Genomic DNA, 71,499 nt, shown 5'->3' with positions numbered 1-71,499 from the left:
TATGAATCTTACTACAAAGCTACAGTAATGCTGCCAGTCTGGTGTTTGTGGAAGGATAGAAACATAAAACAATAGAACATTATAGAGAGCCTAGAAATGGATCCACACTACTATATTTTCATTTATTTGTTAGGCCTGCCATACAAAGTACCACAGACTAAGTGGCTTAAACAATAGAAATTTATTTTTTCACAATTCCAGAGGCTAGAAATCTGAAATCAATGTGTCATCAGGGTTGGTTTCTTCTGAGACCTCTCTTTTTGGCTTGCAGATGGCTGTCTTCTCCCTATGTCTCCGCATGGTCTTCCCTCTGGGTGTGTCTCTGTCCACATCTCTTCTTCTTACAAGGATACAAGTCATATTGGATTAGGGCCCAGCCTGATGATCTCTTTTTAACTTAATCTCTTTAAAGACCCAATTACCAAATACAGTCACGTTCTAAGATACTGGAGGTTAGGACTTCCATATAGGAATTCTGGATGGATACAATTCATCCCATAAAAATGCCCAAATGGTTTTTGACAAAGAGACCAAAGCAATTCCATGGAGGAAGGACAGCCTTTACAACATATATAGTGCCAGCACAATTATACGTAATTGGGGGAAAAAATGATCATCGACCTAAGTCTTCCATCTTACACAAAGATGAACACAAAATGGATCACGGATTTCAATGTTCAAACTATAAATCTTTTAGAAGAAAAGGAAAAAAGTATTGTGATCTAGAAGTAGACAATGTATTCTTTAACTTGACATAAAATGCACAGAATAACCATGAAATGAAAATTAACCTACATCAAAATTAAAAACTTTTGTCCTGGGCAGCCCCGGTGGCGCAGCGGTTTGGCGCCGCCTGCAGCCCAGGGCGTGATCCTGGAGTCCCGGGATCGAGTCCCGCGTCGGGCTCCCTGCATGGAGCCTGCTTCTCCCTCTGCCTGTGTCTCTGCCTCTCTCTCTGTCTCTCTGTCTCTCTCTCTCTCTCTCTCTCTCTCTCTGTGTCTCTATGAATAAATAAATAAAATCTTTAAAAAAAATAAAATAAAAACTTTTGTCCTGCAGAAGACTTTGCTAAGAGGATCAAAGACTAGTTGAAAATATTTGCAAGCCAAATATCTAATAAATGTCTTATATTTCTGTGTATAGAGAATTTTCAAAACCCAATTGAAAAGAGTAAAAAGGAAATAACCCAATTAGAAAATGGATGAAAGCCATGACCAGATATTTCACCAAAAATGATATGTAGAAGATACACTTGGACTATTTACACTCTCACTGTTGTGAAGCCAGGCAAAGTCACATGTGATTTTGTTTTTAATTTGCTAGCACATCCTCAGATCTGTTTCTCCGCTTGGTATGACAACTTGTCCTTCAAGCTATCTGGGATCTCTGGACACATGTTTTCTTCCACTGTCAGCTGCACCCGACCACAGCTCCTGTCCTGGTTCTGTAGTGACCCTGAAGCTCAGAACATCAGGCCAATTTACCGCCTCACCTATGAGGCCAGCTGGCCACCTCCCAGAGGTTCCTACCCTTCCTTTCAAACCAGGCCCTTCAGTAAGATGGAAATGCCAACTGCATCCTCAAGACTTCCTTTCTTACCCAGGTCATGGGAGGCCCTGAATGCCAAAGCAGGGTTCTGTCCGATACCAGCCCTGTGAGACTGGGGGAGGCTTTGGGGGGTGGCTGGGTCAGTCAGAAGCCTTTAAGTGGAGACTGGCAGAGCTCCTCACAAGCTCTCTGATCCTGATGCTTTACCTGTCACTTACCTGCCAGCCCTGCACTTGGACTAGCCCCATGGAGGTGGAGCCTCACACTCACCACCTGGGCTTGGTGCTTCCAGTCACTGACCTGGATTCCAGTCTCAGCTGGACCCGCCTTGGCTGGACCTGGTGCCCAGTTTCTCTCTTCCTGCCTAAGCTGCTCCATCCTCACTTCCTCATGTTGGTACCAATGGCATAAAGGGGTCTTAGTCCCTACTAGGAAGCATTGGAGGCTGCGGCAGCGCCTTTGACTGTGGCATTCAGTCAGCCTTTATTGCATTCTTCTTTGGGATCTTCCTGGGTGGTCCCAGCAGAGACCAAATTAAAGGGTTGATGCAGGCAATGGCTTGGGGAAGAATCCCAGAGATACGGAAGGTAGGTCTGGAGGCCTGGACAAAGACAACATGAGAAGCAGTTCAGGGATTGGTTTACAGGTGACCCACTGCTGAGGGACATGGCACTCCATCTGGCCAGAACCTTCAGGAGAGGTTTTGAAATGACTTTCAGAATTATTCTCCCAGGGCTCAAATGGGAAGCTGCCCATCTTCCATTGTTCTCCCCCGGGACAAAGGCAGTCCAGGGACACACACCTCTGTGCTTTGGGACCTCACCTGTGTGAGTGCTCAGTGGGTTCCCACAAGTGTCCCCACATGCCCTGAGGGAAACCCTGAGACAGGAAGCGAGAGGCATGCAGTGTGGCACCCAGAAAGGGAAGGGGTGGTCCCCAGAGGGCTTGTTTATCCCAGATAGAGGCAGCAGCAAGCAGAACAAGAGGTGTCAACCATCTGATCAGCATGGTGCTCAAAGGGTATCCAACACCGCAGAACCAGGGGTGTCAGTCTCTGAAAGGTATCGACAACCGTGACACAGTCCTGTCCTAGGGTGGCTCATGGCCTCTCAAGGAAGGCTGTTGCCATATCCAGGGGTCCTGGTTAATGAGGCACTCCTTCTTGTCCCTCCCCTGCAGCCATGTTTCCCTTATCAAACGGAGTCATGAATACTTATCTTGCCTGACGTCCCCACTGGCTATAAAGTCCTTGAGGGAAAGCGCTCACACAGGCCAACATACACAACCATGCTCAGGGCCCTGCATGTGTTAAGTCAGGGCAATGCAAGTCACAGAAACTTCACAGCTGACAAAAATGAGGCCCAGACAGGGAAAGCGATTTGCCCAAGGTCACACAAGCAGTTCAATGTCAGATGTTGCGGCTCCAGAGCTGGGGCCCTGGACCATGACCCTCCTCAGCCTGCAGGAGAGCCAGCTAGGTGGGCTGCAGAGTGCCAGCACCTAGCCCAGTGCTCAGTCTGGACGATGGGGAGCGGCAGGAGGAGGGGGAGAAAGAAGAGCTAAGGAGGAGCACAAAGAGGGGGGCTGACAGGAAGAAAGAGAGGAGAGAGGAGGGAAAATGACGGCTGAGAGAAGGAGGGGGTGTGGAGGTGGGCTGGGGAGGAGACGGGTGCTCTGAGCAGGGTCCATGCAGTTTGGGGTGCAGGGCATGAAGGAGGAGCTGTGATCCCTGAGGCTGCCACGTGGGTGGAGCTGATTCTGAGGGACTTGGTCCAGCAAGGGTGCAAAAGCCTCAACACGTCTGAGCAGGGAATGTGACAAAGCCAAAGCTATCGCTGGCCCCGGCCACTAAGTGAAATGGGGCTAAGAGAGAAGCCTGAGGCAAGAGCAGTGACCCCGAGGCTGCTGCAGGGGCCCAGGGAAGCAGTCAAGGCGCGGCAGGACTCGGAGAGAGGGAGGGGAGGAGGAGGAGGCAGCGGGACGTTTCAGGCTTCTGGGGACGGTGGGCAGTGGCACCCTCCCCATCCTGACATCAAGAACAGCCGTTTAACGAGTGGCTACTATGTGCCAGGCCCTTGAAATACAATCTGCCTCCATAATGACAGCAGTGTCCCCCGGTGGGTTTACCCAGGAGAAAATTCTCGGAGCCTCGAGAAGTTCCCACCAGCCTCGCGTGATGGAGGGGACACAGCCAGGGTGTCCGTGCGAGTCCACAGACCGCGTTCTTTCCGCGCATCGTGAAATTACACGCAGGTCATTTCAGTCGGCAGAGAGCATGACCAGGTGACAGCTGACCAGGCTTGGTGAGCTTCGTAGTGGCTGAGCACCAGGCCACAAATCACGCCACGTCACCATGAAAGCCAAAACAACAAGCGCCGATGTGTGGTCTGATTACTCCAGCTGTCGCAGCTCAACCGGATCTATTGACGATCTACTAATCCAGCCGATAGCCGAGGCTGGGCTGCGGACACACAAACTGCCAAGCCGAAGAGGACACGCAGCCTGTCCTGAGTCCTCGGCTTAGGCAGCGGTAGTTCACTGGCAGAGTCGCTTTCAGGGTCAGCCTGATTTACCTGGCGCCGGAGCCGGGAGGCCAGGCAGCAGACCAGTAGGCATCCCCCCGCTTGTGTCTCTCTGTTACAAATCCCTTTTCTTGGGCTTCCTCGCTGGACCCACTCGCAGATGGCCATCTCCGGCACTTTCATTCATGACACGCTGCAGCGAGCCGAATGGGGACACCCAAGCCATACTTTCAACATCCTAATCCCCAGAACCTGCGAATGTGAACTTATTTAGAAAAAGTTTCCCTGCAGATGGAATTAAGGATCTCGTGATGAGGAAATCATCCTAAAGTATCCTGCTGGCCCTAAGTCCATAGACAAGTGTCCTTCTAGCAGAAAAAGGTAGAGAGACATTCGAGACAGACACCAAAGAGGTGATGCAGCCACAGAGGCAGGGACCAGAGTGGTATGTCCACAGCCAAGGAGTGAATGGTGCCACCAGAAGCCAGACGAGGCAGAGAAAGGTCCTCCCTCTGGACCTTGGGAGGGAGAGTGGCCCTGCCAACCCCCTGATTTTGGACTTCTGGACTCCCAATATGAAGATGTGTGTGTATGCAGGGATCTGTTAGGATGGTCACAGGAAAGGAACGCACAGGCTGGCTTGTGCTTTGGACTGTCCAGGGCGAGTTGCTATTTGCAGGAGAATTTGTGACCTCATCCCTCAGGCCCACAAGCCCGTCGGGTCCTGCTCTGCCCTTGGCTGGAAAGGGAATCCCGAGGTTGCATCTGCTTCTTGGGTGTGGAGCTCTGGGCTGGAGCAAGATGAGAAATAGGCCTATTTATAAACAAATAGAACCAGAGGGCAGGCACAGAGTTTGCCAAGGGCTTTACCAAGGTCAGAGGCCCAGTCCCTAGGGACAGGACACATCGCTGAAAAGCAGTGCTCCCAGAAGAAGGGGGTGGGAGCAGGGGGCACTGGGGCCTCTCTGAGCAGTGGGGCTGTGGTCCATTTCTGAACAGCCTAACGCAGGAATGTCCAGCTGGCTTCCAAGTCATATCTGGTGTCTCGAGTGAAGGGCAGGCCCGGCTGGGTGGGAGGGGATTCTTTCCCACTGCCTCACTGCTGCTCCAAGAAAGGAAGTGCGAGTGCCCAGGGCCGTGCAAGGAGCCTGCGTCCTGTCTGTGGGCTGTTGTGCCACCCACCCACCCACCCACCCACACTCCTGCTGCCTCAAAGGCTGCACTGTGACTGGGCCTTGGGACTCCTCTGTGTCATGGTGACTGGGCCTTGGAACTCCTCTGTGTTCCTCACTGTAAAGACCACTCTGTCAGCAGGACCAAGTCAGAGGGACACACTGGGTGGTGTGTCAGCCCAGGCTGCCCCATGGAGGGTGGGGAGCTGTGCAGCAGTGCCAGGGATGAGGGAGGACAGTGGCTCTGATTAGTGGCTGGGCCAGGGTCCACTCTCATCTGGGTGGGTGCTGGGCCCAGCTGTCCAGAGGAGGCCATGCTGCACAGGCTGCCTTACCCAGCCCCTCCCACAGGCCTGCGCTCAGTTGATGCCCAGCTATCTTGCACCAGGGTTCCTGGCAGACGGGTTTCCTCCATGTCAGGAGCAGCCTCTGACATGGCCAGGAGACCTTCCTCATTTATATCTGTGACCATATCACATCTTTGAGTCTTGTACTTGTTAACACTTCTCCCTGTGGGAGTAAATTTCTGACTGCATAGCTGTAGCAGGAGGAAGAACAGAGGCAGACATTCACCTGCTTGGGTCCAGAAGACATGACCTTTAGTAAACCTTGAATCCCTGCTTCATCCCCTTCTCATTGTGTGACCCTGGATAAGTCAACAACTCAACCTCTCTGAGCCCCATTTTCTTTTTTTAATTTTTTATTAAATTTAATTAGTTAACATATAGTGTGTCACTAGTTTTAGATGCAGAGTTCAGGAATTCATCAGTGGTATATAACACTCAGTGCTCATTCCATCAGGTGCCCTCCTTAATGCCCATCAGCCAGTTACCCCATTCCCCTACTCCCCTCCCCTCCAGAAACCCTAAGTTTGTTCCCTATAGTTAAGAGTCTTTTATGCTTTGCCTCTCTCTCTGTTTTCATCTTATTTTATTTTTCCTTCCCTTCCTCTATGTTCATCTGTTTTGTTTCTTAAATTCCACATAGGAGTGAAATCACAGGGTATTTCTCTTTCTCTGATCAACTTGTTTTGCTTAGTGTAATACCCTCTAGTTCCATCCATGTCATTGCAAATGGCAAGATTTCATTCTTTTTGATGGTTGAGTAATACTCATATGTGTGTGTGTGCGCGTGTGTGTGTGTGTGTGTGTGCTACATCTTTATCCATTCATCTGTGAGCCTCATTTTTTCATATGTAGTGCGGATAACGTGGCCTACCTCGCCAAGCCCCTGGGGAGGTTAGATGGGTGGTGTGAGACTGAGAAAGCCTGCCACAGGTCAGGGGCCCTGTGCACTCTAGCTATGCACCCAGTCACATGGAACACTCAGCACAGCACCTTGCACTCAGGCTGCTCTCGGTCTGCTGAGGATGCTCATGGGGGCATCCATGCAGCTCATGTGAGACCTGTAGCCCCCAGACGTCCTCTCTGCCTTCCCCTCCTAATTCTGGCTCTGGCCCAGCTGGTCCCCATCAGGGGACCTGTATTCCAAGCCTAAAACCAAACTTGTGGGGCACTTGGGTGGCTCAGTGGTTGAGCATCTGCCTTTGGCTCCGGTCATGATCTCTGGGTCCCGGGATCGAGTCCTACATGGGGCTCCCCACAGGGAGCCTGCTTCTCCCTCTGCCTGTGTCTCTGCCTCTCTCTGTGTGTGTCTCATGAATAAATAAAGCAAGTCTTTAAAGAAAACTCGTATCTTTATCACTCACTTGCCAAGTCCTATCTTTCCTGCAGAGATCTGGCTATGACTTTCTCACGTTGAAGGGAATGTAGACTCTGCATACGCTAGGGACTGACCTACCACTGCCACCACAGACTCATGGGACACTGCTCCATGTCACATGGATGGCCCTGGATAAGTCATTTTTCCCTCCATTTCTTCATCTTTAAAGTGGAAATAATTATACCTACCTTTCAGAGTGACCATAGTTTGGTGGTTTGTTACTGGGCCCCACCCTGCCACATCGTAGGAGCACAGTTAACATTAGGTCCCCCCCTCCTCTTGCCCAGAACCCCCGTGCATGAACACAGTGATGTGATGCAGGCCCCAGCACAGGCCCTAGCTGGTTCAAGGAGGCCGCAAGACCCAGGAGCCCAATCACAGGAGGAAGGGCAATGCCATCGCTCCTCTGCCCGGAGCAGTGCTTGTCATCCGTAATGGCCAAGCTGAACTCACTCATCTTGCTGACCACCTGCCCCCACAACACACACACACACACACACATACACACACACACACACACACACCCAACACTCCTTTCTCCCCTATGCTCAGGAGCATCCAAGTGTGAGGGCAGTTCTCTTCTGCCCCGTGCCCACTTGGTTGTCATGGGCTATTGTGGGACTTCAGGCTGCCTCTCTCTTTCCTCTGTTGCCTGGGTCGGACCCTCACGGTACCCGCCACACTGTCATAACAGCCTCCAAGGGCCCCCTGCCTTGCTTCTGCCCCTCTCAGACTGCCCCACATCAGGAAGGCTTCCTGACAGGCAGCTCCCAGAACCTCCATTCCCACCTCAGAAGACGGCGTTAGCTGGATCTGGACATTGGCCTTCAATGTGCATGACAGGAGGGTCTCTAAGGTTGTTTAGCTTGGCAGCCTGCATTTTTCTGACAACCGTGACACTGGAGAAACCAACCCACCCCCTGCATGCGCAGACATCCCAGAGAAGAGCTCCACCACCCCTCAGGGGCCTGCCCTAGCACCCACTCCCTCCAAGCCCCAGAAGTTGGCACCTCGCACACTGAAACCAGCACCGAGCTGACAGCAGCACCTCCCCAAGACACACACACATGCTCACTCATGCATACACACACACACATACACACTCACTTGCATGTGCACACACGAGTACTCTCTTACACAACCATCTCCAGGGCAGGTAAATGGGAAAGCGGGATGGAGGGGCCATGTCCCGCAGGTGTCCAGCTGGGAATAAGGGGCTCCACCTTCATGAATGGCTGCCCACACTGCTTTCTGCATGCACGTGATGGTGCCACCACCTCCAGTTCCTCCAGAGGACCCTTGGGAAATGCTCTTCCCGGACCCTTGCCAGCAGAGCCCCCCACCCCAGTCTGTGGGGGGCCCACTCAGACTCTAAGGGTGCAGCTGAGGCTAGAGAAAGCTGACCCAAATGGGGACACAGTGCTGTGGCTCAGCACTGGCCAAGCAATGTAGGTCCACTCTCCTCAGTCAGTCTCTAGAGCCCTGGGACAGCAAGGCAGTGCCCTGACCCCAGCAGTCGTTCCCATAGCAGGTGCCATGATTACAGGACAGCATCCTTGGGAGGCACATCTTCAGAACCATCATGGATCTGTGTTTAAAGACCGTCTGAGACTGCAGAGAGCTCCCTGACACCACCACACCAGGTCCTCATGACGTCCTCTATGTCACAGCCAAACTTGCTCCTCCTCTGTGAGTGCCACCGCCCCACAGTGCCGCTATTGGGAAACAGAAACCCAGTCATCCGAGTTCCTGGGCTTGAGCAGTCTTCCTTCCAGCCGGTCACATTAATAACTATGATAGAGGCCTCACCAGGAGGCACCTGGTGAGGCAGGATTTGAACCAGGACCTAGTTACCGGTATAGACAGCCATACATCAATGTGAACTGAGAATAACTAGGAGGTTACCAGAGCCAACCCTTGGGCCCAGAGTAAAAAATGGGGGCAAGTGAGTAGCCAGGCCCACTCAGAGGCATCTCCCCCAGCTTCTTATCCATCCGTCTTTTCATATATTAATCAGATTTGCAAAGCAGTGGGCAAGGCAATACCACTCTTAGGAACCTTGCTTGAGCTTCTCAGCAACTCTGGCCATATGGGGAGGTCAAGTACCTAGAGATGGTGCTGTGGGGGGTTGAGTCCCACAGACCTCAATGAGGAGGCAGGGCAGGTACTCTCTGGGGTCGCCCTGGAGAGGGAGAGAAGATAGGAGCAGTTAGGGCAAAGCTTGTCTGGATCCAGGTGGTGCTATTGATACCTGAGGTGTCCAAAAGGGTGGACAGTGGGTTGGGACAACAGAAATCCCAGGGGTTGCTCATGCTTGCTAAACTGTGAGTATTGGCTCCTGTTAGAATTGATGCTAAAGCCCAGGCACCCAGGGTGGGAGACTGCAGCTGGGCGGGCAGGTGGCCAGGCTGGCCCCACCCACCAGTAGGACGGATCTGAGGATGACATCTGCTGGTCCTACCCTCAAGGGTGACTGGGCCTGGCAAGGACAGAGGAGAGCCAGTGCATCTGACAAAGAGGTCTTTAAAACAAAAAATCTAAAAGATGACTCTCACGTAGGCAAAAAGATGTTCAGACAAATTAAACCTGCTTAGGCCAAATGCCTAGGTTAGAATCCACTACCTAAAGCCTTGTGGCCTTGGGCAAGTGTCCTGGCTGGAATGGGCTGAATGGTGTCCTCCAAAAATATATGTCCACACCATAACCCCTAGAACTTGTGAGTGTGACTTTATTTGGAGAAAGAGTCTTTTTGCAGGCTTTGCATCCAAGGGCAAAGTGTTACAAGAGGCACTTGGGGGAGAGAGGCATACACAGAGGTAAAGCCCTGTGAAGATGGAAGTGGAGATTGGGGTGATGGTAGTCACAAGCCAAGAAATACTGGGAGCCACCAGAAGCTGGCAGAGGCAGGAAGTTTCTCCAGGAGAGCCTTGGAAAGCAGCTCAGCTCTGCAGGCACTTCAGCCGTTGCTGTCTGGACTCCAGAACTGTGAGAGAATAAGCTTCTACGTTTCAAGCCACTCAGATAATTTGTTACTGCAGCCACAGTGCACTAGCATATATAAAACAGGTTAATCATATCTGCTCTTCACAGTCATAAGTTATAGAGGACTAAAACAGGAGTGCTCATAAAAGAAAGTATGTAAAGATCCAACAATGGGGGATCCGCATAGGTCACGTACATTCATAAAAAGGAATAGTATGCAGCCATGCAAGAAGCTTGTGGACAATTGTCACTGATGAGACAGATATTCACATTATAATATCAAGCCAGAAAAACAGAGTACCTGAATAGTAAAGTACAAATGCATGTGAATCCAATTTTGTTTTTAAAACTATGCCCAAAAAAGGAAAAAATCACACTGACCATCTTTGGGTGATATGATACCAGTTCTTTATTTTCTGCTTTATTTCTTGTAATTTCCAAATTCTCCTCAGTGACTATTACTGTTATTATAAGAAAATAAAAGAGCTGTCCCCAAATTTTCTTCCTGCAAATATCACACAATTGTGCAAGGTCGAGGGGCACTGAGGTGGCTCAGTCAGTTGAACCTCCATCTCTTGGTTTGGGCTTAGGTCATGATTTCAGGGTCCTGGGATCAAGCCCTGAGTTGGGCTCCAGGCACAGCCAGAAGTCTGTTTGGGATTCTTTCTCTCCCTCTCCCTGACCCTGCCCTCTCTCTCTCTCTTTCTCTCTCTCTCTCTTTCAAAAATAAATAGTTCTTTGAAAAAATTGTGCAAGTGTCACTAAAGACCCACTTTGTTTCCAGCTATAATCTCATGAGGTCCTTATAGAAGCCCCATGAGTAGCTCTCACTCTTACTCATTTTGTAGGTGAGAGAACCAGGCACCAAGAGGTGATAGCCCAACCCCAGAGCCAGCCTGTGGCAAATCTGGGCAAGGAGCACCTCCAGCCTGCCTTCTGAGCCTTGGGGGGCCCAGCAACCCATAAGGATGGCCACCACTCTGGCCTCATCTCCTTTCCCTGACCACTCCCAGGGCTTGGCCATGTCCTTCAAGTCAGGATGGCAGATCAAAGTCTCAAGTGCCCTCCAGGCAGAGATAAATAACAGAGAGAGAGAGAGAGAGAGAGAGAGAGAGAGATCCTAGGATTCTGCTTTCTTATTTTTAAATGAAATGAAGGATAAATCATTTCTGCTAACTGTTTTTACCTGGCTGTAGGAAATGATGCATCGCCATCTTTTAAAAGAAAATTAAGCCTTTAATTCCATGGCACATGTAATAAAATGGCACTTCAGCTCCCTGCCCTGAATATATGGCCCATCATGTCCTAATTTACTATTTCGAAGCTGCCTGAAATGTTCTGAAGTTATTAATGTGGCAATATATTCAAGCACAAAACCCAGCCTTCAAATGCTGTGAAGCACTCAATTAACGCAATGGATGGCCATGTGGGAGCCAAAGAGGTAACGGCTAGAGGCAGGCCACGTGAGCAAGGTGCACAGCTGGCCTGGCCCTGGGCCAGAGCCTCAGTTTCTTCCTCTGGAAAACAGAGATGATGGGACCTAACTCACAGGTGCAAGCTGCCTGATGTGACCCCGAGATCCTGAGGAACACCCTTGCCCTCCCTTACCTGGATCTCTGACTGCACTACCATCTCATCTCTGCCAAGAATGCCCCAAACGCCATCCTCTCTATTCTGACTTGCTCACCATCTGCAGGGGAGCTGCTGCGCATCCATGAGCGTACCAGTGCTTAGCACGTTCACGCAGCGCACACAAGGGGCAGTTCAACCCCAGGTTCTGAGCTGGCACATCCCGCTGCACTTTGAAGACCAGGCATTTATGACCAGGGAACCGGCCCAATGATCCATGCAAAGGTATACTGGGGTGAAGTCTCAACATTAGAGAAAGGACGGGGGCCAGGGGCTTCTGTGTCTGTCCCCTTCTGCACATCTCTTCTCTCCCCACAGCATGTGGTGCTAACCCACATGGCCATGGCCAACTTGCAGCCAGCATCACGAGCTCTCCTTGATGGCTAGCACCTGGAATGGCCACTGCAGGTGTGCTTCTGGATGGGCCCACCCGAGTGAGAGCCCTCCTGCAGTGCAGAAACTTCCAAACAGGCTCAAAGGTACTGCTGGGGTCCCTGGGGTTAAGGACTCCAGACCTTTCTGTGGGCCCCCTCAGCAGGCTGGCCCAGCCCCCGGAAGGTACAGGCAGCCCTGCCACCCTACACGTTCTCCAGGATAAGGCTCATCTGCTGTTTAAGGGACAGAGAGCGGGGACTGTTCAGTTAGTCGTCAGCAAACTTGTAAGAGGAATTACAAACCTACGTTTGGAGAAGGCAAATGTCAACTTCTCAGGTGTGGACGTGATCCCGTAGCAATGGCGGTGAGCAGAACTCCCTCTGATTGCTGACAGCTACTGCTGACACCAATTTTCTGGAGGAGCCAGGATGTCTGGGCAACCGCCAAGTGAATAGAGCAAATTATTTACATAGCAATAGGACCTCTTTCCTAGGATTGCTGTGATTATTAAAATGAGTCAGTGTGTGGCGATCAATCAGTCACATAGACATGGTCACCACCTGTCAGTTGTGGATACCAGCCCCTTGCATGGCGGTTTCCCAAACATACACAGATTCTAGGCGGCAGACAGTGAGTAAATGCTCAGTACTAAGAGGCCTGCTTGGGTGTCTTCCTCATCCCTCACACTCAAGCCTTCAGAGCCAAATTCTATTCCAGATGACCTCCTCCTTGCTCTCCTTGAATCTCAGGGCCACCATCTCTTGCTCACCGGACCCCTACATGTCCTTCTGATTGGCGCCCTGCCCCCATCTCATCCTACAACATTCTGCATTCCATTCAGCAACCAGAGAAGTCTTTCTAAAATGCCCATCAGATCCTGGTGGCTCTCCGATTAAACCCACCACTGGCTTCCTGTAACACTGAAGAAAATGCAAACACTGTGCCCTTGTCCTTCAAAACTCCACACTCTTTGCTTCAAATACCCCACCCCAATCCCCAAATTTAAGCTGCAGGAAAGCAAGGACCCTGTCTGTCTCCTTCACTGCTGTATCTTTGCTGCCTGGCCCACAGTGGTCATAAAACAAATGCTTCTAGAATAAAGGAAGGCTACAAATCCAGGCAAACTCACTACACTAAACAAGGGAAGACACTCAAAAGTAATCACTTCAACTAAGCTAAGTTCAATCCCTCCTCCTAACCTAGGCTATATCTCTAAGGGGCCAAGGTGGCCTGGAGGGAAAGTGGCCCTAGAGGGACCACCACATTCAGCTGCACAGGCTGTGGACTGCACAAATCCAGGGATGCCGTTGATATAGGACGATGCTCCTAGAGTTTTCAGATGAGGCAGTGGAGCAGCTCTGCAACCCCCCCACACACACACACAACCTGCTCCACTGGGGATGAGCCCCCTTTGAGCCCCCTTCCTCAGCCCTGTCCAGACCCTCCTGTACTCCTCTGCCCTCAGTTAGTTTCCTCCCTAAGAATTTTCAGAGCAATAAACCAGAGAAAATTGCAAGTGATCATCTCCTGGGAAGGGAAGGGGATAGAGCGTTGGACAGGGACTGTGGAGACTTTGGCACGATTAAATCCAGCTTTGGGTCCTGTCTCTGCTGCTCACTGTGTGCTCTTGAGCTCAGCGTTTTTCCAAGCCCTGGGCTGCCAGTGCACAGAAACGCTTAGAACCCGTGAGCTGTGCCGGACTGGGTATCCGAATGGCAAGGCTGGTAAAGACATGGCAAAGCCGGAACCTCGTGGCCGACTCAGTACACAGCAACTCCACCAGCATGAGGAGCTTCGCTTCCAAGAGAGTCAGCACACCCTTGCCTGCTTTTATTCACCATAGAGGTAAGCACGAAGTTACCATGTCGCTTCTTGCACGAGGCCACTGCAGCTTGGAAGGTCAGTGGCTGCCCGCCGCCCCACACTGGCGATGGTGGGACAGTAACTGCCCTGGCCCTACAGGTGAGCCTTACAGCTCCTGTGTGGCAGCGGTGTTCCCAAGGCCCTGGAGCATAGGAGTCAGATACCTTGCTCTTGACAACTCAGCCTACTAGGTCTGCAGGGCCAGGGACCGCCACTCCCACCCCACCCCACACCTGCCCTCCCATCTGCTCTGTGGGGTCCATCCCAGTGTCTAAAATCAGAGTGGGGAAGAGGGTAGGCCTCCCGAAAACAAAATCTCGACCCCGTAACTGAGCTTGGCTGTCAAGTCACAGGCTGACGCTAAGTCTGAAAACAGGGGACATCACTGACAGTGCTGATGACAGCCCAGCTGGGAGAGTGGCTATATTTAGCCACATGCTTGACCTAAGATGCTATCGGGAGCAGAAGCACAAGGTTGGGGAACAGGAAGGAGGTGGTATAGAGAGCCCCCACCCCGTGCCGCCCCAGCTGTGCAGCCTTGATTAACTGCTCGGGTAAGTTTCCACTTCCCGAACAATCTTTGTTTCCAGCGTTAGGGAGGCTTTGTGATTTCCAAGTGCTTTTGGCCTGGAGGGGGAGGCTGAAACCAATCGGCTCTATTTGCAGCAGGAGGAATTCAGCACAAGAGAGTTAAGAAGCATGTTGGCCACGGGTGACAAAGCCAGGTTTTGCTTCCGTGGCCCTGGGTGCCTGTACCAGGGGGAGAGTCTCTGTGCCATGCTTCGGTGCCAGGAGGGGAACCCAGGCTATTTAGCAGGATGGATCCAAATCCCAGATTGCAATGCTCTCCCTCCTAAAATTTTTGAAAAGATCAAATGAAATAGAACATGAAAAGTATACAACACAGCAAACGGTGTGACTTTCTCCCCCTTTCCCTCTCCTACTGGGCCATTGTACAGATGAAGAAACAGAACAGAATACTCCAAGACGGTGATTTGCCTGAGGTCTCAGCCAGGGTCTCAGCAGTATCCGTGTTGCAGACACATCAATATTTCTCATCTCTGGGTTTGACCTGTGTTAAATGGTCCAAGAAAATCGAGGTTGGGGCGGAGGTGGTGGTGCTAATTTCCCAGAAGCAATCTTACCTCTGCTCTTTGAAGTGTCACGAAATTGGCTGGAGACTGCTCCCATCAGCAGCACGGCACGAGGCTGCTGAAAACACTTTTAGCACCTGATTAAAAAGGAGCCTTCCCTTCCTGAGCAATTACCAGCCTGCATCTCCCGATTTCATCCCAAAGACAAGGAAGATGAAAGGCTGGCCTCCAGATGCTCACCCTGCAAAATACTGAATGCCCTGACCATGCCCGCCGTGAGGTATGCCAGGCCCAGCTTGGGCAGAGGTGGTTGGAGCTGCTGGACAGCAAGCAGGGCTTGCCATGGCGGTCACTTGTGTCCTTTCAAGCTCTGACACGGGCCCCCCACCTGGGCTGTAGCTGCTGTGGTCTCAGTCATAACCAAGGACATTTCTGTGAGTGGTACGCTCCATTTCCTACAGCTCATAGTAGCAAAAAGCCATAAAAAGGAAATACTCAATGTTGCCAGAGATGTGGTCAAACAGGCAGGCTTCCCATTGCTGGTGACAGCAGAAAACCATTTGGCAAGACGTGTGCAAAAATCTTTGCTCCAGTAATTACACATCTACAAATATATCTTAAAACAAGTCTAAATAAGATTAAGTCTTACCTAAAGACATCTTTACTGTGGCATTTTCCAAGGAGCCAAATACACTGAAATCCTAGAGTATGGAATATTAAACCATTAAAAATAATGTTTCTGAAGAAACCAGAGTAACACAGAAATCTTTTTATTATAATGCTCAATGGCAAAAGAGCATTATGAAATTGTCCTGGTGAAATTGGCCACAACTATATAAAAAAATTAGTGACCTCAACTGTATAAAAAAATTAGGGGGGCACCTGGATGGCTCAGTCAGCTAAGCATCTGACTCTTGGTTTCGGCTCAGGTGATGATCTCATGGGTCATGAGATCAAGCCCCACGTCAGACTCCGGGCTCAGCGAGGAGTCCGCTTGAAAGATTCTTACTCCCTGCCCTCCTCATTCTCTCCCTCTCCCTCTCTCTGTCTCTCTCAAAATCAATAAATATTCAAAAAAAATTAGAGAACTTATGAGTGGAGGTTTCTATAATTAACAGACTTTCTTTTCTTTTTTTTTTTTTCAGACTTTATTTTCTGTAGCAGTTTTAGGTCCACAGCAAAATTGAAAAGAAGTATAGGCTCCCTATACTCCCTACAAGCATAGACTCCCCCACTGTCAACATCCTGGATGGGGTTTCTCTTCCTACTTTTTCCTACTCTTCCCAAAATTGTCTATTATGAGAAAACTACATTTTGTTAAGAAGGAAGTAGGAAAGAAGGGAGGGAGGAAGGGAAGGAAGAAAAGCAAGAAAAGGAACACCTCATACCAAATGAAGAACGCAGACAAGGTTATGGCTTTTCACTTTCCAACACTCTTTATTTCACCAGCCATTAGAATTCCTCACCATTAAAAAAAAAAAAAAAGAAAAAAAGAATTCCTCACCATTTTGACTTGTGACCTCATTCCCCCAGTCCACATGCTTCTTCCCAGGGAGGGGAGACCATGTTAATAAGGCTTTATCAGCAATGCAGCCCTCCTGAAAACTCCAAATTTCAGCAGGCCTCTAAGGGAAGCTTCCTGAGCTCACTCTCCCACTCTCTACACCTTAGGCTGTACACACATGCACACACACACATGCACACGCACCAAGGCCAAAGGGAGAACATAGCAGCAATGTCCACAATAGCCAAACTGTGGAAGGAGCCTCGGTGCCCATCGAAAGATGAATGGATAAAGAAGATGTGGTTTATGTATACAATGGAATATTCCTCAGCCATTAGAAACGACGAATACCCACCATTTGCTTCAACGTGGATGGAACTGGAGGGTATTATGCTGAGTGAAGTAAGTCAATCGGAGAAGGACAAACATTACATGATCTCATTCATTTGGGGAATATAAATCATAGTGAAAGGGAATAAAGGGGAAAAGAGAGAAAATGAGTGGGAAATATCAGAGAGGAGACAGAACATGAGAGACTCCCAACTCTGGGAAACGAACAAGGGGTGGTAGAAAGGGAGGTGGGTGGGAGGTGGAGGTGACTGGGTGACGGGCACTGAGGGGGCATTTGATGGGATGAGCACCGGGTGTTATGCTATATGCTGTTGGCAAATTGAACTCCAATAAAAACAAAACAAAACAGAACAAAACAAAACAAAACAAAACAAAACAAAACAAAACGGAGAACATGACCTGCAATGTCAGCGGCCCGCCAGCAGGGGCCGAGCGCTCCAGCTGGGTGGGGGCCAGGGCCGTGTCTGTATCTGAGCCTCCAGTACCCAGAACCAGGGACACAGGAATCTTAAATGAATGAGTGGATGCATCAACAGGCCCATTTCTGGCCCTCTCTTTGCAGCGTTAACTTGGGAAATGGGATGTTCTGGGCAGTGACGGTGGAATTTACATATATTAGATCCTGCCACAGGAAGAACATTTAATACCTGGCCCACTTTAATCTCTGATAGGTCATTCTAAGAGCCAATTCCATCCAATTCTGTGCCACAGAAGAGAGAAGCCAGGACTGAGGTTTACCACCCACACACCACATAACCTTGGAGCCCATTCCTTCTCTCTCAGGGCCTGGCTCTCCCCAGATGTAGAATGAGGAGGTAGGATGACCTCTTTCCAAGATGCTATGATCCCATTAAAGATCACTTGAATATATGATGAATTCTCAGCATGGAAGCACTTACAAAATATGACACATTTTATTTCTTGTTTCATACATAATGATATGTACAAAGAATTCAGGGTAAGTTCCTTAGGAGATTTTCTAATTAGAAAATAAGATCCTTAGAAAGCCATGAGAGCTAAGAAGTGAGCTAACAGTGGAAATCCACTTCTTGTTATTTTTTTTGGTAAGATAATAGTGCAAATTCTGACCCCCAGGTGTGCCTGTGCCACACACATACACACACGCACACACTGTCGCACACTCACACATATGCCCATAGGCATTTCCCTTCACCACTCCCACTGCCCCCCTCAAATGACTGTATTGTAAGTGCACATGGAAAATGTTTAGGAATGAGGCCACCCAGTAGAATCTAAAAAGGGAAAGATGAAACATGGGTCTCAATGAGGAGAAACGATACCTGGGAAGTGGAGGCAACCAGCTCCTTGTGGGATTTAAAATAGATCAAACACTGGGCTGTTTTCGTCTTTCTGGGGAGGAAAGCATTCAGGGGTGACCTGCTGACTTTTTGCCCAGAACATGTACTAAGGGCAAAGAGGCATCCTGGCACTGCTTTCTGTTGCCTAAACAGGTGGCCCCAACCAGGCAGGGTCTGTCCAAAGAAGCTTCTTGCTTCAAAGACCACAAGTAACATACCACTCTCCTAATCTGAGCTGCTTCGCACGGAATGCCCATCTCAGGTTGAGCATGGAACAAAAGACCGAATACACATCGCTTATTTAACCTGTATCAAAACTGCCAGATCAATATTATTATGCCCATTTTATAGATCAGACCACTGAGGCAGAGAGTGGATTAACAATGTGCCAGTATGGTCAGTAAGAGGCCAAGCTGGACTATGTAGTCTGGTACCAGACCCTTTCTCTTGTCTGACTGCTTTGCAATCCCCTTTTATCTGGAAAGGTTGGGAGGGGCATGGAGAGGTGGCCAACATTTCTCAGGGGAAGTGGAGAACATTCCCTGAGGTCACAGCTCTGCCTTTTAAGTCTTGCTCTTCTTTCATCCCTTCCGTTCTTGCATCTCCACATCTCTGGCAATGGAGTTAGACCTGAGATAAGAAGCTGCTGAATACTCAAGCTCCACACCCATCTTCACAGACCCTCATGTTGTCTGGGGAAAAAGTTCATGGGAGTTCTTGGGTCCAGAGTCAGGAACCATGGCTCTGAGTTCCAGCTCTGTGCCCCCTCTAGTGTCTGACTCTGGATGAGTCATGCTGCTCTCTGGGTCTTGGTTTCCCACCTATGAAACCTAAGGGATGGAAGAGGTCATGTGTGAAAATGCTTTGTTAAGGCCAGCAGTAGCAGGAGAATCTCCTGGAGGGCTTCAAAAACAGAACTCTCTGAGACAACCCACAGAGTCTGAACCAGTGGAGCCTGAAAAATCTTCATTTCTAACAAGCTTCAAGATACTGCTGCTGCCATTCCAGGGTCCGGCAAACATCCAGATAAGAGTGAAGGGACACGCGGTGAGAGGTGTGTTATGGAGCTGGAGGGCAGGGTCTACATCAAAGGGAAGTTGTTCCCCTTGCCACCACCCCTCACTTTAGGGCAGTGTTTCCTAATTCCACATAAAGATCATCTGTGGTGCTTATAACAAAACAAGACAGATTCTTCGACCCTGACCCAGATTTACCAAATCAGAAGCCCCAGGGAGAGGCCTGGTAATCCATATTGGAACAAGCTTCCTGGTCAGTCTTATCATCAAGGTGGTTGGGAAACACTGTAGCTTAATCACTAGTTCCAGATGGCAAAGATTTCCTGTGAAAGCAAATGGTCCATGTCCCTCCCCTCCAAGTGGGGACATGGTAATAAGTGACAGCCTCTTTTCCGCAAGGAAGAGGTATCCTCCCGCCTCCTAGTGAATACCTTATAAGTCCTGCAGGGCAGACTTCAGGGGTTTCAGCATTAGGACAAGTGTCAAAGAAGGAAGGGGACCTTAGTGGACTTCAGTGTGGCCCTCATCATCAGCACCAGGAGAAATCTAACCGGAGCAATGTAGTCATTCACTTGTATGTAGGCAGCTGTGTCCCATCTCTGGTCCCAAAAGATCCCCACACCAAGGAACCAACAGCACAGCTTGAAGCAATAGTTCCCATCCTGGCTGCACATCAGATTTGCCCTCCCCTGTATGTGTGGCTGAATGTGGCCCCAGACCGATTCTTTTTTAAAGATTTTATTTATTTATTCATGAGACACACACAGAGATAGAGAGAGAGGCAGAAGGAGAAGCAGGCTCCATGCAGGCAGCCCAATATGGGACCCAATCCCTGGACCCCAGGATCACGCCCTGAGCCAAAGGCAGACGCACAACCACTGAGCCAGCCTGGTGTCCCAGCCCCAGCAAAATTAAATCAGACACATGAGGGGAGCCAGCATCACAATATAATGCCCCACAGGTGATCACCATCTGTATGTAGCTGGGCCTGCATTAAAGGGAAGAGGTGACACCCCAGCAGCTGCACACCTTCCCAGGCTCTCACCCTTGATCACCCGTCAAGTGGTCAGCCCATCAAAAGTCAGTTACAAACCATATGGCATGTTCAATATAAAGACTCTAATTTAAAATAAAACCTCAAGGGACGCCTTGGGTGGCTTAGCGGTTAAGCCCCTGCCTTCGGCTCAGGGCGCGATCCTGGAATCCCAGGATGGAGTCCCACATCGGGCTCCCTGCAGGGAGCCTGCTTCCCCCTTTGCCTGTGTCTCTGCCTCTCTTCTCTCTGTGTCTCTCATGAAGAAATAAATAAAATCTTTAAAAAGATAGAATAAAACTTCATTAAGTGATGTTTACTTGCTTCTTTAAAAACTGATATTTTTGAAAAGATGCTCAACATCACTAACCCTTAGAGAAATGCAAATAAAAACCATCTCATACCCATTAGGATGGCCACTCTAAAACTGTTTTAAAAAGAAAGAAAAGAACACGTGTTGGTGAGGATATGGGGAAATGGGAGCCCTTGTACCCTGTTGGTCCCACCAACACTAAGCCACTAAGAAAAACCACATGGCAACTCCTCCAAAAGCTATAATTAGAATTACCCATAGGATCCAGCAATCCCATTTCTGGGTATATACCCAAAAGAAATGGAAACAAGATCTAGAACAGATATCTGTACACCCATGTTCATAGCAGCACTATTCATAATGGCCAAACCCTGGAAACAAACCAAGTATCCATGAATGGATGAGTGGATACACAAAATGTGGTCTATACACACAATGGAATATTATTCAGCCTTAAAAAGGAAGGAAATTCTGACACATGCTGCAACATGGATGAACCTTGAGGACATTATGTTAAGTGCAATAAGCCAGTCACAAAGAGACAAATACTGCATGGCTCCACTTATATGAGGTACTAGTGCAGTCACATTCATAGAGACAGAAAGTAGAATGGTGGTTTCCATGGGCCAGGGGAGGGAGGATGGGCAGTTAGTGTTTAGTGGGGACAGAGTCCCAGTTTGGGATGCTGAAATAGTTCTGGAGATAGATAGTGGTGATGGTTGCCCAACAGTATGGACATTCGTACTGCCAAAGAATTATACACTTAAAAATGCTTAAGATGATAAATCTTATGTCAAACGTATTTAGCCATGGTTTGTTTTTTTAATTTTAAAAAGCTTGATATTTTGTGGAATTGCCTGGGGTCTGCTCCATGATAAGGTGGATTTTATTTGAATCAAGTGCCTAAATCAGGACTAATGCTAAGGGAAGCGTGGCATGCATGTGTCAGTGTTCAAAACACCTTCTATCAAAGGCACAAGAGAACCCAGCCTCTTGCCAAACACAGAAACAATCCACCAGAGAAAAACTGTAAGGGAATAAAAGTTGGTCTCAGAGGGTCGGCCCGTATCAATGCCGGGCACGTGTTTACCAGTATGTTCTGTTCACTGACCCTTTCATGCTTTCATTCATTTATTTACTCTTTTGCTGTACAAACAATCGCCAGGCCCTGGGGCAGGAAGGAGCAAGAGGAGCCCAGAGTATAGGCTCTATGTCGGTGAGCTCACAGCCCAGCAGGTCCTTCTGGGGAGAAGTGGCCTAGTGTAGAGGAAGAAGGAAAATGACAAGTGAGGGAGAAACAGAGAGAGGAGAGGCCGTGGAATCTCTCACAGGCTGCTTTGGAGCAGTTGGAGGGGAACAGATAGAAGTTCCCCGTGGGGCTTTGTCCGGGAACAAGGTTTCCAGGAGGCCCGAGGCAGAAGGTCTGGTACCTTCTGCAAACCCTGGCACACAGGAGGGACCCAGCAAATGTTGGCTTGTGACATGTCAGAGCAAGGCCCATCGTATGAGAAGTACAAAAGTGCCACCCAATCTGGGCCTGGGAATGAGTTTCAAATGCAGACCAAGCTGCCCGTGCCTCTTGGCCTGGGTGGGCAGGTGAGGGAAAGAGAAATGGGGGAGGCTCTGACTCTGCCCACGGGTGCGTGCTAGGAGGCCTCGCTACTCATCAGAGATATTTTGGAGGGACAGCCCTTCTGCACGCCTATCTCTTTTCTAAGCCAGGGATGGATTGTTTTCATTTCATTCAGAATGAACAGCAACGCGAAACTGGATCCAATTTCTGATCAGTGTCATTTCTCAGGCTTGCTCAGAGAAGACAAAATCCATTAAACTACCCCCCCTGTTCCCCTATGAGAGGCACTGAGCTCCCCATAGCAGCAAGATGGGAGCTCTTGAGGGTAAAGACTCATTTTATGTGGATCAGTGACTGGCTTATTGTAGGTGCTTAATAAATATTCAATCATAACAATCTTAATTACTGGATTACATCATGTCTGTCTTAGGGTGGGATATAAATAAATAATGCCATAATAATAATGAGGCTCTAACGGAGGGCTGCTCAGTTTGAGCTCCTACTACTTCGCAGGCGGTTTTAATAAATTTGGGTGGATTTCATATTTCATAAAGACATATCTGCTCACAGCAGGTAAATGCTTCTGGAGATAAGCCTTATATAGTATTAATGCCTGCAGAACACGTCCTGGTTTATGTCCTGTTCAAGGTTTAATTCAACACAACATAGCTCCCAGTTCTCCAAGCGATTGATGGTATCCAGTGGTGAGGAGGGTGGCGGGGCTGGGCATTCAGGGCTCTGGCCCCACTGCTGGCTTTAGGGAAGACGTTGAGACAGGCCAGCTTTATTGTGTGAGCTACCAGTCTCCAACACTCTCTAGACCACCCCCTGCTTAGAAAGCAATTGAAAACACCAAAGTCTTCTCCTGACAGGTTCCGTAAATGAATGAAGTTATCTAAGGGCTAGCTGGAGGGCGCATGCCCGGCCCCTCCAAGGGGCAGCCCTAGCCCCTCCTCCCATGCATGAATGCCATCCAGTGGTGCCTAATCTTCCATTAAAAAGAGCCAAACAGGCCGCTACCCACAAAATCTCCTGGTCTTTAAATGCTGCTAACCAATCCAAATTATTTTAAAGCAAAACCCTCCTGCAGCCTTCTGGGCCACACCTGGCTTTATGAGAATCTGGGGTTTGAAGCTGAGAGCCAGGGATGTGTAAGCCATGGTATGTGCTGGTCCCTCCATGAAGGCCAGGAAAGAGCCCAAATCCCCTTCCTAATTGTTGGGCATCTGAGGTATGCACTAGCTTTGTTGTCTGCTGGACACACCGTGTGACTCCCATGAAATCCCCAATACCCTGCCCTCTCTGCTGGAAAGTGTGACAAGGTTGTTGAGACTTCCTCAGAGGACTGCACTAAGAACCAATGTTTCATAAAGTGATGGCGAGCCCTCTGTAGACCAGACGGCACCATCTGTGCCAAGAGAAGAGTGACTCATGGATGCCCAGGATATTGTGTGAAACCTCCCTGAAGTCCAGCCTCTGGAAACTTCTGGAAGCAGAGCTAGTCTTGGGGTAAGTGGAGATCTGAATGTCCCAGGTAAGGGAAATGGTGACCTGCAAAGCTACTCATCCACGAGTGTAGACTGGTTCTGTCCTCACCTTGCAGGTTGCTTGAGCCAGCCCCTGTCCCACTGTGCGTGTCCGCTAACTACTCTGTGCCCTAAAACAGGACAGGAGAATGCAAATGAACCTCCCCCGGTGGAGCTGAGGTGCCTGGAGTAGGTCTTGGCATCCTCTATTCCCCAACAGGAAACTAAATTAAAGGTACATGAGCTGGGCGGCCCATCTGTGATTGGGAGCACCTTCCACTTCCCTCCTGGGACCCTCTGCAGCAGAGGCAATGCCTTAGGGACTTTGGGATATGCAAGGATCTGAGTATTTGCCCTAGACACGGTCATCACAGCACTGGCCACAGGGGCGTGACCTCCCCAGCCCTTGGGAGAAAGTAGACAGCTACGGACTTTCTAGAGAAACTCCTGCCCTGGGGTATTTTTAGTACCACCATCCCATATAGCCATTCCAGGGGTGTTAACATCATGGGTGAAATTAGCCACTCACCTTTGCCAGGGGAAGGTGGCTCCAGCAGGGCGAGCAGGTGGGGGAACTGAAAGTGCCCCACTAAAACTCTGCACTCAGGTTTCCTCAAGCTGGTGCAACTATGATCTCTTATCAAAAGTAGGAACAGGTTTTCTTCACCCTGCTACACATCATCTCAATGAAAAATGTATTATCATTTTTTTAAAAAAGGAAAAAACACACACATTCTGTTTATAAAACAATATCTGTTAGTTGTATCCTTTTACCTCATGCTTAGTGATATGTTACTAGAGAACATCTCTTGATGTGACTACAGTTTTATAGGGTTTTTTTTCTTTCCATGAATATGCACATTTTTGCTTGATTACTTAATCAACCACCATAAATATTTTCTTCTATTTTAAGTTTTTAATTTTTAAGCATAGCCTTACCCAACCAAACTCTAAAATTGGACATTAATTGTTTCTGGTGTTTTGTATAGCAGCCAGCATTTGTAGAGATGATGGCCTTCTTGAAGCCACTTAATATCAAATAACCCTAAGTGAGGTTACCAGACAGACTGGAGTCTACGGGTTGGGCCAGGCAGCCCCAGGTGCCATCTCCTTTGCCACGTGGCCTGAGGGACAGTCTCAGATCTCACCCTGGATCCCGCGGAGCCACCTGACCACAGTGTTCTCAGACTCCCTGCTGTGTCTCTCTCCTTCCCCAGAGCTTCCATCTCCCCCTCAGCTCACTCTGGCCCTCTTTCTCTCCTCCCTGCCCTAGGGAATTTTTTTAAATTATAGAACTTTTCAAATGTCTACAAAAGTTCAGAAGATAGTAAAGCAAATGCCCAAGGCCAAAAAATCATGGTTCATGTGCTCTAACCCATGTCCCCATACTGCATGACTTAGAAGTAAGTCCTAGACATAATTTCATTCCATTCATAAATATGAGTGTAGGTCTTGCTAGATAATAAAGCTTCTTTCTTTAACATAGTATTACCACGCCTAAAAATATGAGCCATGACCCCTGAACATTATCAAATACCCAGGCAGCACTCAGATTTTTCAAGTTGTCTTAGGTTTCCTATGTTTGTTGGAATCAGGATCCAAAAAGAGTGTATACGTGGCATTTCACTACTGTGTCTCTTTAGGGAAGCCTGGATGGCTCAGTGGTTGAGCACCGGCCTTTGGTTCAGGGTGTGATCCTGGGGCACCAGGATCGAGTCCCGCATGGGGCTTCTTGCATGGAGACTGCTTCTCCCTCTGCCTGTGTCTCTGCCCCCGTCTCTCTCTCCCTGCCTCCCTCTCTGTGGGTGTGTGTGTGTCTCGTGAATAAATAAATAATATCTTTAAAAAAAAAATGTGTCTCTTCAGTGTCTTTTAATCAAGTGATCCCACCTACCTCAATTTCAATGGTTTATGTGCAAAAGAAATTGACCACTTGTCCTGTAGAGTTTTCCATACCCCGATTTTGCTCCTTGCTTCCTCACAGGGTCATTTAGAGATTTTCTCGGTCCCTGTTATTCCTTTAATCTGGTAGTTAAATCCAGGGTTAGGAACTTGTTATGATTCAGGCTTGATTTTTTTTTTGGCAAGAATACTTCATGGGCAATATGTATTTTCATAGGGGCCCCATGATGGTTGTCATTTTAACCCACCGTTTTGTCGGGGGGGTTGAAACTGATAATATTCCAATTCTATCCTTCCTTCTTTATTAGATAGACTGTTCTTCATCCATCATCCATAGCTCCTTGGACTATTCTATATGGTTCCTTCGGGGAAGTCAGGCAAGGTACTCAACACTATTCCACTTTTCAAAAGAAAGAAGCTGCTCCGTATATCTGCCCAGGGGGCCACGGAGGGTGGCTTGAGTTGTTATTTTTTTCAGTATTGTTATGAACTCGTGGGCTCAAGCAAATTCAACGTGTTTCAGTCCATATGGTGTTTTCTTACACTGTTCTACTTTCGCTGGTGGGAACCTCCTCATGTTGGCACCTTGTTTTTTTGGTATCCTCTCAGGGGGTTTTCTTAGCCTGTCTGCCTTACAATGTGACAAGGGGTTCCAGACTCTTTCTTATACATTTTCTGCTCAGGGAACTTTTGTTCTTTTTAATGAGAGATCATGTTTAGAGACAAAAATCTTGATCCGAAGGAGATTCATTGCTATTATGTTAGTTGTGCCTTTTTATTAAGCAATGCTGTTCTTTTTTAAAAGAAAGTAGGGGATCCCTGGGTGGCGCAGCGGTTTGGCGCCTGCCTTTGGCCCAGGGCGCGATCCTGGAGACCCGGGATCGAATCCCACGTCGGGCTCCCGGTGCATGGAGCCTGCTTCTCCTTCTGCCTGGGCCTCTGCCTCTCTCACTCTCTCTCTCTCTCTGTGACTATCATAAATAAATAAAAATTTAAAAAAAAAGAAAGTATATTTTGATTTTACGCTTGATTTTTTTATGTTTGATTTTATATACTCTCTTTACTCTATATTGATATTCAATATAAATATAGCAGTACTGGGTTTTACTTACCATTTTGACTTTAATTTTTTTTTTAATTTTTTTTTATTTATTTACTTATGATAGTCACAGAGAGAGAGGCAGAGACACAGGCAGAGGGAGAAGCAGGCTCCATGCACCGGGAGCCCGACGTGGGATTCGATCCCGGGTCTCCAGGATCGCGCCCTGGGCCAAAGGCAGGCGCCAAACCGCTGCGCCACCCAGGGATCCCCACCATTTTGACTTTATATCTGCATCTGTTTTCTCTAACACTAAAAAACAAAAACAAAAACCTTTGCTTTATAATGTCATTAACATACTTACTAATTTGTTTTATCTCTTTCCATCTATATTTCTGAGAACAGTTCAAAATTTTACGTAACAGTTAATTTTGTGTTAGGCTATGTCCTGATTATGGATGTTAAGTCAAATTAATGTGTTCCCAAATAATTCTAAATCATTCCCCTCTGTGAAATTAGGCCACTTACGCACTAAATTCATTTGTTTCATTTTACTCTAATTTTTAGGGATTGGCTTTTTTAAAGTTTTGGTTTAATCTAGCTTTATAATCTGGCAGGTACCTACATGGCTCCACATCAAATCCACCAAACACGGGACTCAGAGAAGCTCAGCTCCTATTCCCATTGTCGCACACACCTTTGCCTTCCCTTCCCTACAGGTAACCATTTATGGGTTTTTATTTATTCTATCGTTTTTCTATAATATAAGCAAAAATATATAAATACTCACAGATTTATATCCTCTTCTTTTTAAGTAAATGGCAGCATAGGGTCCTGAGAGTCTCCCTCTAGCCCTGGGAGCAATGGAGAAATGCTCCTCATTGCTTTCTACAGCTGTGCAGTGCTCTACCCTGTGGTGGAGCCCCACTCATGGTCCTCCATTCATCAGCTCCTCACCGAGCTCCCAGGTTTCTCGATCACTGCAAACTGGCTGTCACTCTCCTACCCAACTGAGATCCAGCTCAGGTGCTCAGAATTCCATCACAAGAGAGCCTTCATCAGCATGTCGCACTGTGAGTAGCTACCTGGGTCAACCATTTGCATCCTCTTGTTTACCATTAGCAATAGTCATGTGAAGGAATTATCAAACTGAAGTTTGGAGAAGCCAAATCACATGCCGGAGATGACACAGCTCTTGTTGGTAGGTCTGGGAATGGAATCTGTACATCTCTAAGGTCAAAATCTACAATCTTAGCCACTCAGCTATACATACTCTCCTGGCCATGCCTCCCAAAGTTCTGCCAAGTTTCATGAAGATTACAAGTGGAAATAGGTGGCTGGATCTACCTGGCACCTATGACCCACATCCAAAGGCTTCCAGGAGGCGAGACCACAGAGAGGCAGCAGGACAAGTGGGAGCCTACTGATGCTCAGTGCCGAACTCCTGAATTCAGGCCCCAGCCTCATCTTCTCCTATTTATTTAACTCATGTCCTCAGACCTCTTACCTATAAATTGACCTCAGAGATTCAGTGAGGATAAAGCTTCACCCTGAGTGGGAAGCCATTCTGGAGCAGTAACTCCTGGAAAATCACCTGTCACAATAGTGGAGTTGGCTGTGCTTGCTTAGGAGCAGCTCCTTCTTCTCCAGGGGTAGGTAGTTCCTGGGCTAGCAGGGTGAGCCCCACCTGGGAACTTGTGAGACATACACACTCTGAGGGAGGGTCATGGCAATCTGTGTTCTCAGCAGCCCTCCAGCTGCTTTGAGAACAGCTGCCCTGAGATAAGGCCCACACTCTTAGTTGGTAATGGTGGGGTGAGATGCAAGGCGGTAAGGAGCCCCCTCACCTGCACTGCTTTCCCATTCATCCACTAGCATGTGTTAGGTGGGGACAAGAAGGCAGACAAAATTAAAATCCTCTTGGAGCTTGAATTCTGGAGAGAGCATAGACAAGGCATAAACCCATGACCGAAGAAGGAGATGGTCCCATTAGGGATTGGTGCCATGAAGGATATAAACAGGATGGAGGATGGACGGGAGCTGAGAGTGAGAGTCAAGAAAGGTCTCTCGAAGGAAGTGACACTTGAGCTGACACTTGAATGGGGAGAAAGAAGAAGCATTGTAAAGATCAGGGGCAGAGAGCTCCAAGCAGAGGATCAGCAGGTGCATTGGCCCTGAGGCAGGATGGAGCTGCATACATGAAAAGGAGCAGGAAGCCTGGAGCCAGGGTGAGAGAAGTGATTCTTATATTGGTCCATCTCTGAGGTCAAAACTATCATACTACTCCTGGACCAGAGGTGAGTATGGAACAGTTAAACAGTGGCTTTCCTCCCCAGCTACTGCTGGGGGACAGAGCAGGCAATGCCTGGGAGTACAGAACAGCAAGAGAACACATTTTGGCTTTGCACCCCAGGCCTACCTTTTTTTTTAAAGTTTTTAAAATTTATTTATTCATGACAGAGAGAGAGAGAGAGAGAGAGAGAGACCAGCCCTGCCTTATGATCCTCTTCCTCCACAGCCAGGCTGCTCTGTGAGTTCCCTCCATCACCTCTCTGCACTGTAAGGAGAAACAATTCTTCCAGGAGGCCCTGCTTCTACGGGCACTTTAGTGATTATATCCCCAAGAAAAAGATTCAGTCCAGGGATACAGAGTGACCTGGCTTTGAGACCAGCTCTGCCATCAATTACATAATTTGGGACGAGGGATTTTTCCTCGCTGACTTTGTTCTGCAACTGGAAATGGAGATAGGAATGGTCTGCCCATCCCCCTGGGTGATTGTGAAAATTAAAATATCCACTGGATAGGAGACAGGTAACCCAGTATCCAGTGGGTGCTTGGAAAATAGTAACTATCTCCCCTTTTCTTCATCGGCAAAAAGTTTAATTTCTTAAGGTTCAATATTTTACAGATAATGAAAGAACCAAATAGAAACAATGATACTAGTAATCTAGGAATACACAGTTCCTGCTTAACTTCCAAACTCAGAGTGGTTGGTGATGGACACTTTGGGACATTTTCACCATAACCACATCAGCTCTGATCCCAGGAACAGACTGGCCTCATGGAAGCAGTGGGTAATGAGGGTCAGGGTCACAGCCAGGAGAAGAGCAGCCTAGCTCCGCCCACTAGAAATACATGGTATGAGCCACATGTGTTATTTTAAATTTGCCAGTAGCCACATTAAAAGAATAAAAGGAAATACGTGAAAACAATCTTAATAATATATTTTATTGGGATGCCTGTGTGGCTCAGCAGTTGAGCATCTGCCTTCGGCTCAGGGGGTGATCCCAGGGTCCCGGGATCCAGTCCCGCATTAGGCTCCCCTCAAGGAGCCCGCTTCTCCCTCTGCCTGTGTCTCTGCCTCTCTATGTCTCTCATGAATAAATAAATAAAATCTTTTTTAAAAAAATAATAATATATTTTATTAAAGCCAATATCAACACAAGACCCAACACACTATTCTATACAGAACACGACTAGGGAGATCTTTCACATTCTGTTTTGTTTCAGGGGGGATTTTTTTTTTTTTTTTGCACTATCTTGGAAATCCAGTGTGCATAGTTTTACCCCCTTCAGCATGTCCCAGTTAAGACTGGCCAGGTTTCAAGTGCCAATAAGCCACACATGCTTGGCGGTGGCCAAAGGGGATTCAGTGGCACAGTAGTCAACACCTAAGACCCATGAGCCAATCTGTCCTGCCCCTGATTCTGTATAGTCTCATAAGCTAAAAATGACTTTTACATATTTAAGTGGAAAAATCAAAACAAGAGTATTCTGTGATATGTGAAAATGATATAAAAGTCAAATCTGTGTGTCCATAAATAAAGTTTTATTGGAACCCAGCTATGCCCATTTGTTTACAGATCATCTCTGACCACTTTGCACAGCCAAGCTGAGCAGTTGTAACAAAGACCTTCTGGCCTGCAAAGCTGACAACCTTTGACTACCACAGGAAAAGTTTATGGACCCCATGTTAAAGAGTAGAGCACACCTCTTCACCCCCTGCTCCTTTTGACTCCAGACTCTCAGATCCCTCCATATAGGAGAGATGACTTATATAAACTGCGCATGCATTGTGGCTGACCTCTCAGCTGGCCACCAGGATTTCATTGGTGTTTGATAACATTTTAATAAACTGGATTTTACTTCATTTCATAGCACAGGTTCTATTTCTTGCATTGAAATCATTCATTGGAAAGTCCTAAGCAAAGAATTCTCAAGGAGAGAATTCTTAAGGAGAACCCCCCAGCCCAGGTGACTCTCAATGGACTATGACACTACCACCTGGCACCGGGCTAGTTAGGCTAGAAGAGCGACACCCCTGGGGAAGGGGTACCAGCAATCTGAGCCAGTGGTCTGTTTTCCAGCTGTGAGCTGCAAACAGGATGCCCCCCTCCCACCTCCATAAATCCAGCCTCCCTGAGCTAGGCACGCAGTATCATGTAACATCCCTTCCCAAAGGAGCCAACTCAGGGTTCCTGGTAAGAAAATCCATCTGAAGGGAGGGGTCTGATTGCTCCAAGCCCTCAGCAAGTGAGTAGCCCAGCAAGGCTTGAGCTCCAGAAGTATCCTCCTACAGTGACGTCTCATCCTGCCATCAGCCCTGAGGATATACTTTCACTGTGGTGACACTGAGGTACAGAATCCCCTCAGTTCCCATAACAAATCAGTAGCTAAAGAGGTGCCCTGGCAAGACTTTGCTCTCTTGCCAGAGACAGGCAAGGAAACCAGGTGGATGGAAGACAGCCATGCTCCCTGGATGTGGGCTGGGACAGTGTCAGAGGTAGGGGGGCACAACAGAGGTAGACACACCGGACAGGCAGACAGAGGGACCCTCATCTGCATCCTCAGTTCACTGAATGACATCCAGGACCACTGCAAGCCTCAGTTTGCTCAGAAGTGGAGGTGTGAACAGACATCAACACTGGGATATCATGAGGATTCAGTGAAAGAACACACAGGCAGTGCCTGCACATAATGCACACTCGGGAAATTACTGGTTTCCTTATCGTGTCTTAGCTTAGCTCCCTGACAGGTAGCAGTGTGTGGGCTAGAACAACATGGCGCCAGGCCCTAAGAGAAAGAGCGTACAGCGTCTAGGTTAATTTAGGTCAAGGCTCAGGATAGTGCAGGGCCTGGAGTAAAGGTTTTGTAAGTGCTAGCTGGCATTATTATTGTGTTGCTATTATTAGGCCCAGGAAATGCTCCACCCTCCTGAAGAACTTTTTGCAAATAAGTCCTAAAGAAGGCTGGGGCCTCCTGATGAGCAGGCCAGTGTAACCACAATAGTGGAAGAGCTGGGGAAAATGCCTCCCGTCATTCGCAGGGGACATGTGCTTCAAACACCCTGCCCTGGAAATTCTGCATGGCTCTCGCTACCAACTTTTGAACATTCCTGAATAACACAGATGCAAAGCAGAGCTGATTTGCTGCAGAATTAGGTTAGTAAGCACCATGTACATGGAGGCCAGAGCAAGGCCATTTTCACACTTGCTGTCAGGCAGGAGGGCCCTTCCCACAATGTTCCCGGGGTTCTGCTGCGAGCTGGGGCCAGGGACATCACTGCCAGGTCGGGATGCCGTAGCCCGCCGCCTGAGGACAGCTTTATTTATGCTCCTGCAGAATATACATGCAGGTCTTGTTTTTCTGGATGACTCGGGAGCCAGCTCACATAGCGTCCATGGTTCTACATTTAGAATAGTGTCTTCATTCACATTCTTTCCACGCAGCTCACGGCTCCTGGACTGGGAGAGAGTGGTCACTTTGCCTGGGCCTGGGCCCTGGAAGCCTGCCAGCTCCTCTCGAGCTCCCAGTCTCAAGCTGGGGCTGAGGTCTCTGGCGGTGCTCTGTGCTGGGGTGATCCACACCGGTTGTGCCCACCGAGACGGAACCAGATGCAGAGTCCATGGCATGGGGTAGGTAGGGCACATTCTGGGATATGTCAGGTTCTACAGCGGTCAGCTGTGGTCAGGCGAACCAGACAGGGCCGCTGGCCAAGCTCTGAGGGCTCCTGCTTCCAGGAGCAGGTCAACTGTGTTTTATTGTTCTCTCCCGACCCCTCCTGCTGACGCTGACAGAGCTGCCAGCCACGGTCCTGCCCCCTGAAAGTCCCCTGGGTCATCCTACTGCTTTTCTTTCCTCAAACAGCCCCTTCAAGCAAACACCGCCAGCTCCTGCTGCACTTCAAAGCTCACGGCTTCTAGGACCCAAACCAGACATGTGGTCAGGCTCTCTACCTGTGAAGAATTAAAAGTAAGCTGGGGAAGAAATGTGCTAAGGAGCGGGAGGAAAGCAAGTTAGGAAGACCAGGGCCCTGCTAAATGGTTTCACACTCCAAAGCAAACTCCCCCATAAAATGGGGTTTAATGATGGAGCCTTCCCTAAAATCTGGAACAAAATGATTTGGGTCATACACGGATAACATGTGAACTGGCTATGAATTTGTTTCAATGCGTAATAGAGGGAAAAAATGAACCAGGACATCAAGCCTATGTTTTTGCAGGGATTGCTATTTACCGCAAAGCTGTATTTTTTAAAAAGTCAATCTACATTCTTCTTACAAAAACATAGTAAGTGATGGTATGGGTGGGTGAAGGTGTGGCAAAAATCATTTTAAAAAAACAAATGACTAGCATTTGAGAAGCTTTGCAATATGCGAGTATATCTGTGTACATGAATTTATTTGATCTTCGACCCAGCAGAGCTGAGGCAGTCTGTCCATCCTAAAGATGAATAAACTGAGGCACAGAGAGGTTAAGTGATTTGGCTGGTGTCAGATAGCTCGGAAATCTAAGAGTTCAGGGTTCCGAGTCTTTGGTGTTGTGTTGTGTTGTGTTGTGTTGTTTTAACAGTGGCTCACCTCTCAGGTTGATTCCTTTCATTGGCCAAGTTGGCTAGTGTTGGTTTTGATAAGCAAAGGAAGTGGGTGGTGGGATGGGGTAAAATCCAGGGGTTCATTTTGAGCCTCCCTCAAACTGTCTCTGAGTCCTGATGAGTGAGTAGGTGTTCCCGGAGTCAGGTCCTAAGTGCTCAGGGGCAAAAAGCAAGTTTCAAGGGTCCAGGGAAGAAAAGGGGCCGGATAATCCTGCTGGTTGGGGTCTGGCCCCTCCGTCTGCAGGGAACAAGGAACTGTTCTTTCTGAGTTGGTTCAAACTGAAGTGCATGGACCCGGGTCCCTGTGACCCTGGCTACCAGCTGATTCAAGGCTGGAGGTGGTGCCAGGCCCTGAGTTAGGGCTGGGACACAGGTTGCTGGCCATGAGGAGCCCACAAGGCCGGGGAGTGGAGGAGGAGCAGTTCACAAATAGATACAGAGATACCGTGCAGTGCAGACTTTCAGGGGCTTTGAGTACCTCATATGGCAGGGCACCTGGCAGGGACCAGCACCCCCGCTTTGCCAGGCTACCAGGGAGGGGGAACACGAGAAAGGGCTCTTGGACACAAAGACAAAAACTCTTGCCTTAAATCCTGGCAGTGAGTGGACTGTCACAGGGCCGATTTGGGGAGGGGGAAAGGGAGGTGGGGGGCTCCCAGGGGTCGGAACAGCATGAGCAAAGGCAGAGGCAGGAAGATGTCTGGGGGTCTGCAGGCAGTACGGAGAGCAGGTGAGCCCCAGCCAAGACAGAGAAGGCCGCGGGGAGCTGGGAGGGGCTCTCTGGGCTGCGGGACAAGGCCTGGCCCCTAGGACGGGGCTCGCCCACAGCGGGGTGCACTGCAGCCGGGCTCCCGAGTGGGCACTTACCTTGCCTCTTCCCTGATCACTTCCCATCTTTCTGGAACTCTGCCCCTGACGTCCCAGCCTGTGGCTGGGCCTGTTATCTAGCTGCAAGGGCCCAGGGCCCAGCGAGGCAGTGTCTTCCTCGAGGAATGCGGCCGGGCCTCGGCGGGGATGATGAAACCGGCTATTTCTGCCGGGACGTCCGCAGGGCCCCCGCCCCGCCCCGCCCCGCCCGGCCCGGCCCGCCCGGCCCGCACGCACCGCGCTCTCCACGGTCCCTGAACAAACGTCGCCCTCGCACCTCGGGCCGTGGGGCCAAGTGCTGACACGGCTTGCGGAGCCCGAGCCTCGGCGGAGGCTGGCCTCTCGGTCAGGGCCGGCTCCGCGCAGGCCGTTGCTCTCTCCCCAAGTTATCTATGACCCGCGGCCGGTCTGGGTGTAAAAATAGCTGCTGAGGCTGCTTGTTTAATCTGACTGTTACTCGACACCGCGCGGGGGCTGCGGGCGCCGCTCGCCTCTTCCCCGCGGAGCGCGGCACTGGGCGGCTGCTCGGGACGGGACGCTCGCTTCACCGCCTCGCCGCGGCCGGACCAGCCCGGGGCTGCCCAGGGGCCCAGGTGCAGGTGCGCAGGGGCCCGGGTGCGCAGGGGCCCAGGGGCGCGGGGCGCGGGGCGCGGGCCGAGCGGGAGGCGCCGGGTCCGTCCCGCCCGCGCCCTGCCCGGGAGGCGGAGGAGCCGCAGCGGGACGCGCGGAGGTAGGCGGCGGCCGCGGGGGGGGGTGGGGGGGGCTCGGGTCCCGGGTCCCGGGGCGCGGGGCGCGGGGCGCGGTCCTGGGGGCCCCGCCGGGGTGGCGTGGGGCGCGGGGGCCCGGGCGCCCGGAGCCGCGGCGCAGACGTGGGGCTCGGTCCTCGCGCGCCGGGCTCCTCGCTCCCACACGTGGCCCGCGGACGAGCCGAGGTCTCAGGGCGCCGAATGGGGACCGGCCCACGGCCACGGGCGGACCGGAGGCTCCGGTGCGAGGCCAGGACCCAGGGGACAGCGGGTCGTGGGGCGCTCGGGCCGCGAGCTCCGAGAGAACGGGCCTCGACCCGATTCACACTGGGCCAGACCTAACACCGTCTCTCTCCTTTCTCGTGGAGAGGAACGGATCCCCCGAGAACAGTGCTGAATAGGTGTGGGACACTAGAGAGCCCTAAAAAATTATGATTTAGGACTTGGAAACTCTCCCATGAACGTCGGCCATGGAGGAGGCCAGGCGTAGAAGGGGGCGGCAAGGTCGACGTGGGGAATCTCTGTACCTTTCACCAAATCGCTCGGTTTCACTGCAGACCTAAGACTCTCTAGAAAATAAAAGCTATTTTCTAAAACTAAATTATAGACCACTTCTTTCAACGCATCTAACCCAATTATAACAAACTGTATTTGAAGTAATATTTTCTAAGACCCGTAAGTATAGGAATCCTAGAGAGTAGGTTAAACAAAGGTTTTTGTTATATGAGGTCCAACTTGCCAGCATTTGAGTTCCCTCTGCAACAGCGGCTGGTAAACCACAGCTGCGGGCTGGGCACCTGGTTTTGTAAATAAAGTTTTATTGGCACACAGCCACATGTGTTCATTTGCATTTTGCCCATGGCTACAAAGGCTGAGGCCTTTCGGCCAGCTAGAACGGAAACATTTACTATGAGGCCCTTTACAGAAAAAGTGTGTGACCCCTGCTGTACAGGAACACTCCTTGAGGTGGGTCATCTGGTACCCACACAAAAAAGGCAGGGAAATTTCCAGCTGTTAAAACAGCTAGACCCTTCAGTACCAGTGACCGGCTCAGGAACCCCAGTCTGGGCTGGTTCTTCCAGTCTGGCTGGTACAGGAAATGTTCCGTTTGCCCCTGGGATGTCAGCTTTGCTGTGGAGTGTGGCCTGGGCTGAGCAGAGCAGATTGTGCTTATCGGGATGGTTTATAAATAGACATCTCTGGGTGACCCAAGTCCAGCATGTTTCTGCCCCTGGGTCTTTGAGAGGAGAACAATCGTGCCCGCTATTTGGTGGCCAGAAGCTGGTTGGGATGGGAGCAACTGTGACTACTGGGAGGCAAGAAAGGAAAGGGGGGTGATGAGACGCTGGGTCCTGGAAACAGGGGCTTGGATCTCCTGGAAACCTGGGGAGACAGGTGTGTGTGGAGGAGACTGGGAACACTACAGAGGGCCATCAGTCCTCAGAGGATGACTGCATTCACCAGTATGCAGGCAAGTGTCTTGGCCTCTTCCTCTTCTTTGCTCCTGACCCTAAGAAGCCCTAGATAGAGACCCTTACAGAGAGGGGAAGCCCCATGTCTAGAAATAGCCCTTTCCTCCAACCTATGCCAGAAATCTCAGTAACCAACACCTGCCAGCCACCAGAGACAGGGCTAGGCCATCTTCTTCATTGTCTCTTGGGATTTTGCTCCGTCCGCCAAGGGTTACTGGAGAGATGCAAAGGGCTTTAAGAAAAGGTGGCCCTCGTGGAGACATCAGAGCTGACATTTCCCAATGAGCTACAGAGGATCTTGGTTTTATTTCCATTTGACGGTTTAAACCACCTTTCACCAAATCCAGCCAATCTGTAACCCTACAAACTCAACTGTATGTTTCATTTAGTTACTTGAGAACACTGCTTGTCAAAATACCTCTTAGTTTCTGCTTGGTTCCCAGGGGTTGCAAGAGACAAATTGGTGAGGACAGACAGGGTTGGGGGGAACAAGGGATCTGTCAAGGCACATGGATCAAGTCCCAAAAATGGAGAGCATGGAGCACTGCTGAGCCGTGTGTCACCCCCAGCGTAAGTCATCGGTATCCTTATGGAACATCCCCTGGAGGGGTGCGTGTGGGAGCAATACATGTTTCTGATTTAAGGTGGAGGCAGAGCAGGTTCTCAGCTGACCTAGGTTCTCAGGTGGAAGCCTGCAGACCGCTTGGCGCAAAGTGCATTCCCTTCTAAGCCTGTGTCTGTCAGCCTTGGAGAGCTTGACCACGGAGTCAGAGCGTTCGGGAATCTGACAGCAGCAAGAGGATCTGAGGAGACCATCAAGCAATGATAGCTTTCTCCCCAGGACTTGACGGACAGACCTCCCTTTCCTGGTAGGAGAGGGCAAGGGACCCTTCTGTGCCAGAGCATGTGAAAGTGGGGAGCTTCCCTGTCCTCCATTCTCTACATGGCAGGCCCTCAAAGGTCTGGCCCAGCAGGGCTTCCAAATCCCACTGAGACACCTGTACATGGTGGCGGCAGCAGCCCAGGGGCTCTGTCGCCTGGATGCTGTTTCCTGCCTCAGTTGGTCCCTTCGGTCCCTGAGGAGCCCCTTCCAGGGGTGGGGCTTGAGTTTCCGAGTGACTGCAAGGCTGAGCTAACAAGAATTTTATTTCAGCCATGTCTTCACCTGGAGCCTCGGGAAGGCCCGGGGCAGAGGAAACCTTGAGATCAAGTTGAACGACGCACTCCCTGCTGACTGCCAATGCAGAGGCCGGGTCATGCTGGAGTGGCCCCTTGGTCTGCCCTCTCCTGGGGCAGTCTGGCCACATGCAGCACCAGGTCCCCTCACCTGCCTGTTGGCTCCTCTCTGAGGCAGGTCAAGCCTAATGGCTGCAGAGGCCCCAGAGTCAGGATTCAAACCCACTGAACTAAACCCACCGGCTCAGAGCCGCTTCTCTCCCTTTTTCCACATCGTTTCCATCAGGGCTGGCCCCGGCTGCCTGATTCTCATGTGCAGAGCGCTTGCATAGATTGTCTGAGGTTTACTGCCGGGGTCGTCAAGCGTGGTAGGTCTTAGGATCCCCTTCGCAAAGGCAGGCACTGCAGTTCAGAGAGGTTTAGTAACTTGCCCTGGGAGGCACAGCTAATGAGATGCTAAGATGCAAACCCAGGACCGGAGTCCAAAGCCCATCCTCTTCTGCATCCAAAAGAGTCTCTACGAGGAGGCCAGTCCACTTACCAAAGGGTCAAAACTGTCCTCCAAAAAGCCGTGCATACTCAGACAGGCTGCTTCCCTTAGAGCCTCAGAGGTTCCCTGATGCTCCCAAGAGGCCTGCTGGAGGAGCTTTGAGGGGCTTTAGGGCAGGGCAGATCTGGACCAGCTCCACCCTTCTTAGCCAGCCCCTGGGCCTCAACTTTCCTCCTCTGTCAAATGGGAATGCCAACCAATCAGAATCCATCTCAAGGGCTCCTTTATGCATTAACTGAGCAAACATATGAAAAGTACCAGGCACATAATAAACAGGATACCTGGTTTCTCACTGCCCTATTTGTCAGTTTTTTTCCTCTCCTGCTTAGACTCCAACTTGGATCTTTTCCTTCCAGAGGTCACTCAAGAGAAACCCCACTGCTGATTCATGTTCCTTGCTTAGCTGTAAAGTAGCTGGCGCCATGGAGGACTGACCCATCCTCACAGTGACTGCTGGACATTCACACATCATTGTTACCCTCCCTCGTATACCAAATAGCATTGTGGCCCTGTGCACCTTCACCACATACGGTGGAAGACTCTAGAGGGGAAGCGAGGTTCCCACCCACACAGCAACCTGGGCAGTATCTGGGCGACTCAGTGCACATCAACATCAGCCCCCTGCTCTGCCCCCCAACCCCTCCCAAGGGAGAGAAAGGAGATTAAAACTACTTAATTTTAGGTAATTTAAATTTACTTAACTTTAACTTAAATCTCAAGGGCAAGGGTAGGAGTCTAAATTTTAACTGGAGTAGAAGGCTTCCCCCAATTGCTTCTGGTGACTGCCTAGGAACTCCAGACTCACTGTTTATGGGGAACGCCCTACAAGCACCAATGCTGTGAAAGGTCAGCCAAGATCCAGTCTGAGAATGAGGGAGCTGAGAGGTTTGCTAAGGCAGAGAAACCAGGTGGAGAGGACACACTTGGCAGCGGATCCCAGAGCAGGGAAGCCCGATTGGCACGCTGGTCAATCACCACCTTGCTTAGGGCCCCCTTTTACATTGGCAAAAGGCAATGTCATCCTAGTGACCCTCGCGCTCCTGCCCTAAGTTGGGCATGATGCATGGTGGCAAAGATAGCAACATTTACAGATAGTTACCAGGGCCCGGCCACCTTGCACAATGCATTAGGTCCTCACAATGACCCCATGAGGTAAGTACTACTGTTAGTCTCACTTTACAGATGAGGAAACTGAAGCACAAATAGGGTGTGTAATTTGCAGAGGGTCACTCACAGCTAGCATAACCAGGAGCCCTGCCCAAAGGGATCTGGCATTGGTCCGTGCCGTTCCCACTATGCTATACTTCCCCCTCTCTGGGGATTGGAAATGATGCCAGCTGGCATTTAGTGAGCACCTACCATGTGCTTTGCACATGTATACTGATTTAATGCACTCAGCAATCTTGTTGGTGGGTGTTAGTAATACCGTGGTCGATACGTGATTCCTTCCCTGCGCTGTCAGCTTCAAAAACCCAAGGTCACTGGACTGGTGGAAGCTTCCATTCATTGAGTCCTCATGCTCTGTAAGTCTCCTCTGGGCTCTTGATATTTTTTCTTTTACCCCCACCCTTCACAACCACCCAGTGAGGTGGGAACTGTTGCAGATGAAGCATCGGAAGCTCAGAGAGGGGAGATAACTTGTTGAGATCACCCAGGGCTAGGAAAGGGGAGCCTTGGTCTGACTCTAGATCTTGTGCTCTTCCACCACCCTCTGCTTTGTGCCCAGGCAGGACCAGGTGGATGCTCATGCACACACTGGCAGCCAAAGGTCTCCTGCAGCTGCCTTCACACAAGCCCTGCCCCGTGACACCTCTTTCCTTCCAACTTCTGGACCCACAGCTTGCATTCACCTCTGCTGCTCTCTCCTCCTAGGTGACGGTCCCTTTAAGAGGACAGCATCTCTGATCCACCTCTGTACTCCACACAGGCCCAGCTTGCCCAGAGTTGAGCCTTGAGTGAGGCAGACACAGCCCAAACCACAGTGGTTGATGACCATGGGGCCCAAGTGGCCCAAGAGCCCATGGCTTATCAGTACAACCTCCCAGAAAAAGGGATTGCAGCCTCCAACCTAGGGCAGCGGTGTTCCAAGTGCGGTCCCAGAACTGGCAGCACCAGCATCTTCTGTGCCCCACCCAGACCTCCTGAGTGGGCATCTCTGTGGTAGGGCCCAGCACTCTGACAGCCCTCTGGGGACTTCTGAGAAGGACCACTGCCTTGGGGAAAGAGGGGACGTTGTTCCCAAACATAGTTCAGTGTTTGGGAACATTGTTCCCTGCATTGTTCCCAAACATAGTAGGAGATGCTCCGAGAAGCTGATCTTTTCCCATCAACTTAAGCTGTAATCTTAAATAACTTTGCCTGTTGGAAGAGCATTGTTCAGTGTTAATTTTTAGAAGGATAACCTGGATGTCCACATCTGATTCTTTTCCAAGCTTCCCCTGAGGAATTCCACAAAGAAAGCAGGATGATTGTCTCTCCTTCCCTGGAAGAGCTGGGCTCTCTGCTGCCACTCCCCTTGGAGAAAGGACAGCTGTCATCTACCAAACAGACGTCTCCCATCTACTTCCAACTTCCAGCAGGAAGTGGGAAGGCCAGGGACAGCTGGGCTCTGACAAGTGTGTGTGTGTGTGTGTGTGTGTGTGTGTGTGTGTGTACACGCGCACACCCACATGGAGTTTAGAAATTCCTGGGTTTAGGACTTCCTTGACTCTCCATCCCAGAAAGTCATGCCCTCCTGGCTGTGCAGGGACAAGCAAGATGGCACCCTGCAGTATGCTCCCTGAAGGATAGCCAGATACGACAGATGCCATTTCTAGCTTTGCCAAAACCAATGCTCCCTGATGGGAAGAAGAGGAGAGCCACTGAAGGTAGAAGAGAAGGTACTAAGTGAGAAGTTGTTGTCCCTCCCCACCCCGTGTGGACACCATGGCAGATGGAGACACCCTCAGCAACTCAAGGCATCCCTCTGCCTTGGTTGCCTAGGAAGGGCAGAGCCATGTAGCACCTGAGTCTGACTCCCCACATGGGTACTCTCTGGCTATGTGACCTTGAGCAAGTTCCTCAACCTCTCTGACCTTCAATTTTCCTGTCTCAAATTCCTTTGGCACCAGCCCTACCTAACTTGCCTCTGGTTGTGACCTCTGAGCAAGACCTTGTAGCAGGTAGTAGGAGCTGGATAAATGGCATGGACACCCAGAATTGTCCAGCAGAGTGCTGGCACTCAGCAGTGCCTCTTCTAGCTCAGCTTCTGCCCCTTTGCTGCCCAGCCCCATGGTATCAGTTTACAGATGGGGAAATTGGGCACATGGTGAAAGCTGTAGCACCCCTGACCCTGTGGTCTGGATGCCCTGCCCAGAATCTCCCCTCATCGCCCAAACCTGGGACACTCCAGGGCTCCTCTTAGGGGGTACTCTTCCCCAAATTTCTTGGCTATCCTTCCAGGGGCTGGAGAGAGGATGGGTGCTGAGAGACCTCCACTCTCAACAAAGCCAAGTGTCTCTTCCCCTGGGACACCCTGAAGGGGCCTCCTCTTTGGACAAGGCTCTCCAAGATGGAGTTCAGGCCATTGGCTACAACCCTTTCTCCCTGCAAGACTGCTTCATCAGTCATAGAGATGTCGTGAGTCCTGGGCTGCTGGGTTCCCCTACCCATAAGCTCCAGCCTACAAAAAGGAGATGGAGGCTTAGAAACACAAAGAGATTTGCCCCAAGTCTGTCTGACTACAAAGCTCATAACCAGAGAGACCCACTTTCCAATGAGACACAGGGTAGGCTTTCATGGCGTCTGCACCCCTTATGCAGAATCTCAGGTGTGAAGGGGTGTGAGCAATAGGACAGCCTGTGACCAAGGGTCTTAAGATGAGCTCCAAAGAGAACCAGGAATGGAGGCTACAGGAAGCCAGGGGTGGGGTAGTACTGAGCAGAGGTTCTCAGCCTGCAGGAGGCATTTCAGAAGCTCCTGGAGGAACCCTTTGAAATGCAGGTTGCAGGCACCCTCTCCCTCTCAGCAGTCCCAGGGAGTGGGACTCAAACCCACTCAAACCCCATGCCCTCAGGGAGTAAACTTCTCTGGACTCCAGGTTCCTCCTCTGTAAAGAACAAGGCTAATTTCCACCTCTCAAAGCTGTTGCAAATATTAATTGCATAGTAATAAACATGAACAATAATATTAGAGTATATAAAGGGCTTGTCTTATGCCAGACATACTTAGTACATGGGGATTTCTCTTATTCATTCATTTGCTCCTTTGACAAAAGCACAGGCACTGAGCAGGGCCAGGAGACACAGCAAAGGCAAGGCCCAGCCTGTAAACCCACCACCCGAGGTGGTCTCCTCCCCTGCCCAACAAGAATCTGATCAGACCCTGCCAGTCACAGCGGCTATGTCTGGGGTCCCCATTTCTCCATCCATATGAAAACCCAGCATCGCTATAAACAGAGCAGCGGCAATGGAACCGAAGCAGGAATGCCTGGTGTTACTGGTCCAGAGAAGTTCATAAAAAAACACTGTAGATCATAATTCATTATTAGGTCTGAAATCACCTACCTACCAAATTGCAAATAGGTTTTTTTTTTTTTAATGAAAGAATAGAATAGAACAGAAGATATCAGAGTAGTACAGATAAGTAGGGTGAATTTTGCTTCATGGACTTTCCTTGATGTCTAGTAGATCCTTAAACAATGGGGCGGAGGGAGTTAGGGGCACCAACACCCAGCCCAAGCGGTAAAAAATCTGAGTATTTTGACTTGCCAACAATGTAACTACTGATAACATAAACAGTCAATGAACACATATTTTGTGTGTTATATGTATTATACGCTGCATTCTTACAAAGAAAATATTTTTAAGAAAATCATAAGGAAGAGAAAGCCCACTTACAGTACTGTACTGCATTTATTGAGAAAGTCTGTGCATAAGTGGACCCACGCAGTTCAAAGCCATATCGTTCAAAGGTCAACTGTATGTCTCTGAGAATTTTCCATGCCGTTAATGTAAATATATTTCCTACTACATGTTGAGGGAAAAACAAGCAAGTATGAAACATCTGCTCCTGAGAGATGTGTAGCAAAGGGCATGCACATAATTCCCTTGGTGCCTGTGACCAGAAGGTAAAACACAGACCTGTGGTGCCTGGGGCTCCCTGGGCCTCCTTCTGGGACAGGCATCCCCCCCGCCCAGGGAGAGAACCCAGGACCTAGTGAGTCAGGGGGCTCCAACCATCTGGGGACTCAGGCAGTGGCTGCTGCAGGGACCAGTTTCATGACCATTCCTTTCTCCATTCTCTCCAGCACGGGGAGCAGCCCTGAAGGGGTGGGCAGAGCCAGAGCCAAGGTGGGTCTTTACTATTCCTATTTTACAGGTATATGTAGAAGTAAAGTGACTTGCCCAAGACCACCTTGGCTTGGCACCAAGTCCCCCACTCTTTCTACTCCCTGAAAGTGCTTATTTGATTACCATCTCACTTCAGCTACTACCGTTTCCACAATTCAGGGCAAGATGTTCTTGGGAAATATGAAGGGATGACCAGCTGGACTGACTGACTGACTGATGTTCCAGGGGTGGGTCTATGCTTTCTCCTTGATTCCATAACAGCAGTTCTCAACCAGGGGTGATTTTGCCCCAGAGGACTTCAGCAAAGTCAATACTGCCAAGGTTGAGAACCCATTTTTTATACACAAGGTAGGTAGCGTTGGCTCCATTTTACAGATGAGAAAGCTGAGGCTCACGGACTTGCTGTAATTTGCCAAGACCATCCCCAGTGACTGTGTCAGACCCCCAGGACCTGGCTCACACCCAAGTAGACCCACCATTTTGGTGGTCCCCACGTTTCTGAAAGAGCTGTGTGTCCCCCTTCCAGAGGCTGCTCAGCCCCAGGTCATGCAATCAGGGAATGGGAACAGAAGCCAGGATGCGCAGCTCACTGCATCTTGGAACTCAGCATTATCCACCTCTTTCATGTACCTCCCCTGGCCTCCAGATCTTGCTTCTCCCCTCTCCTCCTGCAACTGGGCCACCCACTGGGTGTGCAATGCCAGGTGCTGTCACTCTCCTGTTGTGGTGAGCTTGGCGAGAGCAGGCCAGGCATTCCCTATGCCAGGCTCCCTGACCTCTACCTGCAGACATGGGTGATGCTCAGAGGCTCCTAAGGAAATGTCCCCTCCAGTCACAGCACACTGATAACCCAGGTGGGAAGGGGATGCAGGCTGGCCGAGCTCATGGGAGAAAGACTCTCTCCTCCTGAGCTGTCTGTCGCGGGCAGTAGCTATGATTGCCTGCCCACAATGGGCTCTATGAGCCCAGCAAGTTCAGACATGCTGGTTCCTTCAGCCACATTCCTTTTGACCACTGGACCCCATGCAGCAGGGCTTTGAAGTTCCTTGTGCATGTGATGTGATTCAGGGAGGATCCAGACAATGCCAGGCCAGTGCCACAATCAGGGCTCCCCAGTGCCAACCACACTGTATTCCCAGGGCTGGAGGAAGCTGGCCCTGTCCTCTCCCAGGGCACAGGGGTCTGGGGATCAGCCTGAGAGCCCTTGGCTTCCCCAGTCCAGTTCCTAGGTTGGGGCCGTTCAACCAGGCCAGGATGCAGGTCAACACTCATCCCCTGCTCACAAGTTTCAGACCAGAGGAGCCAAAATGGCCAAAGCAGATGCACGATGACCCATGAGCAAATCAAAGCTGTGCTTTCCGTGCATGAGAGACACCATCCAGTGGAAGCCAATCAGAGGCCATCTGAGGTAGATGTGGCCCAGTACCCTCAGCGACTCACCACAGCTCCACAAGGTGAGGTCCAGGTCAGTCCCGGCAGGGCCACATCTCCAGCACCAGGACAGGTCTGGCACACGGTGATGCTCTGTGGGAGGTGGCCAAGGGAAGGAGTGCATGTGTGACAGACCTTCAAGTTTGCCTTATGAGAGCCCATGTGTTCTTCCAGCAGAATGTAATGACCTTGAAATTTCTGATTTCCAAAAGTTAAAAGGATAGAGCAATCATCACACTAGGATAGCTGAGGAGGAATCATCATGGGGCTAGGAAGCAGGACCCTGGAGCCAAAAGCAGGCAACCCCAGCTCCAGCACTCGGCACGACACAGCAAGGAACCCAGGTGGTAGCCTCAGTTCCTGTCCCTGTAAGGTAGGGAGAGGCGCTTACCCTGAAGTGTTTTCATGAGGAATGGGTGAACACAGGCACACATAGTAGCGGGCCTGAGGCCTGCCACACTGTAGACACTCGACAGGCATCTGCTCCCCCTTCTGGAGGACCCCGACTGTAGAAGCCAATTTTGCCATCATTGTTCACCATTGTCTAAAAAATGTAGACAAGGGCATTGTCTCTGAAACTGCAAGGTGGGAGGGCTATTGGCAATTGCACAGAGGGGTCAAGAGCTTGGCCCAAGATTGATCAGCAGGGCAGTGTTCCAGAGCAAGGCACCTGCCTGGTTTGGGGTAGGGTGGTGAAGGCTGCATGTGGGATGTCTGTGTATTCATGAGCTGGACCAGGACCCATCGGCACACAGACAGGGGACTGTCATGATTCACTACACTCAGCTGTTCCTCAAGGCATACCCGCCTCAACATCTCAAAAAAACCACCTAGATAGAAGACCAAGAGGCATCAATTCCAATTTGTTAGGGCTTTCTGGGTGTGGTAAAGCCACCCCCTGTCATCTCCACCAGCTTCCTGCTTCCCCTTACTGAGAAGTGAAAACACCATTCAATTAAGGTAATTAAATCCACCCAAAGAGCTCAGGTTCAGAAACCACACTACAGGCAAGTGGTCAAACCCAGCAGCAAAGCAAACCCCAATAGCTTCCTGTGCAAAGACAGGCAGGGACCAGAGGGGAGTGAAACGACCTCCTTAGCAGGTCGAGAGCATCCCTGCTGGCTCTACAAGGCCCACCTGAACCTTCCTGCCGTCTGCCTTCCCCAGCAGGAGGGCCCTCTGCTTACCCCCCCTGAGCCCGTGGACCAGAGGGTCAGGGCTGCCTGTCAGAGGAAGCGTGGGGTAACCAAGTTGCAAGCCTGAACTGAATCCCAGCCTGCGTTCTCTTCTCTACACGCTGTCTGCACCTCTCTGTGTCTTTCCTTCTCTACCCGGAAAATGGTGACAATAAGGCCTGCTCGCCCCACTTCATAGGGACTGCAAGGTTCAAACAAGATAATGTCCACTGAATGTGTCCTGAACTGCAGGGTGATATGCAAACATGAGTCATCCCATACTGACTCATGGTGTTGGCCTCCTCTGATGGTGATCCACTTTGGGTCCCAAAAGCTGGTGAGGACCCCAGATTGTGAGATAAAAAAACAGGATGTCCAGTGAAACTTAAATTTCAGATAAACAATGGACACCTATTTTTTAGAAGTATGTGATGATTAATTTTAGGGAGAACTCTAATACAAAGTATATTCCACTATTAGACAAGACACACTCATACTAGGTTGGTTGTTTATCTGGAATTCAAATTTCACTGGATGTCCTGTATTTTTAATTTGTTCAATCTGGCAACCAAGCCAGGACAAACCACCAATGGCTCTCTCCCTTGCTATGTCCAACTCCAGAACCACAACAGGCCCGGATCCCAAGCCCAGCTCTGCCACTCATCAGCTGTGTGACATGGAATATTCGCTTCACGTCTCTGAGGGTCCACAGTCTCATGCCAGAAAGGAAGCTGATAGTGCACAGCCACGCAGGCAATTATGGGGCTGGATCTGGGGCCTTGGAGCAGGGCTCTGGTTCTGTGGGCCCCTCACACTTCAGCTTTGGATCTTGGATGAGTAGCTGTAGGTGGAGCATCTGAAGAAGGGCCTGTAGAGGGTGACCAGAATGAGTCCCTCCTCCAGCCACCTCCTGTCCTCACTGTCTGGGACCGACCAGCAGAAGCCGAGCTGCATGCTCTCTCAGGCCTGGGCCAGCCCCAGCCAGGAGCCCCGTGGGAGGAAAGGAGAACGTGGGGTGGCAGTGCTTTAAGCTGTCCTGCACCACACTGCATGCTCACCGCAAAGCTCTGTCCTCCAGACCTGGCATCCAGGAGGCTCACTCAGGATCAGCAGCTGGAAACCCTGGTATGACCACCACGCGCTAGCAATCCTGTCAGTCAAAGACAAACCAGGTCGGGGCCCTCTCTCCCAGGAGTTCAAAGCCTTGTTGGAAAGCTGGATTTACAGCAGATAAAGTGGAATACAGCAGTGCAAGTGGTTAAAAAACCCAACAGGGAAGAGGAGAGCTGAGGATAAGCAGTCAGCCATTGGTGGCCAAGAGACAGAAAGAGACACAGCAGGCAGGTAGCACTCCCAGGAGCCAAGCCGGGACCCACCTGGGCCTGTAGCTGCTTCCCCAGTGCATGCACCACAGGCCTGCAGGGAGGGAGTGTGAGGAGAGCTGGCACTTCGTGAGGGTCACCCAGAGGCATTTGTAAGGGACCAGGAGAGAGAACACTGTACCTGCAAAGAGCAATGTATTCCAGTTCAACCACGTGACATGGGAAAAAGCATCAGGTGAGGAAACATTTCAGAAGATGTGGAATTCAGTAAGGACCATGCAAAGGATATTTTGTTGCTCGTCGGGAGAAAAAGCTGATTCACGAGGATGTACGCTCAGATCTGGTTTATTTGATATATTCTGATTCAAAAAGATGACCCTAGTTGGGCACCTGGGTGGCTCAGTTAGTTAAGCATCTGCCTTCAGCTCAGGTCATGATCTCAGGGTCCTGGGATCAAGCCCCATATGAGGCTCCCTGCTCAGCAGGGCGTCTGCTTCTCCTTCTGCCCCTCCCCCTGTTCATACGTGCCTGCTCTCTCTCTCAAATAAATACAATCTTAAAAAAAAAAAAAAAAGATGATCCTGGCAATAAGGGAAAACAAAACACATCCTCATGTATAATTCTCCTTGTCTCAAGGCCACAGGAGCACATACAGGCCCCCAGTTCCCCACCGAGCAACTATAGGATGGGGTGTCACCAAACCCTCCTTACCTCTCCCCAAGGGCTGAACTGGAAAGTCCAGTCCACTAACTTCTGCATTCTGATGCTTTACAGAGCCTGCTTTACCTGATGCAAGCTTGACCAACATTTAGCATCAGTGGATGAAGTGCTGGAGAACCTGATAACCAAGCCAAGGCTGTGGGTGTTCTCCAGGGTTGCGTGTACAACACAGGGCAGATGCCAACAGTCATCTGCTGACACCTGCAATTTAGATAATGTATCAGTTAATGACCATTTGCAATGCGGTTGTAAACAACACCCCAGTTAATGTACTCAACAAATATTTGCTGGATGCTGGCCCTCCAGAAGTAATCAAATTATCCCCGACTGGAGTCCTGAGTGCAATTCAAATGACAACCAGGAAAATGGAGAAGTCACGAAGTCACTTCTTACTTCTCCCTGATTATCCTGAAACTCAATCCTGACTTAAATGGTCTGTGCCATGGTACAAATGAATACCTTTCACTGTGCCAACCTGGGAGCCGTCTCTAAAACTGATCTGTTCCACCCGCTTCCATCTCTTACCACAGGCAGATTTTATAAATTTTAGGGCGTGGAATCAAAAAGTAAGTTAAATGCACTTGAATCCAAATTAACTGATTTGAAATTTGTGATAATTCTGGAATTATCCAATTACAATTGACTTTCAATAAAATTAGTCCTGCTAAGCAGTCAATAGTGTAAATAGATGACTGAAGTGGAATGATTTGCCCACTCATTTAACAGATTTCTCTTATGCTATGCACTATGCTCCCTAAGGATAGACTGGAGAGCCAGACGGACACAGACGGACCCAGACTCCTTGAAACTCCCAGGTTATCAGGAAAGATACACATTAAGTAATAATCACCCAGTTAACCATTTGAGTACTTGAGTACGTTACAGTAAGTATTGCAAGGGAGAGGGAATAGCAAGCTACAAAAGCATATAACAGGAAGACTTAAAATAGCCTAAAGAAGCTGCCTTACTGAAGGATCATGTGAACTGGGTTCTGAAGCATAGGTAAGACCCAAGCAGGTAACAGTGGAAAATAAAAGTAAAGAATTCCAGGGAGCAGGAGCAATGTGTGCAAAGGCCCTGAGGCATGCTCTGAAAGCCAAGCATGAGGAGGGAGACAGCCCAAGAGGAGGATGGAAACGGAGGCTCTTTTTAAGGAAGCTCATTTTCATTCTTTAAAACTGGGAGACCGAGCAGCCCTGGTGGCTCAGCGGTTTAACACTGCCTTCAGCCCAGGGTGTGATCCTGGGGTCCTGGGATCGAGTCCCACATCAAGCTCCCTGCATGGAGCCTGCTTCTCCCTCTGCCTGTGTCTCTGCCTCTCTTTCTGTGTGTGTCTCTCATGAATGAATAAATAAAATCTTAAAAAAAAAATAAATAAAAATAAAACTGGGAGGCCATGGAGGGATTCTAAGCAAGAGCCTGACATGAACAGATTTGAGTTTTACAAGATGTTCTTGAATGCAGTGTTGAGAATGAATACAGAATAGCCCAAGGGAGTAGCCCAAAGCAGTGAGCAGGACAGATCCACACTGGCCTCTAAAAAGTGTGCTTCAGCGGCAATGACAGAGATCCTGTGAGACAGTTTCCCTAACTGTTCACAGAACAAATGCTACCACATCCTTCTGCGCCCACATCTTAGCCAGGTGCAAGTCGGATTGGTTCCATCCTTAGCCCTAAGCTCTATACTTCGGGGGAGCAGCAGGCAGTGGAATGGGCCCACTATTCCGTGACACAGAAGGGTCAGTCCGAATTTTTCTGATGGCCTTAATACCCAAGGGCTGTGGTTCTTCTCAAGAGAATGTGTCCTTCAGTCTCACTCCTTCTTTTCTCTGTTTCAGTTTGCCCTCCAGAAAAATTGAGCATAAGGATACCCAGCTCAGAACATTACCACATTTATTCAGTTTCTATGTTGACAAGCTGACTCCACAAAAGCAAATCAGACTTCTCTTCTGAGTCAAGCAATTTTCTTTGTAGTTGAGGAGAAAACAAAACAACCACCCATTCCCAAGACATATGGATTTTTATGTGTGACCTGTGACAATACAGCATGAGCTATGGAAACAGGACGCCCAGCATGGTGTGAGGACAAATGACAGTCTGGGAGTCAGGGACGAGGCCGGCCCCACAGTGGTAGACACAAGGCCCTCTGTGGGCCTCCAAAGAAATGTCCTCCACAAATCTGAGTGACTGTGATTATTAATATTATTAATAAAATACCATGGACTAGGTTAACATCCAGGAGCTGAGAAGAGGAAGGTCCTTCAGGAAGCCCCAGTGGTCTGCATTGAAAATTTGCATAATGGATTTATTTTAATTAGTTTACACTTCATTCTGAGTACTCTTAAAATTCTCCTGGGCAGCTTTTTGGTTCTTTAAGCTGTCAAAATAGATACTCAAGCCTCCTGCCAACAATAAATCGAACACTGTGCTACTGCTTGCTGAGTGGATTCAAGTTCTGCCACTTGAGTTCTCTTTATTGCAAAACCTGAGTTATTAATCCACATGGGAAAAGGCCTTTGGTCAGATTCGACTAGCAAAAAATAGTCCACAACTGCGCCAACCATATTAGAAATCCCAAAGGCTTAAAACAGGTTCCTAAAGATTTAATGAATATTGAAAGCAATAGATATGGGCTCTATATTGTTTTCACCAAAAATGCCTATGTCTGGAATTTTGTTGAGGTCAAGTGTGGATTTAAAAATATATATTTGAAAGCCAACTGTATTATTGACATTTAAAGACATGTTTTGCACCTGATGCATCTTGACCAGTTGGTCAGTTGGGGTCACTGACACTATTTTTCTTCTTTCTAGATGGGCTATGATGATAGCAAATGTAAGCATGAGAAGAAGTTTTAAAACTACAGATCCTAAATCCCAGCAAAGCAGGCACATGCAGCCCCCACTGCTGTAACAGGTATGGAACCAACCCAAAGAAACACCTTCCATTGTCAGCTACTGTGCTGAAGGGCTCCACTGGGCGTTGGGAGAAGAGGGAGTGGGACCAGGCTTGGAGACTACTTTATGAGTGTCCCATCCCAACCCAGGCAAATCAAATCAGAATTGACAAAGCTATCTGAATAAAGGTCTCCTTCCTGAGCCAGAAGAAATGTGGTTACAGCAGTTCTTTCTTATCCATGGTTTTGATATTTTGCAGTTTCAGCTACCTACGGTCAACCACGGTCCAGAAGCACATGATCCTCCCTCTGACATATGGTCAGAAGTCAATAGTAACCTAATCCTACATCACAGTGCCCAAGTCATTCGTCCCACATCATCTTGTCACGTAGACATTTTATCGTCTCACATCATCACAGGAAGGGTGAGTATAATACAATAAGATTTGAAAGAGAGAGAGAGACCACATTCACATAACTGTTATTATAGTATATTGTTACAGTTGTTCTATTTACTATTGAGCATTGGTAATCTTGTACTGTGTCTAATTTGTCAATTAAATTTTATCATAGGGAAATCGTAGTATGTATAGGATTCAATACTACTATTCGTAGTTTCAGCCACCCACTGGAGGTCTTGGAATGTATCCCCCATGGATAAGGGGGAGACTACTATATTTTCCGAATACTCCAATATCAGTGAACATCTTTTATTACTGTTTGGAATTATGACACAAACCTCAGACCAGTTAGGGTTCTTTGACTATGCACAAAAGAAACAGAAACTGGACAAATTCAATTGAAATAGGTGGTAAAAGGAAATTGGAGCCCTTGCAGACTCAAGGTGAAGGCTGAAGTTCCAGGCTGGGAAAAGATGAGCAGACAGACAGCCACTGGAGAGAACATCCAAGCGTATTTCCATCCTGGTGTCATCCCAGGAGAAACAGGACAGGGGCATGGCCTGGGTCTCACATCTGCGCTTGGCCCAGGGAGGTCTCAGCAAGCACCTTGACTTTCAGCCCCACCAACACTAAACACAGTGGGGAGAAGAAATTGCCCCCCAAACCATCAAATGTTTTTACTCAGGGGAGAAGGATGGAAGCTGAGTGTTCAAAAAAATAACAAGTATCTGCTAATAGTGAGGCGGGGGCGGGGGTGGATTTCATTGCCTGGAGGTTTTTTACTTAACTCCAAGATTCTAAATTTAAATCTCCAACTATTTTATTTTCCTCTAAAATGTGGAAGTATGGAAACCCCAGTATCACCATTACCAAGTACAGCCATTGCTAAGATTAAGATCCCAGCATTCAGGACACCTGAAGCCTCCCCTAACTATATACGTAGAACCTCAAGGTCCAGAAAACTTGACTCACAGTGGTCGAAGCCATTAAGATCCCCCACCCTACCCCAATAACACAACTTCCAGAAGAGGTAGTCCTGGCACATGCTCACAGCTCAGCAATGCTGTCAGGGACCCAGGGCTACTCTGCTCACCAGGCAAGTTGCCTTTTAATTGTCATTGCAAAGTCAATGCCTTGGTGTTATGAGTTGAGTTGTATCCCCCAGACTTTTATATGTTGAAGCCCTAACTCCCGGGGACCTCAGAATGTGCTTTTATTTGGGAAATGGGGTGATTGCAGATGTAATTAGTTAAGATCAGATCATAGGGTGGGCTCTACTCCAACAGGACTGGTGCTTTCATAAAAAGGGGAAATTTGGACACAGAGACACAGACACAGGAAAGACAATATGAAGAGAGAGAAGGTGGTCATGTAAAAGCCAAGGAGAATAGCCTGGAACAGAACCTTCCCTCACAGCCCAGAGAAGGAACAAACCCCACTGACAGCTGATTTGGGACTTCTAGCCTCCAGAATTGTGAGATACTAAATTTCTGTTGTGCAAGCCAGCACTCTGTGGTTCATCGTTGGCCATAGCAAACAAACACACTCTGTCTCTGGCTTTGTGTCTGCATTAGAAGCAGGAGGAAACAGCACCAACAGAATGGAAACAACAGGGACTATTCCTTTGATCAGAAAGGCCAGGAAAAAAAAAAAAAAAAAAAAGAAAGGCCAGGGACTCCTTGGGGGCTTAATGGCTGAGGGTCTGCCTTCGGCTCAGGTCGTGACCCCAGGGTCCTGGGATCGAGTCCCACATCGGGCTCCTCTTGGGGAGCCTGCTTCTTCCTCTGCTTATGTCTCTACCTCTCTCTGTGTGTCTCTCACGAATAAATAAATAAAATCCTTAAAAAAGAAGGAAAAAAGAAAGGCCAGAACTTCCCCAACATCAGAATGCTTCCATCCCTGTGACAGGCGCTGTGCCACCCAGAAGGAGAAGCCAGTGGGAAAGGGAGTGAGGTTGGCCAGCCAGCAGGGTCTGAAAGCTGAAGCAGAAGTCCTTGGCCTTCTAAAAGGCCTGGACTCTCCTCTCTGGGGAGACACAGCCCTGATTTTCAAGGCAGGGCTAAGGAACATGTAAATAGAAGCTTTCACAGAGCTGGCTCATCCAGTTCACTAGAACTCAGGGTCCCTCCTTCCTCCAGCACAGCCAGCTCAGTTTTCTCATTCACAAAACCAGGTCAGCCTGCCAACAAGTCAGCACTGGAAACTCACCATCAGGCTGTGGTCAAGATACAGTAAAACAAACAAACAAAAAGCCCAAAGAAGGCTGGCCTTCAGGACCGAAACACAATGCCACTGGCACAGCAGCAACAGACCTGGGTGGGACATCTCATGCACTATCCCCCATGGGGGACCAGGAGAGGACACGGGATGCCTGATGTGCAGGCCCTACCTCCCCCTTGGGAGCATCTTCATCTTCCATCCCCTAAAGCCCTGGTGGTGTCATCACTCTGACCAGCCAGGCAAGAAGGGAAGCATGCAGCCTTGCCGGCTTCTGCTGCTGATGTGAACGGAGCTACCATGTGACAATGTCATCTGTCAGCTGAGGACTCAGAGCACCCTGCCAGATGTTCACTGTCCCAAATGCCCACCACTTGGGCCCACTCTAGGGTCTATACTTGCTATTTTATCTAACTTTTAATGTATTCATTGACTTGTTCCCTGTCTGGGCCAGAACTGTTCCAGGCAGTGGAAGGATGTACCCCAGCAGTAGTGGTCAGGGTCCCAGCAGAAGCAGCTTCCTCAGACAGGACCCAGAAGGAAAAGCAACATACCACCTCACACCTATTAGGATGGCTACCATGAAAAAAAATAAAATAAAATAAAATAACAAGTGCTGGCAAGGCTGTGGACAAGCTAGAACTCTGTGCACTGCTGGTGAGAATGCAAAGTGATAGAACCACCATGAAAACAGTAAGGAACTTCCTCAAAAGATTTAAAATGGAATTACCATATGATCCAGCAATTCCATGTCTAGGCAATTCCACGTGCCCAAAAGAATTGGAAGCAGAATCTTGAACAGGTAATTTGTATACCCACGTTCATAGCAGAATTGTTCACAGTAGCCAAAAGTGGAAACAGCCTAAATATTCATTGAGAGATGAATGGATAAACAAAAGAGAATAAACATACAGTGGACTATTATTCAGCCTTAAAAAGGAAAGAAATTGAATGGAAGTGGATGATCCTTGAGGACATCATGCTAAGTGAATCAGCCAGTCACAAAAAGACAAATACTGTGTGATTCCACTCATATGAAGGACCTAGAATAATAAAATTCATGGAGACAGAAAGTAGACAGTGGCTGCCAGGGGCTGCATCGGCAGCAGGTGGAGGGTAGAGTGGAATTGATATCTGACGGATACAGAGTCTCAGTGGGGAATGCTGTCAAAGTTCTAGAGTTGGATGGTGGTGATGGCTGCACCAATATGAATGCATTTAACACCACTGAACTGTATACTTAGAATGGTTAAGTTGGTAACTTTTATTTCATGTGTATTTCACCACATTTTTTTTTTAAAAGAAGAAAATCTAATGAAGAGACCATAACAGAGGTATAAGAATTAGGGAGAGCCCAGCATGTGGAGCCACTCAGGAAGTGAGGAAGCCATCCTCCCCACATCCCCAGGGGGCAAGGGGAGCAGTGAGAGTCTGAGCCCAGGGGAGGGGCCGTAGTTAGAGAAGACTGCAGCATTGCCAGGACCCCATGCCACAGCCAGGAACAGGGATGGAGGGAAAATGCTGGGGAATCTGGCTCCCTCCAGGCTCCCCCCAGCATCTTCCACTGGTCACCCAACTCTCTAACTGGTAAGTTAGAGAGTTCAGGAGCCCAGGTGCTACAGCCTCTTGGGGACTGTACCCTCTTGGGCACAGTGAGAGAATGTGGGGAGGGGACACCCCCTGGAATGTCAGGGAAGACCTCTCCACAAAAATGGCACATCTGAACCACAGGCACTGTACCAGGCAGGGTTCTCCAGAGGAACAGGACCAATAGCATGTGTAGATATAAAAAGAGATTTGTTTTAAGGAACTGGCTCATGTAGTCATGGTTGCTGGCGGGTGTGACATCTGCAGAGCAGACTGGAGACCCAGGCGGATTGGTGTTGCAGCTCCAGTCCGGAGACCTGAGGCAGAATTCTCCCGTGCTCTGGGGAGCTCAGTCTTTGAGATGTGGCCCACCCACATTACAGAAGGTGGGAATCTGCTTTACTCGTAGTCCATTGATTTAAATGTTAATTACATCTAAAAAATACTTTCATAGCAACATCTAGATATATTTGCCCAAAAACTGGCCACTGGGGCCTGACCAGGTTTTGACACATAAAATTAACCATCAAAGGTACGATTACCCATCTAGACCAGCATGTAGTTCTCATATGGAGCCACTAAGTTGGATATCCTATTCATACCCTACACGTCTTTCTTTTACAGAGAAAAAAAAACCACACTGTGCAATTGATTGCATCTGGTCAATAGGAAGCTCTAGTTTTGTGGGAAGAGGGCTGCTCTTCCAGAATCGTCACACAGAGGCACCCTCTGGCTGACCAGGGACAGTCTTCCCAGCTGGTGGATGATGCAGGGGAATAAGAAGTGCACGGACGGGTTCAGCGACTCCTCAAGCATCGGCAGTGTGCTGGACGATGCGGACAGGGAAGTGAGCAGCCTCACAGACCGGGCGTTCCGGAGCTTGTGCATCTCAGAGGACACATCTTTTAACGACTCTGACCTGACCCTGTCCCCGGATATCAGCCGCCAGGTGTTTGGAAATTTTCACCAGGGAACGGTGAGCCACACCCACAGGAAGAGCAGCATTTGGAGCCAGTTACCATCACAAGGCACCGAGCATGCAGGCTGGGCGGCCACATTCCAACAGCTACCCAAGTATGTTCAAGGAGAGGAAAAGTATCCCAAAAGCAGCCCCCCACTGACACCAGCCCAGAGGAGACTGGAGGTGCCAGTTTCTGGCCTGAGGAGCAGCAACAAGCCTGTTTCTAAAGTGTCATCGCTAATCAAATCTTTTGACAGGACCGAGAGCCAACATTGTGACAGCCGGCCTCCTACCAGTAAGCCCCCAGCTCTCAAAAATCCCCCCAAATTTGCTCCTCTTCCAGAAAGTGGCATCAACTTCTGCTTCGATTCTGCCTTTCTGACTGTCAGGAGGGTGCCTGCTGAAGTCTCTAGTGCCCATCAGAATAGCCATCAGCCTGGCAGGAAGCACGGAGAGCAGGAGTCCCCCAAGAATCCTGAAATGGCCAGTCACAACTCCAGCAGCTTCCTCCCAACACCCGAAAATGTGGCCAACTCGTTTGAGCCAAAGTTCCCTTCTTCGCCCCACAAGCCAGCCAAGGGCGAGCCTGGAAGGGGTAAGGACTGGCCTCGCAAAGGGACCTTTCTTCATAGTGAAAACAGTGCTTTTGAGTCATGGAATGCCCACCAACCGAGGCTGCCTGAGAGAAAGGAGGCTGCTGACCCTGTCCCAGAAAGCAAGGCTCCCAAGCACTATGAGGACACACCCCTGTTAAGAGAGCCCCTGGCCCCTGAACACCATGTTTCCCCCTGCCAAGCCCAGGCCAGCTGTAGTCAGGATGAGAACAGGCTGACAGCAGGGGCTCTCACCACATCTGGATCCTGGGGAGCTAGAGATCCAGGAGCCCAGATATTCCCTGTGGAGGGAGAAGCTTCTAGCTCACAGCCTGACCCTCAGGTGAAGCCGACCCAGGCCCCATGGAGGAAACCAAAGCCTAGCAAGGGAAGGAAAGAAAGTCTACCAGATGCTTCGGAAGAGAAGAAGCAGGCCACCAGAAGAGGCCCAGCCTTGTATACAAAGCACAATCCCCAGGGACAATTTCCAGAAAACGAGGCTCTTGACATGCCCATGGACCCCAATGAGCATTACAGTCCTCCTTTTAACATCAGTAAGCTTCTGACCCCTGTCATACCCACCAAGCATGTCCTGGATCCACCTGACAGTCAGCTGGTGGAGATAACCCCATCTCCCTCAGGACAGCTCAACGGGTACCAAGAGAAGGAGCCCAGTGAATGTCAATCTTGGGACACCTACAAATCCAAAGCCCCTAGCCTGTTGTTCAACCTTAAGGATGTGCGGAAGCGTGTTAAGAGCACATACAGTCCGTCACCTCTCTTGAAAGGCCTTGAGGAGAAAACCAGAGGCAAGCAAGAACCCATGAGCAATGGCGTCATCCTTCCCAATGGGCTTGAGGAGAGCTCTCCAAACGAGCTCTCTAAGGAGAGGCCAGCTGACGGCCCTTCTGGGTCACACATCAGTACCCAGAAGGACCCTAAGGCTGACCCTGGTGCTGCCTCTGAAGACAGCTATCTAACTCTTAGCTCACCTCCAGCTACCACCCAAGCCCCCTTCTGTGTCAACGGGGAGGGAGATGACAGAAACAGCTACGAGAAGGATGACGGAGAACCAGAGATGGGCACTGCCAAGTCCGCCGAGTGTCCAGACTCTGGGGAACGCTGCCCCAGGAAGCACCTGTCCCTGAGGCTTTGCAGCAGAGAGCCTGAAGCAGGGAAGGCTGCAGAGAAATCAGGGACCCCCAGCCTAGAGAAGGGGTTCTTGAGATCCGTGTCTCAAGAAACAGAATCCGAGAGAGAGGCAGGATTCCAGAATCCGAACTTTAACCAGAAATTCTCCCCAGGGCCCCTCTCTCCCGAGGAAGAAGATGTGTTTTACAGTGACACACAATCTGATTTCATGCCAGGCTTCAAAAGTAAGGCCAAATTCAGCACCAGCTCTTCAGACCAGTCCTTTGCCTCATTTGAGGATCAGCAGAAAACGTGGTTCAGCGAGAGCCAGCAGGAAGACAGGAGGAATGATGGAAGTGCAGGAGACAGTCAGAAGGATGAGAAGGAGAAGACGATGGGGAAAGATGAGCTGCCGCACTGTGCCCTACGTAACGGGCCGGTGTGCATACAGGAGCACAGCAAGGGGGGACTGCTGCAAGGAGAAGGGGAAGGTTTGTCTGGATGTAGGCCCAGGAAGACGTCGAGAGAGGAAGCTAACTTCAGAGGCACTTGGATGGGGGGAAGTAAGGATACAAGCAAAGACCTTACCCCCTCACCATCTTCCACTTCAAACAAGCACATACTGTTTGCAATTAAAGACAACACCCTCAGGGCCACCCCCGTGATAAAACCCATCATGCTGCCCCTTCTGAGGACCCTGTCATCAGAGGACCCACTGGGCAGTAGCCACAAAGAGGAGGACTTGCCAAAGCCAGGCTGGGGAGAAGAGGCTGGTGGTCTCTGTGGCCCTGAGAGCCAGGAAATGGCCAATACCCCGACACCCGCTAGCACGCAGGGCACACACTTGAAGCACACAGCCTGGGAGGGCATGGACCATGGGCAGGTGCCCAGCATGGTGGGCTGGATGGAGACTCCTCAGCCAGTCCCAACAAGAAATGTCCCATCTCCTCCACTCATGGGAGAGGATAAAGGGCTGAAGCCACGACAGGTTGCGGCAAAGGAAGGCAAGAACAGTTCCATGGACCAGGGGAAGCCGGATGCTCCAAGGCGCATCCCCACCATCGCTTTGCCCCAAGGCGACCCAGAAGACCAGCCACCCCCACAGCAGCTGGGGATGTGCTGGGAAGAGCACACACAAGATTTCAAAAGTCACTTATTGTCTACACCTAGAGCAGGGCCCCCAGGGAGAAGATTGGTTCCTGGTGAGATGGCAACTTCCCCTAATGCCAGCTCCCTGGATGAGAGCAGCGCGTGCTCCCCTGCCACCAGCAGCATTTGGGACGATGCTTCCCAGGCCCCCACCAAGCCAGGCCTGCTGCCAGGGGAGCCTCCTCACCCCAGCCCCTGGGCCAGCCCCTACTCTGCTGGGGTTGCCCGCAGGGAGGACCTGACACATGCCCTCACATGGGAAGCTGGCTCAGACCCCCAACTTGAGCCAAGCACAGAAGACCTCCGGACACTTTCTCCAAGAGGTTTGGTGCTGGACACGGCCACCAGCTCTGTGGGCCTCCCTGAGAAACCAGAGCCTCCGGCTCAGCTGGAGAGAGCGGCTGGCAAGCCACCTGCGGTGCCCCCCAAAACAGAGAAGGCCCTACGGCGGGCGAAAAAGCTGGCCAGCAAGAGGAGAAAGACCGACCAACTGCAAGAAAAACATGGTGAAACCGGAGAAGAAAAGCCCTGCCTGGAGGACTGGGAGCAGAGGCCACCGTCCCCTGGAGAGAGACCCCGACCCAGGTTCCCCACGGTCCGCTCCCTGCCGCCTCCCATCCACCGCCACTCAGTGTCTGCCTTCTCAGAGCCACTCAGGAGGCAGCCTGGGGGACCCCAGTCCCTTACACCTCTGCCCCCTTACCCTGCCACCCAGAAGGTCCTCCAAGATCCCCAATCTGGAGAGTACTTTGTCTTCGATCTGCCACTCCAGGTGAAAATCAAGACCTTCTATGACCCAGAGACGGGCAAATATGTCAAGGTCCCCATCCCATCCTCTGAGGGAGGTTCCCCCGAGCTGCCCCCACCCAACACACCTGCTGCTCGCTACATGCTGTACCCCCACTTCCGGCCCCTGCCCGTGACAGCCTTGATGCCCCTGCGCTGCTCCTCTCAGCTCTCTGCCCCCACCTTCTTAAGGCAGGGCCTTCACCCCACCGAGGCGGCCAGCCCTGGGTCCCAGAGAGCCTGTGAGGCCGGCCTGCAGCTGGCCCCAAAGCCTCGAGGCGACCCCACCCAGCACCCCGCAGGCCAGTGCCCTGAAGCACCTCCGCGGTGCCTGGGGGAGGAGGGAGATGCTTCACACCTGGGCATCCCTCCGCGGTGCCTGGGGGAGGAGGGAGATGCTTCACACCTGGGCATCATCTCCACCAACGACCTAGAGGACTTTGCCACAGAAGGCGTTTCTTGAGAACCACAGCAGACTAACCCCCCTCAAATAAACCCAGAAGAACTTACTTCCCCTTTCCCCAAAACAGTCACTTACATACACACACACAGACACACACACACACACACACACACACACACACATACACAAATCAACACATACTTAGCCATGTGGGATCCCTAAAGTCTCAAAGGAAGTGGGGATTCTGAGAAAACCCCAGCTGAAAGGCTTCCTGGGCCTCCCCTCCCTGGGAGGGCACAGTTTGCATGACCGGGTCCCTCCTAAGCTCCTTCCCTGATCCTGGATCTGGCCTCCTTCCCTCTTCCTTCTCCCCTCCCTTACTCTGTCCCCCTCTGGCCATGCCACTGTGGTGGGTCCAGCCTATTCCTAATGACCGTAACTGCTCTGCTCCGGCATCCCACCTAATTCTTCTCAAGGGCCAGCTCACGCAGTGAGAAAGCTCCCAAGACCCCCAGAAACAGCACACTGCACTGTGCCCAGCCCTGCCCAGCGAGCAGACCACCCAGCCCAGCCCCTCCAGGTCCAGTGGGGCCCAGAGAAGGGCCTCCATCCCTCCCCACTGCAGGAGCCATTTCCAGCTCACCAGGCAGAAATGGCTCAGGACTGGCCCCAGGCAACCCTGCAGAAATGTTTATTTGGATAGAATGGGTTTTCTTTACTGAGGAAGCTTTCCTCTGAAAGCTATTTTCTGATAAAGAAAAGGCTACCTTTTAAAAAGTGAAACAAGCTTGTGGATATGGTTCTGTCCCACTCCCACCTTCCATCTCTGGGCAGTGGCGGGTCTCCACTGGTAGGTTAAGTGCCTTGTGCTCTCCCAGCCTTCCCCCACCGCCAGCCACGCGGGGGCTTCACATTTGAGCAGAGCAGCCTTAGCACCTAATGTCATTCTGATGCTCCTCCTCGAGCTCCCAGCATCATCCCTGCCTTCCCAGGGCTGGGCTCCCCATCAAGGCCTGAGTCAGGCCCCAGGTATCCCAATTTCATGACTGTTATCTGTGCCCTGTGCTCAAAAGGAAATTGTATTTTCCCAACTCCCTGGCCTTCGAGGAAGTGGAGGGAAGTCTCTGATCCAGGTCAAGGGAGCAAAATGCAATAACCATCTCTGCACCTCTGAGAACAGGGACGGTCTGTGAGCACAAGCCCACTGTGGGCAACTGTGCTGAGAAGGAAAGCAGGCTGGTCCTCATGGGCTTCCACCCAGGGCATTCGCTGAAGCAACTTCATTCTTGTGCTATGGGAAAGACAGGGGCAAACACATCTTCCCTCCTTGTTTAGCAAGGGCAGCTGTCATGGCAGCTGTCGGGACTGTGCTGCCCATGTCCCATGGGACCCCACTAAATGCATCATCCTTGTTCTTTTGGCAAAGATGCTATTCCCAGGCTAGAAAAATGGCACAGAACTCACCAAGTCCCAGATTCGCACAAATACAAGGGCTCTAGCTTATTCTTGGTCATGAATTGGATTCAGGAATTTCTACCTATTTGTTTTCCCAACAAGTACAGCCACACCTTAATTTCATTGTGAAAATACTACACCAACCCCCTGGCTCAATGCCGTGATGAGTCAACCAGATGATTAGCCAGGAACACAGGCAGGCTGCCGTCCGAGAAGTCTGGTTCCCAGGAGTCACTCATCGGGGTGCAAGTGAGACAAACAAGCTACGATCTTGGCTCTGCCACTGTGGCTTAAGCATCCTCCCACCTTGGTTTCATCTTATTCAAATAGGAAATGTGATATCTCATTCTTAAATTCTCAGGGCCCCAGGGAAAAGAATAGCCTAACAAAAGTAGAATCCTTCTGTTAAATAAATAAATAAATAAATAAATAAATAAATAAATAAATAAATAAAAATTTTTTTAAAACCATAGTAATGGTAACTGTGTCCCCACAAGGAAAAATATATTTTCCTTAAGGGTAGCTCATGTTTGGGGAAGCAGTCATCATCTGTCTTAGAAACAACAGAAGCAGAGCTACGGTAGAGCTGAAAGCATAAAGGCAGATATTTGGAGATGAAGGCCAACTTCCCTGTGAATGTGCCAGAGGAACGGCGAGAACTGCGTCTGGCAGAAAGCAACATCCACTCAGGGTGCAGGGATTCCTGGGACACCTGGCTCTGCAGCAGGTCAGCCGGAGGGAAGACCTCCACCTGACAGCAAGGTGCCTATGTTCCTAGGAAGCAGGTAATGCTTCCAGGGGACAAAAGCAATGAACACCAACTCATTTGGAAATCATGTTCTCTTCCCTCCTTCCTCTTTCCCTCTCTTCCTCCCCTCCTCTCCTTTTCCCTAACTCTCTGTTTTACTCTCTCCCTCCTATTACAAACATTATCAGAGTCCCTACTCGGTGCCAAGCACTTCACTGGGCACCTAAAGATATACCATGATAATAAGATCTGGTCTTCACACCCAGAGAATTAAAATCTAACAAAGAAGAAAGACAGTTATAGTCCTGCATGGTAAGCAATTTAACAGTGGTCTGAGGAGAATCTAACTCAGCCTGGAAGGATAAGGGGCTTCCTACAGGAGATGGCACCCAAGCTGAGTCAGCAAATACCAAATAGTACATGAGCTTCTGAAGAAACCAGAATTTCCCCAGCTTTAATCTATCCATCAAACAAAGATGACATTTGTTAAATACTAATAGATTTGCCTTACGATGTCAAAGTATAATGGCTTAGCTAATTGTTAATTTTTTTTAGCATTTTTAATCAGCACAAGAATGAAACCAGGGTAGCCTCACAAGATAGACCTTTGTTGATATATTCCTTCAGCTTCTGAATTAATATTTCACTCTTCTGAGTTACCTGGAAAAAAAAACATTATTTCTACTATTGTGTTTAATAGAACAGTGGCAAGAACTGTGAAAACAGTTATTTGTGGAAATTATGGGTCAAGGCCATGCTTGCATCTTCTATTTAGTGCACGGCCCTCCTGTGAGTTATGACTCCTCTAAGTATTTCCTGAGGAAGGTACATAAATGTACTTCAAGGGAACAATCAAAAGTCCTGGGGCTATTCAGTAGAAAGTGACCAGGAATTCACACTGTCCATCACATGCTATGTGCCAGCCCTGGAGCCGGGAGCTTTGAGACTGGCCTCCATCCTCGCAACAAACCTCTGAGAGGTATCCTCGTTTGCAAAAGCACTGATCTGCTGAGTAACTTCTCACAGTCACACAGTCACTGAGTGAGGGGGCCACAATGTGCGGCTCTCACTCTCAGCAGGTGGACACTCTTAACACCCCTTATGCTTCTCGAAGTGTGGTCAATGGATAAGGAAGCTTCCACATTACCAGGGAGTTTGTTAGAAATCCAGAATCTCAGTCTGCATTTTCACAAGAGTCCCCACTGATACATTTGCACATTAAACTTTGAGAAGTGCGAGGAGACTCTTTTTGGCCTGGAAGGGTAAAGATTCCAGGAGATGCGTCCATGCCTTCATGTCTATAGCTTCTCCAGGGGCATGGAAAGAGAGTTACACATTGCGGGGGAGAGCTGCAGGGAAGCTGATTCACATCCCCTATACGAAGGGTGTGTCTAGTAATACAGCCCTCTCTACCTGGCTACAGGGGCTTGAGGTGCACTAAGCTCCCCAACACTGCAAATGTGCCATAGAAGCTAGTGACCCCTTTTCCAAGACACGGATAGATTCAATGCCAAATATGTCCTAACTACATCTTTTGAGTCCCCAGGCTGCATGTGGGACTCGGGTATGACAATGTCATGAGTCCAAAGTCAAAACAGGGCATGGCCACAGGAGTGAAATATAGAAGTGAAACATTTGCAACTTGAAAGAGGAGCTCTAGGGATGCCTGGGTGGCTCAGTGGTTGAGCGTCTACCTTCGGCTCCAAGGCATGATCCTAGGGACCTAGGATCGAGTTCCACATCGGGCTTCCTGCAGGGAACCTGCTTCTCCCTCTGCCTGTGTCTCTGCCTCTCTCTGTGTGTCTCTCATGAATAAAAAAATAAATATTTTTTAAAAAAGAGCTCTAGGCAAAACCCAAATTCTATGCAGGCGAAAAGCATTTTGGCCCAAATAACATTGTAACATTGCACATGATTGTCTTATGTGGGCCATCTATATCATTCAGATATAAAGTCCAAGGTAAGCAGAGCCCCGGGCCATATCACTAGAGCCTGTCACCACCTGCTTACATGTCCTTAGTATCACCCTAGCAGAGCCATCCAAGCAGAGGCCTCCTTCTTGCACTCCTCTGTGTAGATCCAGAACTGCAGCTGATTCTGGTGGGGTTTCTCTCCTTCACCTGCCAGCTCTCAGACAGGAAGCTCAAGCCTTTCTGGGCTTTACCATTACCTGGGCACTTGTTAAGGACAGCACCAGCTCCACTTCCAATTCACCTCATCAGCCTATGTGGGAAGTGTAAGTGGAAAAGCTCCCCCAGAGACTCTGGTACATTCAGATTCATAAACACCATCCTAAGAAGTGTTCCCACACAAAGGGCCCTGCACTGCCCAGGCCTAGAGTTCTAGCCAGTGGAGGGATATGAGGAGGAAGGGCACATCTGGGTTTGCCTATGGGCAGGGAGAACACACAGGCACTCCCTCTCCGGGTGGAAAGCTGTGGATGGGCAAAGGCACAGCCAGGGTCTGGGACTGTCCAGCATAGCCACCAGCCCTGCCAGAGCCAGGTATTCCTTGAAGTTCTGAAAGGAGGCATGGCCTGATCTCAGAGGAGAGGAAGGGGTCATTGTGAGGAACAGGGCTCCCTTCCAAGGTATTCCAGGGTGGTTCTCTCAAATGGCTGCTACAGACAGTTTCTTCTCAGTTCGTGAGCAGAGATGACCTGCAGGTTTTACTATGGGATTTGGAGCTGCAGATCCTGAAGAACATTAGGCACTACATTTCTGTGACAAAGCAGGTCCCAGATTCTGAAACTGTAGTATCTGCAGCAAACGAGGCAGGGGTTTCCGGAATTACAGAAGCGCAAGCTCATGTCCTTGAAGCTCTGAAAGGAGGCCATGGCCTGATCTCAGAGGAGAGGAAGGGGGCATTGTGAGGAACGGGGCTCCCTTCCAAGGTGGTAGAGCCAGCACTCCTGGCACACAAGGAGATAGTGGGGGGTTAAGGAGCCACACACATCATCATTGCCAAGCAAAGTCAGTCTTGCTGTTTGCATCATTTGTCCAAATGCAGTCTAGATTTTAAGTCCTTTCACTGTTCTAGCACTGTTCTCAAGCTCAGTTTATTTTGGGCACTGCCACACAAACACCATCCTCCAGGTACTCCCTGCCATCGGTTCTCCTCCTGGGTCCCAGCCCTGACCTCCATCTCTCATTCCCATCCTTCTTCCCAAGTTCTGAAGTGTTCCTTGCTCTCTTTAGAGCCCTCCCTTTCCCCTTTGTAAAAAGGTGTTGAGTGATGTTGTTGGTGCCTATCATCCTGTCTTCGATGGCTAGTCCTATATTTTCTTCTGAGTTTGGAAAATTTTAGGCTGATGTGCTCTTCTTTCACATTTACAAACTCTAGATGACATTATCAGTCTCACTCTGCATTCCTGTGCTTCCAGCAGCCCATTCTTCTCCGCTGATGGAAAGTCCCAGCAAGCCAAGTCAAGAACTGACCAAGCGGTCTGCTTTTAGCAGAGACTCTCAGCCAACACTGCCATAAGTGGAGCCCCACCTTTGCTCTTCCTTGCAGGGGTCACCTATTGTGTACCCATGTGTGCAGAGTATATGGAGGGCCCTCTGTCCAGCCAAGGGATCCACTACACTGGGCAATGTGATTTCAATGGCCTCTTCACCAGTCCTGACCCATACACATTCACCATATCTCTTCTGCCAAGTTTGCTGACTTCCCAGAAGATGGATATCTCCTGATGGAGACTTTTTTGACACATGTTCAACATCACAATTCATTGGGAAAATGCAAGTCAAAACCACAAAGAGGTATCACCTCACAGCCATTAAGATAGCTAGTATTTAAGAAGAGAGAGAGAAAGAGAAAGAAAACAACTGTTGGTGAGGATGTGGAGAACTTGGAATCCTTATGCACTGCTGGCAGGAGTAGAAGATGGTGCAGCTACTGTAAAACACAGTATGGCAATTACTCAAAAAGCTAAACAAAATTACTATATGATCTAGAAACTTCATTCCAAGGTAGATACACAAAAGAATTGAAAGCAGGAACTCAAACAGATATTTGCACACTTGTGTTCATAGCAGCATTATTCCCACAACAGCCAAAGGTTGGAGGCCACCCAAATGTCATTTATAGATGAACAAACAAAATGTTGTCTATCCATACAATGGAATATTATTCAGCCTTGAAAAGGAAGGAAATTCTGACACACGCTTTACGGATGAACTTTGAGGACACTTTGTCTGTACAGTAAACCAGTCACAGAAAGACAAATACTGCATGATTCCACTTTTATGAGGTGCCTGAGGAGTCAAATTCAGAGACAAAAGGTAGAACGGTGCTTGCCAGGGGCAGGGGAGGGAGGATGAGGAGTTGCTGTTTAACGGCTGCAGAGTTCCAGCTGGGGAGATCACAAGGGTCTGGAGATGGTTGGTGGGGAATGTACTTAAATGCACACTTAAGGATGGTTAAAATGGTCAATTTTATGATGTGCATATTTTGTCATGATTTAAAAAACAGAACAGAAACATAAATAAAGCCTTTGTCCAGCACAAACAGCCCATTCACCTCGCGGCCTTAGAGCAGGGTTGGAGTTCAAAGAAAACCATGCCCCTCGTGGGGATGAGAACAGACTGGGCTCCGCCTTCTCCTGGAGACAAAGCTGCAGGGGCCAGAGGAAGGCAGGATTCAGGACTGTGGGCCAAACCAAGGGTGGGGGGCCTGTTCAGACCCACATTCTGGTGATGGCAGAGCAACTATATCTAACTCCAAAGAGAGAAAAGGGGAAAGAAAAAGCCCCGGGGCTCTCCTATCAAACAAGGTCCTCCCCTTCCTGACTTCCCAGATCAGCGCCACAATGGCCATTCCCTGGTGGCCAAGCCACAGTCCCCATCCCCACTGCTCCCAATCTCTTGCCCCCATTTCAGTCAGACCCCAAAGCGGTCAGTTCTATCTCCAGGCATCTATCAATATGCACCATTCATCTGCACCCCATCAACCCTCATCCTGACTGCTCTTAGAGCCTCCTCACTGCTCCCACTCCCGATATCACCCCTTTCCAAACCACTCTCCCTACAAGGAATCCAAAGCCCTGAATAATGCCCCACCCTGGGGATCCAATCTGATGATGGCAGAGGAGTAGGGTACCCAAGTCACCTGTCCCCGCCAACTTACCTAGATAACTTTCAAATCATCCTGAAAACCTAAAATTCGGCCTGAGATTTAAAGAGAGACCAGCTGGAATGCTACAGTGAGAAGAGTTCGCGCTTCTATCAAGGTAGGAAGACAGAAAAATAAAGAAATAAAAAAGCATCCAAGGGGGAGGGGCCCCCGAGGAGCCAGGCTAAGGCCCTGAGGCTAGTGCCCCCAGGACAGGAAGGCCCAGTCCCGGAGAAGCAGGAGCTTTACCAGTCTTACTGGACGGAAAGGCGCTCACAGGAAGCTCAGGCAGGATCCCAGGAGGGGCAGGGGGGCCTCCAGTCCCCCGGGGTCCCTAACAGAGGAGGGGCGCCCGGGGAGAGCGCGCCGCACACCGCGGGGCCCAGCTCGGTAAAGGGCTGGAGCGCCCGGCGGGGCCCGGGGAGCAGCTCGGTGGCGGCTCCGGGCGGAGGGGGCTGCGCCCTGCTGCCTTGGGGAGCTGCGCCCCGGGAGTGCGATCCAGCAGCGCAGGCCCCGGATCCCAGGGCGCCGGGGGACACCGCCCACGATACTGGGCTCCCCCCTGGGACAGGCGGAGCAGGGGAGGGCACAGGACAGCGAGGGCGCTCCTGCCCCGGGCGCCCCCCAAGCTGTGCAGATCAGCGCCCCCCGGCCCTGGGAGCATCCAGACCATTGTGGACTGGGAGTTGTGGGTGGTTACTAGGGGAGCTGACTCCAGAGCTGGAGCGCTGACCACCACCAGTGTTGCTGTTCCTCCTGGTGTCACCCTGTGCCTGGGACGGAGCAGGATTGGGGGGGGGGGTGTTGCCAGGGAACAGGGGCCTCACAGGATAAACAGCTCCCACTGAGCCGTGCACACACCTGAGAATCAGCACAGCAGGCCCCTCCTCCAGAAGACCAGCGGGAAGGACAGGGGAAGAGCAAGTTCTTGACCGAGCAGTGCTGGAAAGCTCCAGGGAGAGGTCGAGGGATTTCCACCCCCTCCTTGTTTTTGTTTTTGTTTTCTTTTCTTTTTTTACTTCCTTTTTCCAGTACAACTCGTTTTTAGCCACTCTGCACTGAGCAAAATGACTAGAAAGAACTCACCACAAAGGAAAGAATCAGAAACAGTACTCTCTGCCACAGAGTTACAGAATTCGATATCAGAAAGCCAGTTCAGAAGCACAATTATAAAGCTACCGGTGGCTCTGGAAAAAAACAAAAGGATTCAAGAGAATTCATGACTGCAGAATTTATATCTAATCAGGCTGAAATTAAAAATCAATTAAATAAGATGCAATCCAAACTGGAGGTCCTAACAACGAGGGTTAATGAGGTAGAAGAAAGACTGAGTGACATAGAAGACAAGTTGATGGCAAGGAAGGAAGCTGAGGAAAAAAGAGAAAAACAATTAAAAGACCATGAGGAAAGGTTAAGGGAAATAAATGACAGCCTCAGAAGGAAAAATCTACATTTAATTGGGGTTCCAGAGGGTGCCAAAATGGACAGAGGACCAGAAAGTGTATTTGAACAAATCATAGCTGAGAACTTCCCTAATCTGGGAAGGGAAACAGGCATTCAGATCCAGGAGATAAAGAGATTCCCCCACTAAAATCAATAAAAACCGTTCAACACCTCAACATTTAATAGGGAAACTTGCAAATTCCAAAGATAAAGAGAAAATCCTTAAAACAGCAAGAGACAAGAGATCCCTATCTAATATGGGAAGAACTATTAGATTAACAGCAGACCTCTCCACAGAGACCTGGCAGGCCAGAAAGGGCCAGCAGGATATATTCAGGGTCCTAAATGAGAAGAACATGCAGCCAAGAATACTCTATCCAGCAAGGCTCTCACTCAGAATAGAAGGAGAGATAAAGAGCTTCCAAGATAGGCAGAAACTGAAAGAATATGTGACCACCAAACCAGCTCTGCAAGAAATATTAAGGGGGACTCTGTAAAAGAAAGAGGAAGCCCAAAGAAATAATCCACAAAAAGAGGGACTGAATACGTATTATGATGATACTAAATTCATATCTTTCAATACTAACTCTGAACGTGAATGGGCTTAATGATCCCATCAAAAGACACAGGGTTTCAGACTGGATAAAAAAGCAAGACCCATCTGTTTGCTGTCTACAAGAGACTCATGTGAGACCTAAGGAAACCTACAGCTTGAAAATGAAAGGTTGGAGAACCATTTATCCTTAAAATGCTCCTCAAAAGAAAGCAGGGGTAGCAATCCTCATACCAAATAAATTAAAGTTTATCCAAAAGACAGTAGTAAGAGATGAAGAGGGACACTATATCATACTTAAAGGATCTATTCAACAAGAGGACCTAGCAATCATGAATATTTATGCCCCTAATGTGGGAGCTGCCAAGTATATCAATCAATTAATAACCAAAGAAAAGACATACTTAGATAATAATACACTAACACTGGGAGACTTCAACACGGCATTTTCTGCAAATGACAGATTTTCTAAGCACAACATCTCCAAAGAAACAAGAGCTTTAAATGATACACTGGACCAGATAGATTTCACAGATATCTACAGAACTTTACATCCAAACGCAATTGAATACACATTCTTCTCAAGTGCACATGGAACTTTCTCCAGAATAGACCACATACTGGGTCACAAATCAGGTCTTAACCGATTCCAAAGGATTGGGATTGTCCCCTGCATATTTTCAGACCATAATGCTTTGAAACTTGAACTCAATCACAAGAAGAAACTTGGAAGAAATTCAAACACGTGGAGATTAAAGACCATCCTGCTAAAAGATGAAAGGGTCAACCAGGAAATTATAGAAGAATTAAAAAGATTCACGGAAACTAAGGAGAATGAAGATACAACTGTTTAAAATCTTTGGGATACAGCAAAAGCAGTCCTGACAGGGAAATACATCCCAATACAATCATTCCTCAAAAAATTGGAAAAAAAACTCAAAACACAAGCTAACTTCACACCTAGAGGAACTGGAGAAATAACAGCAAATAAAACCTACACCAAAAAAAAAAAAAAAAAAAAAAACCCTACACCAAGGAGAAGAAGAGAGTTAATAAAGATTTGAGCAGAACTCAATGAAATAGAGACCACAAGAACTGTGGAACAGATCAACAAAACCAGGAGTTGGTTCTTTGAAAGAATTCATAAGATAGATAAACCATTAGCCAGCCTTATTAAAAAGAAAAGGGAAAAAAGACTCAAATTAATAAAATCATGAATGAAAAAGGAGAGATCACCACCAATACTAAGGAAATACAAATGATTTTAAAAACATATTTATGAGCAGCTATACGCCAATAAATTAGGCAATCTAGAAGAAATTGATGCATTTCTGGAAAACCACAAACTACCAAAACTAGAACAGGAAGAAATAGAAAAGCTGAACAGGCCAACAACCAGGGAGGAAATGGAAGCAATCATCAAAAAGCTCCCAAGACACTAAAGTCCAGGGCCAGATGGCTTCCCAGGGGAATTCTATCAAACGTTTAAAGAAGAAACAATACCTATTCTACTAAAGCTTTTCTGAAAGATAGAAAGGGATGGAATACTTCCAAACTCGTTCTATGAGGCCAGCATCACCTTAATTCCAAAACCAGACAAAGAGCCCACCAAAAAGGAGAATTATAGATCTATATCCCTGATGAACATGGATGCAAAAATTCTCAACAAGATACTACCCAATAGGATCCAACAGTACATTAAGAAGATTATTCACCATGATCAAGTGGGATTTATCCCCAGGATGCAAGGCTGGTTCAACACTTGTAAAGCAATCAACGTGATAGATCATGTCAGCAAGAGAAAAAACAAGAACCATATGATCCTCTCAATAGATGCAGAAAAAGCATTTGACACAATACAGCATCCATTCCTGATCAAAACTCTTCAGAGTGTAGGGATAGAGGGAACATTCCTCAG

General features: G+C 49.4%; 1 protein-coding gene across 4 annotated transcripts; it reads left to right on the top strand.

Annotated features, from left to right (window-relative positions):
* Window positions 1–32,629: 32,629 nt before the first annotated feature.
* On the top strand, window positions 32,630–62,197 carry C29H10orf71 (chromosome 29 C10orf71 homolog). 4 transcript variants are annotated; one of them, XM_077878604.1, is made up of 6 exons: window positions 34,464–34,823; window positions 46,100–46,313; window positions 50,960–51,062; window positions 51,303–51,467; window positions 55,872–60,225; window positions 60,274–62,197. In XM_077878604.1, the coding sequence occupies exons 5-6, from the start codon at window positions 56,011–56,013 to the stop codon at window positions 60,328–60,330; spliced, it is 4,272 nt and encodes a 1,423-aa protein (XP_077734730.1). In that variant the 5' UTR covers window positions 34,464–34,823; window positions 46,100–46,313; window positions 50,960–51,062; window positions 51,303–51,467; window positions 55,872–56,010; the 3' UTR covers window positions 60,331–62,197. The 4 variants fall into 4 exon arrangements, with proteins under 4 accessions (XP_077734731.1, XP_077734730.1, XP_077734728.1 ...); XM_077878605.1 differs by lacking the exons at window positions 34,464–34,823; window positions 46,100–46,313 and adding an exon at window positions 32,630–32,736; XM_077878602.1 differs by lacking the exon at window positions 46,100–46,313.
* Window positions 62,198–71,499: the final 9,302 nt, after the last annotated feature.

This window comes from Canis aureus, chromosome 29, assembly GCF_053574225.1.
Source record: "Canis aureus isolate CA01 chromosome 29, VMU_Caureus_v.1.0, whole genome shotgun sequence".
NCBI lineage: Eukaryota > Metazoa > Chordata > Mammalia > Carnivora > Canidae > Canis > Canis aureus.
The sequence above is the reverse complement of the archived record's forward strand: the minus strand, read 5'-3'. Positions and strand labels throughout refer to the sequence as shown.

Coding starts and splice junctions, on each gene's coding strand:
- C29H10orf71 (XM_077878605.1), top strand. CDS start 56,011: ATGATGCAGGGGAATAAGAAGTGCACGGACGGGTTCAGCGACTCCTCA. Junction 60,226..60,273: donor AGGAGGGAGATGCTTCACAC/CTGGGCATCCCT, acceptor GATGCTTCACAC/CTGGGCATCATCTCCACCAA.